The 72,089-nt window shown below is 34.4% G+C and overlaps 2 protein-coding genes and 3 long non-coding RNA genes across 13 annotated transcripts; 2 read left to right on the forward strand and 3 right to left on the reverse strand.

Moving 5' to 3' along the window:
- The first annotated feature begins 3,694 nt into the window (after window positions 1–3,694).
- LOC127239543 (uncharacterized) lies at window positions 3,695–7,215 on the forward strand. The gene is made up of 9 exons (XM_051257743.1): window positions 3,695–3,784; window positions 4,216–4,429; window positions 4,511–4,637; window positions 4,788–4,912; window positions 5,228–5,640; window positions 5,737–5,849; window positions 6,033–6,214; window positions 6,306–6,447; window positions 6,624–7,215. Exons 1-9 carry the CDS (start codon window positions 3,695–3,697, stop codon window positions 7,213–7,215), a joined length of 1,998 nt encoding a protein of 665 aa, XP_051113700.1.
- Window positions 7,216–13,978: 6,763 nt separating this feature from the next.
- On the reverse strand, window positions 13,979–18,205 carry LOC127239773 (uncharacterized). Of its 8 annotated transcripts, none has more exons than XR_007836231.1 (5): window positions 18,022–18,205; window positions 17,051–17,140; window positions 15,511–16,926; window positions 14,395–15,421; window positions 13,979–14,286 (listed from the first exon to the last, which is right to left on the reverse strand). It is a non-coding gene; the product is annotated as an uncharacterized LOC127239773 (long non-coding RNA). The 8 variants fall into 8 exon arrangements; XR_007836232.1 differs by having other exon boundaries at window positions 14,395–14,766; window positions 15,293–16,926; XR_007836236.1 differs by having other exon boundaries at window positions 14,395–14,504; window positions 14,719–16,926.
- A 27,210-nt stretch (window positions 18,206–45,415) lies between these two features.
- On the reverse strand, window positions 45,416–47,331 carry LOC127239927 (uncharacterized). The gene is made up of 5 exons (XR_007836258.1): window positions 47,288–47,331; window positions 47,083–47,134; window positions 46,517–46,651; window positions 46,152–46,306; window positions 45,416–45,833 (listed from the first exon to the last, which is right to left on the reverse strand). It is a non-coding gene; the product is annotated as an uncharacterized LOC127239927 (long non-coding RNA).
- Window positions 47,332–47,984: 653 nt separating this feature from the next.
- On the reverse strand, window positions 47,985–52,307 carry LOC127239966 (uncharacterized). Of its 2 annotated transcripts, none has more exons than XR_007836268.1 (4): window positions 52,200–52,307; window positions 51,573–51,671; window positions 49,694–49,774; window positions 47,985–48,096 (listed from the first exon to the last, which is right to left on the reverse strand). It is a non-coding gene; the product is annotated as an uncharacterized LOC127239966 (long non-coding RNA). The 2 variants fall into 2 exon arrangements; XR_007836269.1 differs by having other exon boundaries at window positions 49,694–49,804.
- A 9,727-nt stretch (window positions 52,308–62,034) lies between these two features.
- LOC127239544 (secreted RxLR effector protein 161-like) lies at window positions 62,035–62,529 on the forward strand. Its single transcript, XM_051257744.1, has one exon. The coding sequence runs from the start codon at window positions 62,035–62,037 to the stop codon at window positions 62,527–62,529; it is 495 nt and encodes a 164-aa protein (XP_051113701.1).
- The last annotated feature ends 9,560 nt before the right edge of the window (window positions 62,530–72,089 follow it).

The raw sequence follows: 72,089 nt of genomic DNA on the forward strand, positions 1-72,089 counted from the left end.
CACTTTATTTCTAACCTAGCAAAGGGGTTCAGACTCGGTTGGGCCCGTCTAATCGTCATCCGGGATGGTGATACATGGGGTATCATTGTCATCATCGGATTTTGGGGTCCAAGGGTCAACAGCTAATGGAGGTTCTTCATCCAATAGGTCATCCAAATCGGGGAGGTAGCATTCCCATTGTTCTTGCATTTCTTCGAGGATTCTTTATGTCCTTTTCTTCATATCTTTCAAAGTTTGGCGTTCTCGATCAAAGATCACAAGTAGGCGAGTAAAGGCTGCTCTTTGATGAGAGAATTGACTTACCCAACTGAGATCGGGAAAAATGACCATTGCGTGGTGTTCTATCAGGTCCTTGTGGTGTTCCAGATCGAAGAAACGAGTTAGCATGTCCTTTGAAGTCTCCTAGCTTTCCACCACCCACTGCATCAGGTGAGTGGTTTGGTGTAAGGTGCGGCATCCTCTCCGAGAAAATATAAATTTGAAATCAAGCTATTTTGAAACTTGCAAAAATTATTCAGCATTGACAGAGATGGGCTATTGACAAACCAAAAGAGGTTGAAGAACGCATTCCCAATTCTTGGTTGGAACACGAATATGAGGTTGTTGAGAAGACATGTTGGGTCTTGGTGAAAGGGCTTTATATTGAAGAATTTTTCCAGGATGTTAATGGTTTGATGGGTAAGATACTAGCTTTTTATTCAGTGTATATGCCGTGTTTCCATTTATTTTTGGGGATTATAATGCTAGATTAACCAAGTGTTTGCAATAAAAGGGAGGAAAGACAAAATATGTCATTGATTGGATAAAGATTTACAGAGTCTTTACAAAGAGAATCAATTGCGGCCAGGATATCTGACCACTTCTGGTTCAGTTGGTCCTTCCTCCTTTGAGTGATGGATAGGGTCCTTTCCGCCCTTTTTCAAATTCGGTGGGCAACGTTTTGCTTGCGAGCAAGCTCTGCCCGATGATTCGATTGGTTCCGCAAAATTTGGTCTTCGTCAGAAAGACACTTGTTCATTTCTTCCAACTCTTTCTCTTATCTTTCTAGCTCTTTCTGTAAACATTCAATTCTCGTTTACTCCTCTCTATGTGTGCAAAAATTTATTCCTTTGACAATTAAAGGACTTCTATTCATTGTTACGATCGGCCCAACACCAAATCCATGTTAGCAATGTTATATCGTATCATGTCAATCATAGGGGTGGATGTTCGGGGGTCCTGATTTGCAGCCATTTGAAAGAGTGACAAATCAACGACGACTTAAGATAATCTTACAAGAATCCGGTCGAGGACTTGGCCTGCAAGAGACTCAGTTGGTTGGTTGCTCAGTAGACTGCGAAGCCATCCATCAGTTTGTTCTGTTTGCCCTAAGTTATCTGGCAAGAGTTCTTCCAGCAACCATGGAAAGCGCTAGCCGAATTTTGGCAAGGAGGGACACGACAGAAAGGGAAGTCCAGAAAGCCTTGATCATGCGATACAAATTGTGGATGAGTTTTTGCTGGTGCTTTGTTTCGGAAAAAAATATGATGAATTTGGTTACTTGGCCTAGGGTAGCCATCTGGGCTGATGGAGCCAAATGTGTGATCAAGCGCGGAGGAAGTTGGGTTCTAGTTGGAGTAGTCAGGTTCCGCGCCGAATCCTCAGGAGTTGCTGCCACAACGTCTTCCCCAGTAGGGGATTGGTCAGGGTCCCCTGGGTCGGACCCGTTGTTGGGTCGGGGTCCTCATGGGCTGGGCTCTCCGCATCATCCTCTGGCATGAAAGGATTGGATTTTTGAAAGAAAAAAAAAAAGTGTTGAGAACCAAGAAGTAACGAATGAAAGATTCTTCGAAAAAGACAACTTATAGTAACAGATTCTTCATCTGGTATACTGTGCGGAGGGGAATGAGGTTGTTTTGGCCTCTTCAGACAGTCCTTGCCTCTCAATCAGTACTTCCGCATCCCGATCATTTATCGTTTGGTTGACTGTTATCGAACCCTCATTTGGATATTTGATTACTTGAGATGAAACTTGATGTTTGAGCAAAACGAGAAATAAATTGGTAAGATGGAATAGAAGGGTACCTGAGAAGGAATTTGGTCTTGGACTTCGGCAGGAGGAGCTGGCCCTCGATTGTGAACGTCAGCGGACGGGGCTTACCTCTCGACCATTGCCCATGTATGATGATCGGTCATTGGCGGATCAGCTTTTCGGTCGGCTTCATCATGAATGTTTGGCCATTGATACAAAGGTTGAACGTTATGGTATTGAAATACTAAGTAAAATAAAATTTGGAAAATACCTCAGGAACAGGGGCTTTTTCGGACGGAGGGATTTGAGTTGGTTCAATGGCAGGGGTCGGTTTGTGCCCACCTGTCGTATGGTTGGCCTGTTTGAATGAAGGGATGATTGGAGCGGTGGTCGGATCGATGAAAGCTAGCAAAGATTAAAGTAACTAATGCAAATACTTTGATACATTAAGTGTCAGATGAAAAGAAATTATTCGGAAGGCAAGAAATTTTGCATGGCAATCTGTGAGTTCAGAGATTATTCATTGACTTGGTGGGAGAAGGAAAGACGTTATAGGGAGCGACATCGAAGAAATCCAATTGATACTTGGACGAAACTTAAGGAGATGATGAGGAGACGCTTTGTGTCGGATAGTTATGAGCGGGATATGAATATTAAGCTGCAATCCTTGGTGCAAGGTTCGAAGTCGGTAGAAGAGTATTTTAAGGAGCTGGAAATTTTGATGATGAGGTTGGACATTGATGAGAGTGAATCCTTGATAGAGGCTCGATTCATTAAGGGTTTGAGGCGTGAGATAGCCGATACGGTTGAGCTGCACCGTTTTCGATCTCTTGGGGAAGCTGTGGATTTGGCAATCAAACGGGAGGAGCAGCTCAAGGGACCAACATCAACCGGGCATTCCTATCAAAGGAAGTTTCCAACCAGCTCTGTAACTTCATTTGTCTCTTCCACCGGTTCTAAGGGAGTAGTTTCCACAAAGCCTTTCGATAAAAATATGGAAAGACAAGGCGAAAATAGTAGACAAAAAGGATGATGCTGCTGTAAGGTTCAAGGGGAAGGAGTTGGGGCATAGGAAAGAGAAGATTGTGATGTGTTATAAGTGTCATGGGCAAGGGCACTATGCAGGCCAATGTCCCAATAAGCGGACTATTATGATTTTAGAGAATGGAAAATGGGGTTATGTAGATGATGGCAGAGGCGGAACTAGAGGCCGATGCAAGGGGGGCTAGTTCTTAAATTTTTTAAAATAACACCATTAAATATATATTTGAATGTTGTATTTTTTCAGTTGATATATTTGAAGATAATAATAATAAATAAAGCAATAAAAAATACATATTGTATATATTTATTTTATTTTGTTTAAAAATAATAAATAGAACTGTTTTCTTTTTTAAAAAGAAAAGAATATTTAAAAAATTATTTAAATTATCTTATTATCACAACTAAAAGTGTATTTAACTTTTGTTATATATATTATATTATCTTATAATATTTCTAAAAAATTATATATGAAATTAAAATACTAGGCATAAACATACTTAATTTTTTTTAGTATTATTCTTTATGTAATTTAAATATTTTTAATATACAAATACATACTTATATAAAAAAAATTAAAAAATATTTAAATAAAATAAAGGGGGTGGGGCCCGGGCGGGGGGCTGGAGCCCCCCTTGCCCTATGGTGGTTCCGCCTCTGGATGATGGTGATGGTGATGGAGATGGTGATGACGTAGTAGTTGCTGAAGATAATGATGATGTTGTTGAGGAAGTTTTGATAAGGATCCTTTAAGTTTAGTGGTGATGCGAGCCTTGGCATCCCTACCTCGTGAAGATGCAAACCGTAGGGAAGACGAACAACGAGAAAATTTGTTCCATTGCCATTGCAAGGTAGCAAGGTGTACCTATCCATGATAGTTGATTCGGGCAGCTGCACTAATGTTATTAGTTCGTATATGGTAGAGAAGTTGTGTTTAAATACTACCGCTCATCCGAAGCCATATAATTTACATTGGATGAGTGACGAAGGGGCTGTTCGTGTGGATAAGCAAGCAAGAGTGACATTTTCCATTGGTGGATTCAGCGATGATGTGTTTTGTGACGTGTCCCATGACCGCATGTCATCTTCTCTTGGGACGTCCTTGGCAATTTGATCGGTGTGTCTTGTACAATGGGTATAAAAGTCAAATATCCTTTTCTAAGGATGGTAAGAAGCTGAGCATTTATTCCCTACCACCCGAGGCCGTACGTCGTGATGCTGAATACTTGCGTAGATCTATGTGTGATGTGGTGAAACAAAAGGGGGCTGCCACTACAGTTTCGGCGAAATCTTCGTGGGGAGACGACGGAAAAATATTGCTTAGTCTCAAAGAGTTCAACAAGGAAATTCGCCAAAACAGTAGCCAAGATGAGGGAAGTTACTTTTATATTCTTCTACTAAAAGATATACTTGTGATAGATTTTGATTCATTTGCTCACTTGTTTCCTCCTTTTGTAGACTTGCTTAAGGAGTTTGATGATGTCTTTCCGGATGATATACCGCCTGGATTACCACCGTTGCGAGGCATTGAACATCGTGTTGATTTTGTACCGGGTGCATCAATTCCTAATAGGCTAGCTTATAGGTGTAACCCGAAAGAAAGTTAAGAAACTCGGAGACAAGTCCAAGGGTTTCTTGATAAGGGATGGGTTAGAGAGTCTTTATCTCCTTATGTTGTCCTTGTTCTTCTTGTTCCTAAAAAGGATAACTCATGGCGTATGTGTATTGATTGCAGGGCTGTCAATGCGATTACCATAAAATACCGGCATTCAATCCCTCGATTGGATGATATGCTTGACGAATTACATGGAGCACAGGTGTTCACAAAGATTGATTTAAAAAGTGGCTACCACCAACTTCGTATGCAGCCGGGAGATTAGTGGAAAACAGCTTTTAAAACCAAGTTTGGATTATACGAGTGCCTAGTCATGCCATTCGGGTTGACAAATGCACCCGGCACTTTCATGCAATTGATGAACCATGTGTTGAGAGAACTTATTGGAAAGTTTGTTGTGGTATACTTTGATGACATACTTGTCCATAGTATGTGTTTGGAGGATCATCTTGGACATGTTAGGCAAGTTTTTGATGCATTAAGAAATGCTAAATTATATGGTACATTAAAGAAATGCATATTCTGCACTAATGAAATTGTTTTCCTTGGTTTTGTTGTAGGTGAAGATAGTCTTAAGGTTGATGAAGCTAAGGTTGCAGCGATTCAAGAATGGAAAAAATGCACTAGTGTGGCTGAAGTTCGGAGATTTCTTGGAATGTGTGGATTCTTTAGGCGTTTTGACCCACATTTTAGTATGATAGCAGCCCCACTAACCTCCCTTTTGAAGAAGAATGTTCTGTTTAAGTGGGAGGCAAGTCATATGGCCGCTTTTGAGAAGCTTCGGGACAGCTTGATACATGCTCCAGTTTTGGCATTACCAAACTTTGAGCGGGCTTTTGAAGTACAATGTGATGCTAGTGGAGTTGGCATAGGTGCCGTGTTGTTGCAAGAAGGACGCCCAATTGCATACTATAGTGAGAAGTTCCATGGGGCAGCTCTTAACTATTCGACATACGACAAGGAATTATATGCGGTTGTGCAAGCCTTGAGAGTTTAGCAACATTACTTGCTGCCAAAGGAGTTTGTAATTCACACGGATCATGAGACCCTTAAGCATTTGCGTGGGCAGCAACAACTCAGTAAGCGTCATGCTCGGTGGGTAAGCTTTATTGAACAATTTCCGTATGTTATTAAGTATAAACAAGGGAAGGAGAACGTAGTTGCTGATGCACTCTCTCGGAGGTATGTTTTACTTAATCATACTCGTGCACATTTTGTTGGATTTGCCCATATCCGTGAGTTGTATGAGCACGATGTAGATTTTGGTGATATATTTAGGAGATGTGAAAAACATGGTTTTGTTGATTATTATATGCATGATGGCTATTTGTTCCGTGGTGATAAGTTGTGCATTCTCATATGTAGCATTAGCGATGTTTTGATTGAGGAGAGTCATGGTAGTCATATACTTGGACATTTTGGAAGACATGCTACTTTTGATGTTCTTAGTGTTCATTTTTATTGGCCACATACGTGTAAACATGTTGATTCTTTTGTGGATAAGTGTCTTGCTTGTAGAGTGTCAAAGAGTACTTTGAAGCCAAATGGTATGTATACTCCTCTTCCCACTCCGGAGGGACCTTGGTTGGACATTTCTATTAACTTGGACACCACGTGCTAAATATTCAATTTTTGTAGTGGTTGACAGGTTTTCCAAAATGGTGCACTTTATACCTTGTGCGAAGACAACGGATGTGAGTCATGTGGCGAAGTTGTTCTTCCGAGAGATTGTGAGATTGCATGGGGTTCCAAAAACCATTGTTTCGGATCGGGATGTGAAGTTTTTATCCTATTTCTGGAAGAGTCTTTGGCATGAAATTGGGACGCGCTTACTTTTCTCTAACACATGTCACCCCCAAACGGATGGCCAAACGGAAATTTGTTACGTGCTATGGTAAATGATAGTGGGCGGACATGGTATGAATGCATTCCTCATGTTGAATTTTCTTATAATAGACATGTTAGCTCTACTACTCATTTATCTCCATTTGAGGTTGTTTATGGTTTTAACCCCTTAACTCCTACGGATTTACTGCCACTGCCTAGTAGTGACCATTTAAATTTTAGTGGCAGGGATCGTGCTACATCAATTATGGAGCTGCATGCCAAAGTACGGGAGAATATTGACAAGGCGGCCGTAACATATGCACGATATGCTAATCGAGGGAGGAAGCGTGTGATATTTGAACCCGGCGATTGGGTGTGGGTGTACTTGTGTAAAGAACGTTTCCCGGGGGTGTGGCGTGGGAAACTTTCCCCTCATGGAGCTGGACCATATTGTGTATTGGAGCGCATTAACGACAATGCCTACCGCATTGCACTTCCGGAAGAGTTTGGCGTGAATGCGACCTTCAATGTTGCCGACTTGAGTCTATTTGATCATGCCGATGATATTTCTACTATGGTGGAGCCTAGCCTTGAGGACAAGGCAGCCGAAGGGGGAGAGGATGACATGATATTGGGTGACCCGAACCCGAATGTCAGCGGACCAATCGCGACCCGTACCCGATCAAAGACATTACTTTGTTTAGAGGTTGTGAGCCGTTAATTTTTAGATTAGATGTATGGACCAGATTAGATTAGTCCTTCTCAGCATATATTCCTTATATTCTACTTGTAAAACATATTCCATACAGTTTTTAGAAAGTAACTACCACTTTGAAGAAATTTTTTTTCTTTTCGGAGAGATTCCGACCATCCATTGGAGTGATTCCAATCAACCGAGAGGGTTAATTTTTGAGCCTTCGCAATGCAGCTTACGTGAGAGATGGAAGAAGCATTCACAAGCCTCAAACAGTTCATGTGGATTCATGAAGGTGTTTGCTCGAGAGGACTATTCGTTGATTGATTCCAAATTATCCGCCGGTTCGTTTATTTGATTTCGTAGTTGATTCTTCTCTTGAATTGAGATTAGATGTCATGGATTTGATCCTATCTATGTCATAAAAATTTCGTATCAAAGCGGTTACCATACTTGCTTCGAGTTGATCTCAATGTGTTCAATCATATGTCTCAATGTCTTTTTTGATCCAATCGTTTTTGATCCAATCCGTTTTTTTTCCAATATGTTTTTGATATCATATTTTGTTTGAAAATCTATAAAAAATTCTAGTCCGTGATGAAGATTTGTTGAATTTTTTTGATTGGAAATAGCAAGTACAATGAAGCCTTATCCTTTGATCGCATCTCTTTCAATGCCTTCTGTTGAGCTGCCGTATGTCCCTCCGTACTCGCGAGTTCTTCAAAACCTTCATGAACTATCTCCCACGCATCTTGAGGTCCAAGAAGCGCTTTTATTTGAATACTCCAATTCTCATAATTTTCCTTCGTCAAACGCGGTAACAAAATTAGACCCATTACATTTGCCATCGGCTCTAATACCAATTTGAAAAATATGAAATGGGGAGACAAGCACACACACGAATACAAACACAAAATTATAGAGATAAAACAGACTACATTTCAAAGCACACAAAAAAACATGAGATACTTTACAAATGAAAACCACAATTAATCCAAACAAAAATGACATTATTCTAGTGTAACCTCTTCCACACCCATTATATATTTTTAATATCCACTAACCACATTCTCATGCATTATCTATATATATATATATATATATATATTAATATCCACTAACCATACTTTCATGCATTTTATATATATATATATATATATATATTAATATCCACTAACCACCCAATATAACACCCACTTAAAGATCCATTTAAGTTTATTCAACAAATCAAAATTCTGGGTGCAATTGCAGTGCAACTAATTTGCGTGTGAATCTGAATTTAACCAACTGGAAATTGGAATTGGAATTGGAATTGGTAGTGACATGATCAATTGGATGGATCTGTGTAGTTTGCCCCCATTCCAGTCTCCAATCCTCATGTCATCATCAAACCTGCCGTTAAGTGAAGTGATGAGCATCAAATGAAACCCTAGCCCTGATGAAATTCGACAATCAAATTTTTAAAATTTTTCTTAAGAAATAATATATAAATCAATTATTTGTTATGGTATTATTATTATTATTATTAAAGATAAAACAATAATTTTAATTGAAAAGTACTTTAACTTCCTACTTCGAAAAAAATAGCACATTTCAACTTCAAAAGTGCTTATGCTTTTGGGCATATAGAAAGCGTTTTTTTAGAAGAAAAAGCCAAACCCCTCTCAAAAACTAATCTAAACGGAGCCTTAGACTATCTAATTTATTTGAATAAGTTTTATGGCATCTTTTAGTTATATATAATCAAGTAGTAAGAGCATATGCAATGACTTAGGCATAAATTTGTATTCCTCTCTTGATAGTGAAAGTTTGCTCCGCCTTTGCCCGTGGATGTAGGTCTTCTTGACCGAACCATATATATCTTTGTGTCCTTTAAATTTCACATTCTTTTTTTTTTTTTTTGTCATTGTTAAGGTTCTGCAAATATTTGTTTGAGGCCATAATCCTAACAAATTGGCATCAGAGCGCTTGTTATATTTGTGGGAATCTTTTGTTACCACACAATGACAATCACAAGGATGGTAGTGGAGAAGTTTGACAAAAATGTCAACTTTGGGATGTGGCAGCTCAAGATGAAGGCCATTTTGGTCCAAGGTGAAGTTGATTTGGCAATCCAGGGTATTGAAAAAATGCCTAAGCATATGGAGAAGTCCAAATATTTGGAGCTGGATAAGAAGGCTCGTTCGAGTAGTATCTTAAATCTCTTTAATGAGGTTTGGCAGAAGGTTGCAACGGAGACTTCGGCTAAGGCAATATAGGTAATCTTAAGGCCTTATATATGAAGAAGTCTATTGAGAATCGTTTGTACCTAATGCAAAGCCTTTATATGCTTTTAATGGAGGAAGGTACGTCATTGCTCTCCCATCTTTATAATTTTGATTCGATTATTATGATTTGGAAAATATCGATTCTAAGATAGATGATGAGGATAAGCGTTGCTACTTTTGTGCTCATTATCCCAATCTTTTAAGAATTTTTGTGATATTATGATTTATGGAAAAAAATTATTTCTTATCAAGAAATCAAATTTGCTTTGAAATCTAAGGAGCAAATCGATATATCACTGGAGAAAATATTGGGGTTAATGCTGAGAGCCTAGTTGTTAGAGAAAGATCAGATAAACTATGACAATAATAAATCTCGATCGAAGTCTAGACATCGAAATATAAAGTGTAACTATTGTAATAAGATGGGGCATATTAAATTTGATTGTTTTAAATTGAAAAATAAGCAAAAGGGAAAATCGGTGAAAAGAAAGATAACACCGTTGAAGCTAGTGTTGCTACTGATGATAGTGAGGGTAGTGTTTTCCTTGTCACTCAGATAGGGTGCGATCTACAAATGAGTGGATTTTGCATAAAATATGTTCTTATCACATGTTTCCCAATAGGTATTTGTTTGCTACTTATGATTCAGGCAACGGAGGAACTGTCTTAATGGGCAACAACGCCATTTGCAATGTTGTGGGTAAGGGCACTTTTCGTATCAAGATGCATGATGGCATTGTGAAGACACTCACTAATGTTAGGTATGTCCCTAATTTGAAAAAGAATCTCATCTCTTTGGGCACTTGATTCACTTGGTTGCAGGTACACGAGTCAAAATGGTGTGCTGAAGAGTTTCAAATGTGCTATCATTATTTTGAAAGGTATCCGATCTGAAAACTTGTATACTTTGCAAGGGACGACTATTACTGGGAATGCAGCTGTTTCATCATCCTCTCTGGCTGAATCTGACATCACCAAGTTCTGGCATATGCGTTTGGGGCATATGAATGAAAAAAGCTTGGGAATCTTTAAGCAAGAGAGGACTTATTTGTGGACAAAGTACTGGATTGTTAGAGTTCTGTGAGCATTGCATATTCGGAAAGCAGAAAATGGTGAGTTTCAATTCTTTGGGAACTCGCAAGACGAAAGGTACACTTGACTATATCAACTCTGATCTTTGGGGTCCATCTCGTGTTTCATCTAAAGGTGGTGCCATATATATGCTAACTTTTATTGATGACTACTCAAGAAAGGTATGGGTATATTTTTTTAAGAATAAGAATGATGTTTTCCTAACTTTCAAACAGTGGAAAGGTAAAAGCAAACATGAAAACAAATCAAGCGGTTGTGAAAAGATATTCGCTTGAAATTTTTTAGAGGGGAGTTAACTGAGTTTTTCAAGAAAGAAAGAGTCGTTCAGCATTGCGCAATCAGGATGACATCTCAACAGAATGGCGTGGCTGAACGTATGAACATAACACTCTTAGAAAGGGCAAGATGTATGATCTCGAATGCATGATTGACTAAGGATTTTTGGACTGAAGCAATCAACATGGCTGCCTTCATTGTGAATTGCTCTCCAAATTATGTTCTCAACTTCAAAACTCTTGAAGAAGTTTTGTCAGGTACTCCTGCTGATTATTCTAATCTAAAGATTTTTAGGTGTTTAGCGTATATGCATGTAAATAAAGAAAAATTGGAGCCTAGGGTTAAGAAATGCATTTTCCTTGTTTATGCTTCTAGAGTGAAAGAATATAGATTATGGTGTCCTGATCCCAAATCTCCAAAGTTTGCAATCAGTAGAGATGTTACCTTTGATGAAATGGCTAGTTGTCTAACAAAGAGTCTTTGAGTTCACGTCAGAATACACAGAAGCAGGTGGAGTTCAAAATTGGTTGTTCTAGCACTCCTTAGCCAGACTCTTTTGTTCAGCAGATATCAGTTGATATTGAAAGTTCATAAGAAGAGCCATATTCCATAGCTACTGAAGACATCGCAGAGACACTCGACCTCCACAATGGTATATAGACTTTGTCGCATATGCACTATTTGTTGCAGAAGAAATAGGTGAAGACAGTGAGCCATCCGCATATTCAGACGCAATTAAGTGTGATCTGCTGAGTGGATAGCGGCGATGAATGAAGAAATTGAGTCTCTCCACAAGAATAATACTTGGGTTCTTGTGAAACCACCACTAGATAAGAGAATTATTGGAAGGAAATGGGTCTTCAAGAAAAAGAAAGACATTCCAGGAGGTGATAAAGTAAAATATAAAGCACGGTTGGCTGCAAACGGCTATAGTCAGGTGCAAGGTGTTGATTTTAATGATGTTTTCTCACATGTTGTCAAACATAGCTCTATTCGTGTCATGCTTGCTTTGGTTTTCATTGATGATTTGGAGTTAGAACAGATGGATATTAAGACATCCTTTCTGCATAGGGAACTTGAAGAGAATATTTACATAAAGCAACCCCAGGGTTTTGAAATCAGAAGAAAGGAAAACTATATCTGTTTGTTAAAGAAATCCTTACATGGATTAAATCAGTCTTCAAGGCAGTGGTATAAGAGGTTTGACTCTTTTATGTTGAGTAGTGGATATTTTAGGAGTACTTATGATACTTGTGTTTATTTTCGGAAGTTAGCCGATGGTACTCATATTTATCTATTCTTGTATGTTGATGATATGTTTATTGCTGCCAATAATATGTCAAAATTCACTCTCTGAAGTTGCAGCTTAGTTGTGAATTTGAAATGAAGGATTTGGGAGTAGTGAAGAAAATTCTTGGCATGGATATCCAACGTGATCATGGACAGAGAAGATTGGTCTTAACTCAAAAAAACTATGTTAAGAAGTTCTTGGAGCGTTTTGGCATGAATAATGCCAAACCAATGAGTGTCCCTTTTTCCAATCACTTTCGATTATCAGCTGCTCAATCACCACAATAAATTGAAGAGGAAGAAGAAATGGCGCGGGTTCCCTATTCAAATGTAGTTGGCAGTCTTATGTATGCAATGGTATGCACCCGTCCAGATATTTCACAAGCAGTCAGTGTTGTTAGCAGATATATGTCTAGTCCTGGAAAAACACATTGGCAGGCTGTGAAGTGGATTCTGAGATACTTACAAGGTACTTCGAATGCCTGTTTGGAATTTGGAATAAATGGTATTTCTTTAGTTGGATATGTAGATTCTGATTATGCTGGCGATCTTGATAGAAGAAGATATCTCTCAAACTATGTATTTTGCGTTATGCAGTTACCTGGAAAGCATCCTTACAACTAGTTGTGACATTGTCTACTATAGAGGCAAAATATATAGCAGTGGCAGAGGCAATTAAAGAAGCTTTATGGTTTAAAGGTCTTTTAGGCGAGCTCAATCTATATCAGAGTACTACTGTTATTTATTGTGACAGTCAAAGTGCGATACACTAGACTAAAGACCAAAGGCATTACGACAGAACGAAGCACATCGATGTGAAGTATCACTTCATCCGAGATATCATTGTTGAAGAGAATGTTTGCATTCAGAAAATTGATACAAAGGAGAATCATGCTGATATGTTTACAAAATCTCTTTCAGTCCTCAAGTTCAAACAGTGCTTGAGTTGTATTGAAGTTTAGTGTTCGTGATTCAGCCCGATGGGGCTTTGTGGAGAAGGTGGAGCAAGCTCATTATTTTGTCAATGTTGGACACGCCAAGGTAGAGATTTGTTATGTGGCTTTGTCCCACATTGGTTTGTTTTAATGATTTAAGTAATAGTTGTCCCTCATTGCTTGTGGTGAAAAATTAGCCATAAGCTTCTACTATAAATTGGTAGCATTGGGTTGGGTTTTAAGATACACCAAAATTAGACAAATAGTCATTCCATATATATTTTGTTAGTTACTTGCTTTTCCTTGAGGGTGTTTTGGGAGATAGAAAGTTGTGGGCTTTAGAATCGTTATTCGAGCCTATTATGTATTCCTCTCTTCATAGTTAAAGTTTGCTCTGGATTTTCCCATGAATGTAGGTCATCTTGACCGAACCACGTATATCTTTGTGTCTTTTAAATTTCTTGTTCACTACAAAAAAAATGTTTATTTGCGAGGGAAAAATTCTTTCGCAAATCAAATTATTTCCCTCGCAAAACCCGCTAGCGAAAGAAGTTGCGAAGGAATAAACACCATCGTTATTCACTTGCTCGCAAATTTGGATCCGAGGAAAAATTCCTTCACAAAAAGTTGTGAAGAAATTTTGACGATGGAACAATTCCTTCGCAAATATAACTTCATTTTTCCGAGGAAATTTTAACGAGAGAACAATTCCTTCGCAAATATAACTTTATTTTTCCGAGGGAATTTATTCCCTCGCAAACTTCACTTTTGCAATGAAATAAATTCCTTCAAAAAATTTGTTTTCCATGATTCCAAATTTTACGAGAAATTCATTCATTCGAAAAAATCCATTGTAAACTATTTTACAAATTTCCCAATTCATTTCAAATTCTTACCCCTGTCCCAAATAGTCACAAGCTAATATATAGATTCATTTCGAATTCCAATGTCTATTCCAAACAATTATAAACTAACAATATAGATTCATTTTACATTCATACACTTGTCCCAAAAAATAACAAACTAATAATATAAAGTCATCCCAACAACAATCCAAAAAGTAAACACAATAGAATACTAAATAAACTTTGTTCCCAATATCATACGATAACATAAAATAAACCAAGTGCAAGGTTCTATCCCGCGCATTTCTTGGATTGCTCATCCACTTGTTATAAGCCTCTTGTACGCTATTATTAAGCTGCTTTAGGACCTTTTCCTCATAAGCTGGATCTCATCTAATTAGAATACACAATACAAAAATATTAGAAAAAGGGAACTGAATCTAAATTAGTATGTTAAAAATTCACATAATTAATTGGTGTACTTTCATCTTAGTCGCATACCACCAGTGTGTATCTTTTGGTATGAAGAGCCACTTTCTTCCTTACTCCGTTAGGTTCAGTTTGAAAAAAATTTGACATATCCAAGGATTCCATTCATGGGGAGGATTTTGCTAATGAACAAATTGCACCATCAAAAAGCTTTTGACAGGAAGTGATATCAAGTTCTTGCAAAATGCGACAATTGAGTATTACATGAGACATGCTACTACGTCTGAGAGACAAAGTTTCAAGGTGTGAACATTTGAAGAAGACCATAAATATAATTAACGCAGTTGAAAAACAATACAATAGGACAAAATGCGACAAAAATGGTAAACTTTGTACCTGACAAATATGCAGCGCGGACATCTCTGTATGTGAAGCTCAACTAATCTATCATGTGAAATGTAACTAATTTATTCAACATATGGCAATCAATTAAGACTTGGAAAAATGCCTCTGGCAACTAGCTTTTGCCCAGAGTTAAACTCTCAAGATTTCTAGGATAAATAAGAGGTTCATAAATATAATATAAGACTACCACAGTTGAACCATCTTAAAAAAATGCATATTGTATATACCTCAATAAGGCTAATGTTTTTATTCTAAGAAGGTCAATTCTGGAGCACCATAGACATTCACACTTGTAGTGTTTGGATATCGATCACACATGGTTTCAACTAAATGAAAGAACAAAGTTAAAAGTAAGTTCTTAACTCTCTGGGACAAGAGAATCAACACATGCATGTAAGAATGAAAAGGCTTTAAGCAGAATAATAGTTGGATTATACTTGATGATATTTCACATATCTAAAATGTAGGCAGAAAGAACTTTGAATCCATATTTATATCAAAATGTCATATAATGGATAAAAAAATCGTTTGAACAAATAGCATATCACAATTGAACTACACTTACATCGTTTGATAAACATCGCTTTATTCTCAAAATTTAAAAACCATAAGAAGTCTTCAAAACAACTTGTGTCTCCATTGTCTGCAAACCCCTGCTGCTTGACAGATATCAATTAGGTCTAAGAAAGAGAACCTACAGCAAGTAGCATAGTAAGAATGTGTCTTACCACTTAAAAAAAGAACAAAAGTTAATGTTTAACATGAGTCATCTGTAATACTTACTGCATGCAATATGTCCTCTGCAATATCCATCAAAGCATCTAAATAGTCTGTTTTACGAGCAACACATTTAATTCTCAATTTACTTCTCGTAACATTAGATTCAACATAGAGTCAGTTTTCTTCTGAACCGGAGCAGGATGGTGAATCTCATTTTCAAAACTACTATGCCCACTACTATATACAAGACATATCAGAATGTGCACATATATATATATAACCAAGAAATAGAGTGTGCTCATTTAGAGTTTGATTGTCTTTTGATAAGAATCATGATAGTTGCATAGTAAAAGAACATATAATCAAATTCCAAAATAGTGCACCCAGAGAATCAACCCACATCATATTATTTAAAAGAGGCTAAAGTACATTTTGGGGACACCAATGCGGATTAAATCATGTAAAGAAAAATAAGGAAAAATAATAATAACAAAATACATTTTGGGAAACCAGCTTTGAGCTCACACTAGAGTCGCTTTAAAATACAGAGTCGCTTAACACTAGAAAAGTCCCAAGAAGATTGTATACTTTTTCGAAGTCGCATGTCGTCATTTGACACACATCATTCTATTGAACCCAACAACATAACAGAATAGCCAAAAGCTCTTATAGAAAAAGACATAACACAATAACTTTTAATAAAAAATAACTACATATATTCCCATTGGTTGACCAAAATAACCTCAATTGTCCCAGCACTGCGACATAATCAGAACCATAAAGTCAACCATTTACTATCAATAAAGATCTCCCTAGCAATATAGTAAAATAAACTCACCTAAATTGTAGCTTTTTGTTTATGGTTTTTCCCAGTAATATAGTAGTACAATTGGAAAATAATTTATTTTCCTTCACCTCAATTCCTTAATCAAATGCAAAATTACTAGTTATCTCCCCCACCCCTCCCCTTTTCTTCATTCCATATGAACCAATACACTACTACAATTTTCATTTCCCCCCCCCCCTTCTTTCCCTTTGTTGAACGTTGAACCAAACACACCCCAAGGGTGAACAACACCTAAACAAGCCAAACATGAATAGAAAATCAAATACTTCCTCCATCCCCAAAAAATGTGCTCAAACTTTCGGATATGGGTTTCAATATGAGGTGTGTATTTTTTGTTACTTTTTTCTTTTTATAGCAAGAAAATACAAAAAGTAATATAATTTTTTATTAAAAAGAGAAACAAGAATATTTTTTTTTATGAAAATCCCAAATGAAAAATGAGCACATTGTAAGGCGACGGAAGGAGTATTGATCAGTGTGAAATACATACATATATATATATATATCAGGACGTACTGACCAGTATAAGGAACTAACATATTTGTATCCTGAATTAGGGCGCCAATTCTTATTTGCTTGCTGATACATCGAGATTGTGCCATACTCAACGCCCACATAAATCTCTCCGGTTCCTGAGCGAGGCATTTTATTTTAAGGGGTACAACAGAAAGCTAGATAAACATACCACTAAAAATTAGGTAGAGGTGGCTAATAATAATAACTTGAAGGAAACAGGGTGCAAAAGCAACAAAATACCCAATTTCTTTCCCAAAATTACAATGCTCGCTTTATTTGTTCTCTCATGGTGGAAGCCAGCTCCTCATCCTGTAGCTCCAAAAGGTCTTCCTGTAATTGAAAGAAGAAAATATGAAAAAGCTCATTCAATAATATAGGCAAAAGCAAATATTTGGATTTTATTTCTGAAGTTGTCAAAAAATCTTAAAAGTCCATCTTGCAGGAGGAGCAAATGGTTGTATAACCTAGGCAGATTCAAACCTCCGTAGAAAGAATAAAGCTTCAGTATACACATCCAGTTATTAGTGTAACTATAGATGTAGATTTAGTGTAAATCTACCCGACATCACATTACTAATAAAAATTAAACAACACAAAAACTCAATAACTTAAGTAATATTTGGCCTAATTGGACACACTCTTTACTTTCTCTATCAATATACATCCAGTCACTCCAGCAAGATCAACTCAATTGCAAATTCACACGGGCACACACACATACAAAAATACAGAGTCACTCGAGCTAGAATTGGTTCAACAACACAAACACAGTCAAAGTTCATGTTATTTCGGAAAAGTATCATTGAGCGCACAATTTGATACACGCTCACACAAAAGCTTCAGCAAGTTTTGCCTTAATTGTCTAAAAGTCCATATGTTGTAGGTGTGACATTCTGCAGTCTCTATTTAATATTTTGTCAGTCCAAAGAAGAGAGGAAGAAATCTCGATGGTATCATACTATCATTTCAATTCTTCTTGACATTAATGAATACATAACATTAAAATTTGTCCATAATTAGTATTCTAATCATAAACCAAATGACACGACAACTTCCAAAGAGCACTGCTCCACAAAATAACCAAATTTCACTAACAATCTAACAATCGCACAAAGATCATACACACAAAAAAATAAATAAATAAAATAAAATCATATATATCATCCAACTTATCTAACAAAATTATGAATTCAATCCGTCAAATTAAAAACCTTATGACCCAGCGTGCAGAGAACCATTGATTAGAAGTTAACCCCATGGTTGCATCGTCGGCGTTGGTGTGTTTGTGTGTGTGTGCGGCGGCCAGCGGGAAGTGAATATTATCGATGCCGAAACAGTAGATGTGTTTGCCAGTGACTGCGTGTGGTGTGGCCGTGTGGGTGTCTATAGGGTTAAGGGTTTGAGTTGAATTTTAAAATTAGGTAATAAATTAATGGGTATTGGATAGTGGGCCATTTTGTATTTATATTGAACAATTCAGCCCAAAAGCTCAGGTATAAATAATTATAATATATATAATTAGTAATATAAATTAAAAATATATAAAAATATATTTGGTTCGGTTAATTAAATTAAAAAAAATATTAAAAATTAAAATCGAATAAATATCAAATATATTATATTTGTATTCAAATCAAATTTATTCAGTTAATCAAAAATTCGATTTGGTTAAGTTTGGTTCAAAGATTCGACGGTTTGGTTCGGGATGCTATTAGGTATCTAGGATTATGAAATTTAGCTTTTTGTTTAAAATAAAAATAATTTTATATGTTTGTTTTAATAAATAAATTATTTAATAAAAATAAAAAATCATTTGTAATTTTGTGAGGAATATAAATCCTTTGCAAACTCATTTGTTAATAACAAGAAATTTTTAATTATTTTCAAGGGAAATAAAATCCCTTGCAAAAATCATTCGCTAATTAGTAATTTTTTTTTTGTACTGGTTCTTATTTTTGTCATTGTTAATGTTCTACAAATATTTATTTGGGACCATAATCCTAACAATAATCAAAGACCATTTATTTGTAAGCCACTGCACATGCTCTAACGATGGTTTGTAAGTACTGTCAATTATATATATATAATATAGTATAGATTACAATAAAATTTTTAAACTACCACTTAATGGCCTCTAAATTTATGTATAGATAATATGAGGTTTGAACCCATAATTTTACAATTATAAGTCCACCTCTAAAATATGTCTATAAAAGCATATTAAACAAATAAATTTTAGATACATTTATTTAATAATTGCAAAGAGTTTGCTCACACCAAATGGGGCTATGCCAAAATCAATTAATCTGTTTTCCTTGATCGCCTCATTTTCTTTACCATTTTATGGATCTCGTAAATTATAATGCGGACAAGAAATTAAATTTGATTAATACCATGACATATAATCTGATGAGAAAATAAAAGGCACAAAAGAATGCTATAATATTTGTGTTTCAAGACCAAGTCTTGATAAAGTATTTGCACATTCACAATTTAGAAACCATTTAGTCATGACAACACACAATAATAGACATTAGGCAATTATGTATAGCAACAAAATAAATGTAAGAATGTGAAAAAATCAAAAAGAAAAGAAAAGAAAAAAAAAAAAATAGACAATGCAGTGAAGATTGAAGACTCAAAACATATTGTGTCATACTCTCTCCATCTTAAATATTATGTAGCGATTGAGGATTTTATTTTATTTTATTTCTTAATTTTTTTTAAGTACTATTTAATACTTGATCCGTTCTAGATAATTTGATCTATACGGTTGATACGAGAATTTAGGTAAAATATAATTAGTAAGTAATAAAGAAGTGCATTAGTAAAAATAACTATTGCATAGTAAAAAATAATTATAGATTAAAATTAAAATAACTAAATAATTTAATTAAGATTAAGAAAATAATAAATTATAAAACTTAAAATGTGATTAAACCATATAATCATATTTCCAAAAATGAAATGACAGATTACGTAGGATAAACGAAAATTGAAAATAAAGACATTATATGGGACGAAAGGAGAGAGTAATATAATAAAATAATCAGCCTTTTTTTTTTATGCAGTTTGAGGTGCTTTATGTTAAAAACACATGAACATTCTTGTGATGACTGCTTCAACAAAGTCTATTTTATATAAGATGGTTATGTTGGCTTCAAATTAGATGTCACCGCTTTTGTTACCAAATGATTTATTTTTTTGTGAGGTTAATTCAAATAATTATTTTTTATAGGACAAAAAAAAAATTACTTGCAAAAAATATTATTTTTTTGTTCTAATAGTTTTTATAACTACTATGAAATCTAGTTTTTTTTTTAAAAAAAAAAAAAAAACAAAGGTCATTTATTTTTAAAACCCTACCATGGCACTTGAAAAGCAATAAATTTCTTTTTATTTAAATAATAAGAGTCTAATATGAAAACAAACGCCTTGCAATTGATTGTTGAATTTCGTCAGGGTTTGATTTGATGCTCATAACATCAACGCGGCTTTGATGCTGATTGGACGCCTGAGTACAAAGATCAATCGAGGGTCACGACAATCCAATTTCAATTTCCATTTGGTTTGATTCCGATTCACATGTGCACTATAATTACAGGCAGGATTTAGAAAGCTTGCCCGCCCACGTTTTGGACTTCCAATTTCCAACATGATCAGAAATTGGACAGCTTCCATGAGCTTTCTTCTCTATTCAACTATGGTGGCGAAGGATCCTCTTCCTCGCAAATCCGCTCACGTACACAAATTAATATTTGATCCCTACCCAACTCCTCTACGACGGTGGTAGTGTTGCAAATGTAATCCACAACGGGTTCGGGATTCATTCCCTATCTAAGAAAAATGGGCAGATGAAGCTTCCTATTCAGTGAGATAACTTCACTACTCTTATTTGTCTCATCTGTTTTTTTCTATTACAGGAAATCAATCAGATTTATTTGTTTATTTAATTTTGAATTATCTTTTAGTTTTTGTAATCAAATGACAACAGATTTATTAAATGATGACCTTTTTTTAGCACTACACAATGGCGTCTTGAGACTTCGATTTTCACATAAATTTTTGAGGATGTGCTTGTTTTGTGTCTCTCTTTCTTATGTTACAACACTAGCTGATGTTACCGATTTCAGCAAAAGTGAAAAACCTATTTTACTAGGTATGTTGTGTTATTGTGGTGATTGTGTGTCTACTATAATATTAAACTTTAAAGTAGGCCTAAAGGTTTTGTATGTTGTCATGTAATTTTAAATAGGTGTGGGGATCAAGCAACTCATCCTTTATATCTGTGCATACTCTTAGTTAGTCTATAATGCTTTTTTAGGTCGTATTTTGTGAAAATAAATTGTTAAAAATGAATGATGTCAGCTCTTTAGTGCAATCACACTGGCCATAGTTATAGTCTCAATAACGCTAACTACATAGCCCCCTATTGCAAAGTTTCTACGATTGAGGATGACTTCACCTCTACATTTTGCTTCTTGATTATACTCACGTATTTCTTATTAATTACAAGATAATTAAAGCCGATAGTATAGATTAAATAAATAAATAAAAATAGTGGAAATATAGAGAAAATTATAGCCATAAGTTGTGTAGGTGGTTCCGGTAGTCTTGAGATTGGTGTCTGAGAAGGTCATATATATAAAAGTTGAAACAAGAATGTTTTGAAATTCATGTCATGGTAAGGCATTGGATATCTGTCAGGAGTATAATTTTCCTACAAAAATTGTATCCGGCTAGGATAAAAATGCAGTTTTATACTGTAATTGTTTTCTTTTGTCATTAGAAATGAAGTTATTCAAAGTAGAAATCTTGCAGGAAGGAAAGTTGTTGTTCATGTTGTAGTCCCTGATTTGTGGTTTATAAATGTATACATAGTTTATGCATCAATAAGGCTTGGTTCCACCATACAACCAAGGACTGTAGAGTAGGTGAGCATTGATGAAACTTTGATCGTTGTAGTTCGAATTTGGTAAATTTGGTGCTAGGGCTTTTCTTATATTATCCTTTATTTGCTAGATTTTTGTTCTGAGACGACATTAGAGATGGTATAATTAGGGGTGGTAGTTTGGGCCCACCCGGTTATGAAACATTTCGAACGAGCACAACCCAATTTGAACTGGGCCTGAACATCTACGCCCCAGCATGACCCAATTTGAAACCGGGCCATTCCAGATTATTTTTGTTTATTTTGAATTAATACTTTTCGTTTTAAATTATTTTAAGAAAAATTTTAATCAAACAGTGTAGGTGGGATTTAAACACAACCATATATAGACAAGACAACTACTTTACCATTAAACTATATCTTGATTTTTATCATTATTTCATTGGTTAATATATATATAAAGATATTAAATTTCAAATATTAATTTTAATAAATCGGCCCAGGCCAGGCATGATCCAAAAAATTTTGGGCCTTCTTTAAGAAGCCCAATTACGATTTTTTGTTTTCTTGTCAGGGGTACTATATATATTTGTTACAGAAATTTCAGGAAATCAAGATGAGACAACAAGGACAAAAGAACACATGAATTTGATGACCCAGTTCGATCACAATGATCTATGTCTGGGGCACTGTCAAACCAGGAATTTTCTATGAAGTACACAGGCACATGTTAAAGCGAGATAACATGGATATTTATAGCTTAAGCCTATGCCAATAATATCTAAATCATATCTTTAAATCTAGAATATAATATCCCAATCATATCTAAATTGTATCCAAATCACATCCCTAGATTTTTAGGATATAATCAAGCTTCATATCCTAACAATCTCCCAGTTGAAGACGGATTGTATCATCCACTTCAACATTTTACTTCATCGGCAACAATAGCTCCAAGCCTCCTTCTTCACTCATCGAGCCCAATTAAGGTTGAACACAACCTCAATTCATCTAAAGCCACCTCTTTAGATTGTCTTCCAGGATTGCTCATAAATTGGCTCACTACTCCCGTTGCACGTGCTTTCGACCTCTCAAAGGTATCAAAAGCATTATATTCGCGCTTAAGGAAATATACCCACACATCCCTTGTAACGTCGTCAATGAACGCAGTGTAGTACTGTGTGCCTCCAAGGGTCGATAGAGGAGCTAGTCCCCACAAGTCCGTATGAACCAATTTCAATTTTCCTTTTCAAGGTCTCTCCCACCATTTGAGAACGCACCTTTTGTTGCTTCCCAAAACACCAGTCCTCGCATACTCCAATATCGAAGGATGTGAGACCTGATAATCTTCCCTTTGAATTGAGCTCCCCTATCCTCTTCTCGCTCATGTGTTTGAGACAAGAATGGCATAAATTTGTGTCATTATTTATGGCCACAGAACTGATTTCATCTTGCATGGTTTTCGTTATGTAAAGAGTTTCATCTTTTCTCCCTTGGGCCACCACAATGGATCCTTGAGTTACCTTCCACGAGTTAGTTTGAAAAAATTGTCGAGTAACCTACCTCATCCAATTGTCCCACAGAAATCATATTCCGTTTCAAACCCGGGACATGCCTTACGTCATTCAGTCTCCACTCCCCACCATTCGGTGTTCTGATTCGAACCATCCCTTTACCTATAATGTTCAATGTCTCATCATCTGCAAGATAAACAACACCAAAATTACCTGCAGTATAAGATTCCAAGATTCCCGAATCACTTCAGGAGTGGAATGACACTCCTGAGACCAAGATCCATGACTCAATTGGACTACTGACGCTCAGAATCAGTGCATCGGATATCTCTTCCGCTGTGTTTGCCGAACTCTTATCATTCTTCGACGCCCCGCACTGTCGTTTCAAGTGCCTCTTGCACATACCACCTTACTTTCATCTTCCCTGTCCTTGTTCTCCGGTTTCAACTTTGACATTCTTGATCTTCACCATTTCCCTTTACCTCAGATCTAAATTCAGTCAAGACATTCTCCCAAAGGGTTAGTCAAACCGCACTCATTGTCTTCCTGTCGATCTTCTTGTACTTAGCTTCATCCATGTCTTCGGGTTTCTCCTTCAACGCTGCTTCTAGATCTTTACCATACAGGTCATCTTTTATCTGCATATTTAAGAAACCAAAGTTCATTTCATCGAATACCTTGACAGCACGACGATCACCCATCTTGACTCCCACAAGCAAACCTAAGGTTCACTTGATATGAGAACACATCAGATATCTCCTCCGTTGCGTTTGCCGAAACCCTTATCTGTAACACCCCCAGTTGACTCATACTGGAAATGCTACCGCCACACTGCATCATGAGGTCGTCACATCCTACTTCCGGCCCCACAATACAGTATTAAGGCTAAAATTAACCATAAAAGCGTATTATTATATAACAAAATCTGATTTATGACTTATTTACAAAACACACTCCTAAACAAAAGGTTTTTCCGGTTAAAAATTTACATATAATACAATAGATGTAAGTTCACTCACTCAGCCCATCTTTTTATATCCCGAGACATCCCCTGTCTCGGATGTGCCATGCATACCTGAAACAAACATTTTTCTTAAAAGAAATCTAGAATTAAATACATTTTAAGAACTAACGTGAAATATGTCATTTCATATATTTTTAAAATAAAATCTAATTCCCGTCAATCATAAAATACGTGTCATGTCATGCCAATAGTAAAATGATGCAACAAAGATATCAAACTCGACAACAATGCACATCCACATATATATACATCCGCCGAAGTGAGCAGTCGGAATAACCTCGGCTCCATAATAATAGGCTCACTGCATATGTCTAAGTGAGCAGCCAGAATACCCTCGGCCCCGTAATGACAAGCTCACTAGACCATCATCAATAAATAGCCGGAAAATCATCGGCTCAAGGAAAGACCTGATAAACCCATAATAATATAACGGTCATCCGGTCACTTTCACATACCCACCATACGACTCCCACAATCAATACATGGATAGCCGAACGTTGTCGCCATTAACCACAAGATGCTCCATAGTCTGTGATAGCGAAGATAGAACCTCCACTGACTAGCCCTATCCTGTGTAATGTAGTAGAATCCGTGCAACCTGAAATTACCCAAAGGAAACCCGGAAACTCTACTCCTCCTTGCGCGCCCTAACGGGATCATGTTTGTAGTTTGGCATATGATTCTAAACTACTGGTAAACCTTACTAGTGATCAGTCCAATGAGTGGAACAACACCGAACACGAATGATTAGACCAAATACGTCTCAGCTACAATGGGTCTAATCCCTTAATGACCGTGCGACTAAGTCACCCAGTTGTCCGACTACTATCGTCCACTATCGCCAAAGTGTTACGGTACATCGGGGTCAAATATCCTAACCCCATATGATGCCCTCGCCTAGCACTACCACACACAGCGACTAGACAATAGATCCATAAAACATATAAGATAAACCGTGCAATATGTGTGTAACATGCCAAATAAGTGAATTTACCGAAAAGGGCTGGTAAGACAGCTCACCTATCCTCCTTTTCATAAATTCACCAACGCGATCAAATACGTATATCAGATATCATAAACCGTGAAGTCTCCCACATGCATACGCACACACATATATATAAATATATACATTCACTGACCAAATGATTCACATAATATCACATTAACATATTAATCAGAATCGCATGCAACATGCATACCTAATTTCTTAAAATTAGATTTAATTCTTTACTGCTTACCTCTTATCGACACTCCCTAACTTCCGCAATCTCACCCAAATCTCCTCCAACGTACACCTGCCCCATTATTTCTTCAAATCAGCTGAGCTATATGCTTATTCATAGGAGCTACCTGCTTATTCAAAAGCTAATTTCTATAATTAGCTCGTTGGGTTTCAAACTTTTATATTTAGTAGACTACGATATTCTAGCTATAAAACTTTTATACCTCATAATATTTGTATCGGCCGATTATTAAATAAAAATGCTTAAAGATATGAATAAACAGGCAGGTGCAGTACATTGCCCTTTTTAATTCGGCTCGGATCGATACAAAATTCTCAAAATATACTGCTAGGACTACGAATAGGCTATTAGCTAAAGAAATTCGTCGATTAAATAGCCAAACAACCAGTTATGAATTTTTTGAAAAATTTCTAATTTAATATCCCTAAAATAAAAATTCATATTAAAATTCATAATTAAATTCTACGTATAACAAGAAATACAATACTGAAATCGAAATCAAAATCGGACAGTTAAATCTTCTTCTTTCTTTTTTTCTTCTTTCTCCTCTTCTTCTGGTGCGCGTTCTCCTTCTCCTTCCTTGGCAGGTAGTTTGTATTTACATTTATAATTATATTATTATTATTATTATTATATATTATATTATATTATTATTATTATTATTAACGTTATTATTATTATATATATTTATATTTATATAATATTAATATCATCATTATCATCACCTTATTATTATATTATTATTATATATATATATTATATTTTATATTTATCCTCGTCGATATTTATCCGTTTAACAGTCTCTATAATTATAACTAATATACAAAATAGGAATAAAATTTATTCCAAAATATTAATTTCTTGATCCCAAAATATTAAAAAAATATTTATTTGCTATAATAATATTATTTTATACACTCCAAAATCGGAATATTATATTATCCTTCCCTGCCCACCTTGCACCGCCTATCATAAAGGGACCCGCTGCCTGACCTACTACAACTGTCAGGATCGACCCAACACCGCCAGGAGACTTTCGACACAAGGCACTTCCGCAGGTAACAAAGGATTTCCACAACCACAACCAATGTCCGATGCCTCCCAATCTGCCGTAACAACGAACCAATGTCTGATACCACTTGTTACGGAAATTGCAGGAAATCAAGATGAGACAACCAGGACAAAAGAACACAATAATTTGATAACCCAGTTCGATCACGATGATCTACATCTAAGGGCACTGCCAAGCCAGAAATTTTACTGTAAAGTACGCAGGCACATATTAAAGTGAGAATACATGGATATGTATAGCCTAAGCATATGCCAATAATATCTAAATCATATCTCTAAATCTAGAATATAATATCCAAATCATATCTAAATCATATCCAAATTATATTCCTAGATTTTTAGGATATAATCAGGCTTCATATTCCAACAATATCCCTATCCGTTTACGGCAGCTTGATTCACTGAACGAAAAAGTAAAAAGTTCGTATGTTCCTTTCTTGCGCCGGTTCCGAGGTTGCCCTATCCTCTGATTTGCTTTGAGATTTTCATCGTCGCTTCCATTCCTTTTCCCGAAGTATGTTTTTATCCTTTCTAGATTACGTATTACTTTATGTTGTGAGATTTTCTGCAGCTTAACTCTTCAATATATATGTTTTTCATGTTGATTTCGTTGTATTATTTTCCTATGTTGTCGTATATGACCCTATGTTTGAATGAGTCTAGTTTTCTCTTTAATTGTCTTGTTTTGATTTGATAACTCTTTTGTTTTTGGATTTATTTTTTGGTATGGATTTAGGAGTGGAATTGTTAAATTGGTGTAACGACGGATCTTCTTTTTTTTTTTTGGAGATTATGATTTAATGCTAGATTGGGAAGATTTATAAATATAGCATGGATTTTTTTTCCTTTCTTTCTTTATATAGGACTAATGTTTGAAAATTATCAAATAATGGTGGATTTTCTCTGAATGGTTATCTTTTTTAAAAAAATAATATCTAATATATGATTGTGAGTAAAGTTCCGTTGAAATCTATAATACACAAACACACATACTTGTGCTATCCTATGCCTTATGGGATACTTCTGCAACAAGTTGCACTTGAGTTTCAAATAATTATGAATCTATGTTACTCTCTTGTTTGTGGAAGTAGTTATTAAAGAATCGGGACATCATCAGGGAAGGAACTACACTAGGGCTTGGGGGGTCAATTGACTCCAAGCCAAATTTTTTATAACTTTTTTAGTATTAAAAATATTAATTTTTATATATTTATATACAGTTTGCCCCCAGCCCTCCCCCTTCCCCAAAAAAAATTTATCTAAATTCATATATAATTCTTTCATTATTATTTATTTAAATTTATTAGCTAAATATTAAATAAATTATAACATTTTGCCCCCCGGGATTTAGATGCTAGTTTGTCACTGGACATCATGATGTAGAGGTGTTTTCTACTCCTGCAAATTGTACTATGAGTATGTAGTTCATTTAAATCCGAACATTCAAATAAATTTAAGGTTTAAGTGGTTTTGGAGTGGCAGTTATTTCGAAACAATTGTTTTATGTGCACTCTAAGTCATTCTTTAATGTTATTATTTTCATTAATCTTGACTTCTATCTCACATGAATTTCATGAGACTATTTTCTAACTTTTAGGTCAATCAAGGTTAAAAAAACAAAGAAAAAAAAAGATGGCTCATAGACGTCACGATGGCGCCATATCTCACATGATAGAGAAAGAGTTATCATCGTCAATTCCCCGGTTTGTCCATGTACTAGATGATGCTGATGTCTCACACGCATTGGTACTCTCTCATTCATATTGAATTTTGGTCTTTTTAGTTTAACCCTTGGGATAATGCATATACTATCTATTATTATGGGATAAAATATGATTTTGCGAACAATTAATGAATGAACTTTAAGTAATTTATTACATTAAGCAAGTATCCTCTCATCGCCCCCGAACTTGTTGAATACTAAATGTTATATTTTTGGGATTTCTAATAGCTAAATTTGTTATCTGTGTAGATGAAATTCTTCTATAATTTTTGCATTTTTTTTAAAGCATGTCTCCTTGTAAAAAATTTAATATTTTTGTAGAGCTTGCCATCTTCATTTGCTCCAAAGGCGGAGTACTTGGTGGACGAAGAAATTCTAGTTGAGGAATTATATGGGCAGATAGACTTACAAATCTTCTGCGCCAAAATCCTTTGTTCCCTTCGCAAAAAAGCTTACATGTGTTACAAAGTATAAGGGAGGAGAATATGTAAATATTAATTATAATTTAAATATTTTATTGACAGAGTTTTAAATTTGTAAAAATTAAAATAATATATATAAAAATTCAGATTAAAAAGCTAACTAAAATAAAACATAAATATTATTATATATTTAAAATGAAATATAAATATTATTATATATTTCAGATTTAGAGTTTTAATTCTGAATTTTTATTTAATTTTTTATTTATTATTTTATAATTTTTCAATATACATAAATATAATTAAATAGTACATATATTTTCTCTTTTCAAAAAAAAAAACAATTATAGGGGTGAAAAGAAAAAATATACATAGTTTTAATTAGATTTAAGTATTTTTAAAAATTATTATTTCGTCAATTTTTAAATGTAAAGATAATTTTAAATTTCATGTTATTTTTATTGAGTTTTTCTTAATTTTTTTTTATTAAGGTATTTTACAATTTCTATGGGGTTTTATTATTATTATGGTTTGAAATTGGTTTTAAAATTCGGTGTTAATTTGAATTTTTATTTAAAAAATTTAATTTTAATATTTTATATGAAAAATAATATATTTATTATGGAGAACCATGCAAAATGAATAGTAGTAATTTCAATTTAAAATTGCGATAAAATAAACACATAAAAAGAAAAAAAAAATTATTTTTCTAAAATTATATATATATAGTTTGTGTTCTACTAGTTTATAAGTTTTATAAAAATATCATTTCCCAAAATATCACATTCAATTATTAATTATTTATTAAACAAAAAATAAATATAAATATTAAAAAAAATTAAGTATTAAAAGTAGTATAATTTAAAATATTATAGTATAAAAAGTTAGTTTTAAATATATAAAAATATTTATTTTTTATTTTTCTTTTGAATATAATATTTTATAAAAAATTATAAAATAATGTAATAAAAAACTTAAATAAAAAATTAGATTAAATATAATTATATATATTATTTTATTTTTTACAACTTTAAAACTTTAACAATAGAATATTTAAATTGTAATTAATATTTACATATTTCTATCTTCTCTACTTTGTCACACATGCCTGCTTTTTAGTGGATGGAACAAGGGGAATTGGGAGGTTTTAGCATAGAGGATTTGAAGCCTATGGCCCGTGATTCTATCCTATGTTGACAATGCATTATCATTCGCATTGAGATGGAAAATATTTTATAGGACCATGCTCTTGAGGAGGAAGGATGTTCCTTGGTATTAAACTAGGTAGGAGAGAGGCACATCACTGTTCAAATATATGATCCAGCTGTGAAAGAACTTGCTTCACCTATCCTGTGCGACAATCGTGTTGGGGTTGAGGGGATTTATGTTCAAATAGATGGAACTTTCTTGTTTAACAGACATGAGTTCAGCTGGAGGCATCCATTATGTCCTTGGAGATACCTCCGATCGGCTTGCTAAATCCTAAACCATTGAGATCAAGTATTAAACTAAAGAAACATTGAAAACCATATGACATGCAATTTATACTGATATTTCTTGAATGTAGTCAAAACCAATAAAGAAAAGATAGTAAAGTATCAATACACTGTATCAATTCTTTTCAATCATAAATGCAAGAATTTAGAATATTATAAAAGATCAAATGTAAAGAAAATAGTAAAATAAAGAAAACAAACACTATACCAGGAGGCGGGCTCATGGGTCCTCTTGTTTCAGAGGCACAAGTTCCGCCATCGTTGGGATTGCCACATACTACGGTTTAAGTTCAATCCATCGAAGTAACCATGTACCCTTTAGCAACTCACTCCGTCAGCTACTAAGGCAGACTTCCCAACTCCGCCAAGCAGCACAAACGCCAAAAGCTTTTAGAGAGGAACAACTAGAGAAAAAGTGTGGAAAGAAACTTTAAACACTTGATTGTCAATGCTTGTGTGAATACAAATGGTAGGGGTGGAGGCCTTTTATAGGCCAAGGACTCTACAAGCCTATTCTAGAATGTCCAACTAGCACAGCAATATGTACAATGATTCTATAGCACCTTCCAAAATCTATAGTGAATATACTAGAGAATACTCTCCTTCCAAAATTGTCAGCTGAATAAATTTAAGTGAATTCTTTTGCACAACAAAAAATTCTGAGTTTAAGTGAATCTAGACAATGTTGCCCACCTAAGCCTTGATATCCTCGTTTGGTACACCTCGATGTGGGACTTAAATTGGAAGCTTCATTAGCACCATCGCACAGGAGTGAGTAGGGTAGGGATCAAAGATTAATTTGGGTATGTGAGCATATTTGCGAAGAAGAGAATGACCCTCTTCAATCCAAACTTGGGCGGAGGAGGGTTATGGAGGAGGCCGTGCAGTTTCCGATCATGTTGGAAATTGGAATCCCAAACTTGGGCGGGAACGCTTCCTAAATCCAAATAGGGGCTGCAATTGCAGTGCAACTATGGTGCGTGTGAATCTGAATCAAACTAACTAGAAATCGGAATTGGAATTGGCATGATCGATTGGATGAATCTGCTCCCATTCCAATTTCCAATAGTCATTTCATATCATATCATCATCAAAGCTGCTGCGTTGAAGCAATGAGTATCAAATCAAACTCTGATGAAATTCAGCGATGAATTGAGAGACGCTTGTTTTCCAAATGATATTCGACTATATATTTCATTTATTTAAATAAATTTTATGGCATTTTATAGTTATCATTATATATAATCAAGAAAGGAACTTTCAAGGAGCCAAGAGGATGGCTTCAAAGGCCCATAGCCTGTTTCCCGGACCAGATGGGTTGTCGCAATTTATTGAGATCATTAATATACACATCTCTAGCAGCCACAAGATACATGACGCTCCTGATTATTAGGGCATATTGGGGGTTGATTCATCGGCTGTACCGAAGAATGGCCCTCTCCCTGCACCCTGATAAGAACAAGTTAGTAGGGGCAGACAGTGCATTTCAGATACTGTCGGAGGTGTAGAATGTACTATCAGAAAAGGGGAGCAAAAATGCATATGATTTGAGGATCAGTGTACTGCCTCGGAGCCAGAGTGGCAGTGCTGCTTCAACAAGTACACTCTATACGGCTTTTTCAACTTGTACTCATCACGGACACACTCCTCTATTGTCTACAGCAAGTCCGCAGTACGGCTTTCGTGCAGTACTGCTGATAAATGCACAATACATGAGCTATGGTGTGCCTTTCTCTCAGGGATTTTTTGCAGGATTTTTAAATCCAAATTTTGAAGGTAACAGAGCATACTATTACCAGAATCCATCCCAAAGAAGTTGGAATTTTGGATTCACTCCGGTCCCTTATCCAATGTATCCACCAGTGGGAGTGCATAATCCAGTTCAACCTCAAATTTCTTCAATGAGCGCAACTGCAGCCGACTTTTTTTCTTCACATTCAGCTGCTCATTATGGTAATGCCCTAAATACAGCCCCGTCGAGGTGACTGCTAACCACCAAAGACCAGATTCATTTTGGAGTTCATGCAGTTGGTGCAAAACACATTATGTATACCGTAATGTGTACCTAAATGAATTTCTGGAGTGTCCTCAGTGCAAAAAGGCTTTCAGGGCAATGCAGATTCCTGCTCCTAACGTAAAAGCCCAAGGCTCACACTATCGGAATGTCTATCGACACACTGAGGATCTATCAACCTTCTTGAATCGTTGGAGAAGTGTGCCGTCATCAGTTCCTGAAAACTGCAGACATTCCTCCGGGGATCCTGAACCAACTACGTCTCCCAGTTCTGCATTCAGAAATCCATGAATGGAGGAACCGATGAAGAACCTTGATGGTGATTGCTCAACAAGTACAGAAGGAGCTGGAAAGAAGCCTGGTCTTTGTAGCCTGAATTTGGGGAAACCAGAGAGCATCATTATACAGATGTTCAGAAGGGAGAAAATATAACATTTCAGGCATGTGTCAATAATTCTGGCCCTGTGAAGAACAAACAACCTCTGAAGTCCGATACCAAGGGGCTATCACATATGGAAGTAAAAATGGCGAAGAAGTAACTTGTAGGCCAGTTGAAGAAATTTGAGATAGAAGATTCAATGAAGAAATTTGACACTGAAGATCCTAAGAAAAGGAGTGGTGGCATATTTTCTGATCTGAATGTGAAAGCTCATGATGTGAAAGCCTGTCACTGTGAAACTGTATCAATGTCTGTGCCTAATGCCAACTAACACAGTTTCGACAATGAAAGAGTGGAGCATTCCTTCTCAAACAATCAGGTTTGGGCTGCATATGACGACGATGATGATGATATGCCTCGATATTATGCCTTGGTTCATAACTTGATTTCAAGATCACCTTTTCAGCTCGAAATCTGTTGGTTGAACTCCAAATCCATAACCGAGTTTGGATCATTTGAGTGGACTTCTTCTGGATTCACAAAGACTCTTGGAAATTTCTAGGTGGGGAGATCAACAAAAAATGAACAGGTTAAATTCATTCTCTCATCCAATGAGATGGAAAAATGTCCAAGAGGAGTGATCCATATCTTTCCAGCAAACGGAAATGTTTGGGCAGTCTACAATAACTGGTTCTACGAATGGAACTTCGATACTGAAAAGCATGTAATTCATAAATGCGAATGGAAATTCGACACGGAAAAGGAATGCAGTCTACAATAACCTATGGCTATGACAGCATTGCGAAATATGACCACAAACTGCACTACTTGAAATGATAACCATTTATGACTAGTATTCTTGTAGCTTTTATCTATTGATTTTTATTTTTTTTAGATATAAAACATATATTTTTTCCTTGAGAATATACAAGAGAAGAAGGACTAATAAACCATATAGTAACAAGGACTAATCATATACATAGTTTAAATATGTTTCTAAAATAAAGATAAGGAAGTTAGGTGAAGAACTAAAAACACATAATTCTTTTTTTTTTTTACAAGTAATATACTTTCATAAATAGAAATTTACCGTATGTAATTGGTTTTTGCACAAAAAATACAGTAGATGATGCACCAACACGAAACCACCAAAAAAAAGTATGAACAACAAATATGATCAAAGCACACAGCACAGCACTAACACAAGCATACAATCAATCCAAATAAAGGCAACTTCACCAATTACATCGATCCAGATAAAGGTATAGTGTATACATTGCTGATAATTTTTTTGTTACTATTGTAGTAGCTACTAGTCGGGATCCTCAAATTGTGATTGTTGCGAAATATAAAACTCAGGAGAGGATGGAGGGATATTGGTTTTAATTGGAGGATGAACCGGTCCGGTTTGAGGTGATTTTCAGCCTAACGAAAATAAATGAACATTGGTTATATATGAGAATGACCCAAACCTATTGAGGAGGATATAGCACCAATAATCAAGAGGAAGGCTTAAATTCAATGTAACCGAACGAAGCTGAAAGTGGTGGTTATGGAGGTTACTAGATGAGGAATTGATTGAAGAGGATTACGTTATCCAAGAAATAAATGAAACATAATGATTGTTGATAGTAGTGGGGAAATAAAAAAAATGAAGAGGAGAAATGTGTTATAAATCATTGAGAAGTAAGTTAAGCCTCGTAAGTGCATTAAAACATAATAATAATAATAAAGAGATACACAAATCATCCATTGGACAGTCATAGCATCCACTAGTGCGCCTCAAAAATTGCCCGCCACCTTGGCCTTGATGGAAGCATTAATCATGTGTCGGGCTTGGTGACACTTGTAATATTGTACTCTTTTCGTTTTCGGATAAATTGTTGATGTCAATGCCCATACGGAAATTTAGGTTAAGTGTAATTACTAAATAATTAAGAAATATATTAGTAAAAATAATTATACATGAAGATATCTAAATAGTTCAATTAAGATTAAAAAAATTATGAATTATGAATTTTAAAATATGATTAAAATGTATAATTATATATTTTTTTTAAAAAGAGAAGAAATTATGTTGGACGGACGGAAATAGAAAAACATAGAAAATTTATGTGGGACGGAAGAAGTAATGTCACTATGCTCTTCACCAACTATACACACCTCATTCGTTCGCCATTAATTCATTATGTACATTTACTTTCTTTAGTGTAGTTTAAGTATTAATTAAGGCAACCGGTTTCTATTTTGCGATCGCATAGACTTCCATGCACTTTTACTTAAGTTTTCCCTCGATATCAAACTCTTTTGTGATAGGCTCGGGACTCACCGGTTATCATAAAAAAAAATATTATTTGAACATTCTTTTTGTGCTACAACACTACACAATTCTAATTCACCATCATGACGACTCATATGTACAAATGTCACTACAAAAAATTAAAATCATCAATTGTGCCAAGGAAATTATTTTTGTATTAATTTAATTTCAGACATGTTGTTCATTATATATCAATTTGTAAATACTACTAAACAGTTTTCGTAATAATTTGGAAATTATTTATGAACGTACAACACTAAAGATAGTGGTACTAAAATGTACATCTTTGAGAGGGCTTTTTCGTATCTAGCATGTGACTATTACTCTATCATTAGTTAGTAGATGACTTATGGTGGCTGTTCATCATTAAGATGTGGGAAGAGATTTATTCAAGTGATTTTATTTATGATGTAGTATATGTATGATTAAATTAAATTTAAAATATTTATCCAGGTTGACACGGCTCTGGATCACCCGAACCCGACCTTAGACGGACCAATTTCAACCCGGACTCGGTCGAAGTTATTTGTTTGCTTGGAGATTGTGATCCTCTGATCTTAATCACGATGTGTGACTTAGATTAATTTGTCATTTAATATATATAGCCTTGTTTATTTTCTTGATGGACACACTACCTAGATATAAGAACAATTAGCTTTGAAGAGATTCCTTAGAGTTGGAGTGATTCCATCCGCCGAGATGAAAAATCGATTGTTTGAGCTTCGGATGCAATTGCATGAGAGACGGAAGACGTATCGGCAGCCTCGGACAGTCCGTGGATTCTCGAAAGTGCTTGCTCGAGAGGAGTGATTGCTTTTGGAATTCAATTTATCCTATTTTTCTTTCGATTCATCATTTGTAAGTTTCCCGAATATATTAGATATTTCATTTTCGAGTTTGATTCATGGAGAATATCCTAATCCATGTCATAAATTGGTATCATAGTGGTTGTTGATTTGATCATAAGATTTCAAAGCTAGTTTGTTCACAACATGTTCGATCATATGCCTCTATGTCCTGTTTGATCAAATTTTTGTCAAAATATAGGTTTACTTCATGTTATTTGGAGATAGTTCATAGTTTATGGAAATAGACATTTCGTTGTTGCGAAAATTCCATCTCTAGTGGAAATGATAGCTAGTTCAAATCCATTGTTAGTTGCCAAACATGAGTTGTGTTGTTGAATTTATCTCTCAAGAAAACACAAATACTAGTGATTTTGGCTGACACTAACAGCTTTGTTTGTAGTTTTCTAAGTGTTCTTAGACCTTGATTGAGTAATATGGTTGGTTTGGAGCCTATACACATTAAATGATCAAGGAATTGAGTGAATTGAGGGCTTAGAAATGTAGTTTTGTGAGTTTTGTCGGTAAATCATATTTTGACAGTAACTTTTGCATACGAACTCTGATTTACTGTTGTGAGGAGGTTTCGGAATTGGAATCGAATCCTCTATACAGTGATCTTGCCATGCTGCAATCTCAAAATCCTCATAAAAGCCCAAAAGACGGTTTTTGGTCAGTCTAAAAGTTTTGGGCAGTTGAATTGTTTGATTTACTGCTCTCAATTGGATGGAATTTTTTTAGTGATTTCTTTTAGTGTTGTTAGATAACTTCTTGAAGTTGATTTTATTTTTTGGAATCGTGGGATTTGGATTTGAATAGTGCTCTGAACTAGCATTTGAATTTGGTTATAGTGCACTACGTTCTGTTTTTGAAGAGTGAATTAAGTAAAAGCCTATAGCATATATATATAAAAAAAAAACAAAAAACACAAAAGAAAACAAAAAAATTGAGCAGCACACTTTCTATTTTTGTTATAGTGTATTTTTGGTCATTTGGATAATCATATTTGAGAGTCACTAAACCAGTTCTGAGGGAGTAGTTCTATTCTTCTGTGGGGGGTTCTTTTTGACTTAGGAGAGATTGTCATGATCAAATGATGTGCTAGGGATTTCGATTCTAGCTTGTTTCTTAATTGTGGAATAAGAACTTATGTCAAACTTTCTTTACATCATGCAATTATAGTTTGGCGTCAAATCCTCTAGTTTGTTTCCTAGTTGACGCATCTTGTTTCTGTTTGACATTACTTCTCCTTGAGTATCATTTGAAGGAATCCTACGTATTGTTTGAGGTAATTGCAAAACGCTTTATGTTTTGATTTGTGGTTGCTTCTGATATTCCTTTCTGAGGGTTGTGAGAGAGAGTGCGAGCACTTACCTTTTGATATACAAATATATAGTTTGATATACATATATATATACAATTGAAGGAGCTGTTGGAATCAGTATGCAAAAATTGGAGGACAAAATGGAAAAAACTTTATCCATGCAACAAAGGGAAACTTGGGATTATAAAGAGTACGCTGTGAATAAGAAAACGGAGGACCTCAATCATAGGTTAATATCGTTGGAGACGGTATGGAGTAAGGTGTCTTTTGGAGTAGCTGATATTCGGGGTAGATGTGATGCAACTGAGGCTTCTCGTATCGTGATGTGAGTCCTTCAATGAGTTCAGACGAACACAATAGTCGTAACTCATAGCACTCCTTCTATGAACAAAATCGAACTTATCATCGGTATGGTGAAGTACATGATGATCTTTCTACCATTAGGATTATCCTTCCTTCCTTTGGATGATTAAGAGGGACAGAGGAATTTTTGGATTGGACGATGAAGTGCGATATGGCATTTGACTGCCATAATTACTTGGATGACAAGAAATTCCGAATGGTGATTTGTGAATTCAGGGATTATGCATTGTCTTGGTGGGAGAAGGAGAGATGTTATAGAGAATGGCATCGATGAAATATGATTGATACTTGGCCCCGGTTGAAGGAAATCATGAGGAGGCATTTTGTGCCAGAAAGTTATGAAAGAGATAAGAATATCAAGTTGCAGTCCTTGGTGCAAGGTTTGAAAATGGGTGGAGGAATATTTTAAGGAATTGGAAATTTTGATGATGCGACTGGATATTAATGAGAGCTAGTCATTGACATAAGCTCGGTTCATCAAGGGTTTGAGGCATGAGATAATTGATACGGTTGAGTTGCACCATTCTTGTTCTCTTCAGGAAGCAGTGGATTTGACTATCAAACGTGAGGAGCAGCTCAAGTGACCAACCTCAACCGGATTGTCATCTCAAAAGAAGTTCTCAACCAGTTGGGTAGCTCCGGTCGAATCGTCTACAAGATCTAAGGGAATTTTTTTGGCTAAGCCTTTCGATAAAAATATGGATAAAGAGAAATCTAAAGTGGTTGATAAGAAGGATGAGGCTGCGAAGTTCAAAGGAAAGTAGTTTGGACAGCGAAATAAAATAAAATTGTAACGTACTATAAGCATCATGTACAAAGGCACTCTGCAGGTCAATGCCCCAATAAACAAACCGTTATGATTTTGGAGAATGGAGAATGGGGATATGTCGATGATAGTGAGGGTGATGAGGTAGTAAAGGCTGAAGCAGAGGCTGGAAGTGATGATGACGTTGAAGAAGTGTACGATGAGGATCCGTTAATTTTTGTAGTCATGCTTGCCTTGACCTCTTTACCGCATGAAGATAAGGATGCGGAACAACGAGAAAATTATCATTGCAAGGTAGTGTGACATACTATATCCATGATAGTGGATTCAGGTAGTTGCACCAATGTTATTAGTTCCTATGTGGTCGAGAAGCTTAGTTTGAATACCACCCCACACCTGAAACCATATAACCTACATTGGATGACCGATGAAGGACTTGTCCGTGTTGATAGATGAACGGTTGTTACATTTTTATTTTGTGGTTTCAGCAACGATGTTCTTTGTGATATGTTTCCTATGATTGCATGCCACCGCCTTTTGGGACGACAATGGCAATTTCATAGACATGTTTTGTACAACGGATATAAAAATCAATTATCATTCACTAAAGGTCGCAAGAAACAGAGCATTTCCGCCCTTCCATTTGAGACCGTCCGTCGTGATACTGAACATTTACATAGGACTATGTAAGATGTGGTAAAATCCAAAAGGGTTGTTGTTACCATTTTGGCAAAACCTTCCGAGGGAGACAATGGCAAGATTTTGCTTAGTCTCAAAGAGTTCAACAAAGAAGTTCGCCAAAACAATAACCAAGATGAGGGAAGTTACTTTCATATTCTCTTATTCAAAGAAGTATTTGTTATTGATAATAATTATTTTTCTCACTTGTCTCCTCTTCTTGTGGACTTGCTTAAGGAGTTTGAGGATGTCTTTCTGGATAATATACCACCTAGATTGTGACCTAGATTACCACCATTGTGAGGCATCAAACATCATGTTGATTTTGCACCGGGTTCATCAATTCCGAATAGGCCAGCTTATAGGTGTAATCCAAAAGAAAGTGAGGAAATTTGGAGAGAAGTCCAAGAGCTTCTTGATAGGCGATGTGTTCGAGAATCTTCTCCTTGTGTTGTACCTATTTTACTTGTCCCTAAAAAGGATAACTCATGGCGTATGTGTGTTGATTGGAGGACTGTCAATGCAATTACTGTGAAATACCGACATCCAATCCCTCGATTGGATGATATACTTGATGAGTTGCATGGAGCATGGTTGTTTACGAATATTGACTTCAAGAGTGGATACCATCAAATTCGTACGCAATCCGGAGATGAGTGGAAAATAGTTTTTAAAACCAACTTTGGGTTGTAAGAGTGGCTACTCACGCCATTCGGGTTTACAAACGCGCCCAGCACTTTCATGCTATTGATGAACCATGTGTTCAGAGAATTTATTGAAAAATTTGTGGTGGTATACTTTAATAACATACTTGTCTATAGTACTTGTTTGGAGGACCATCTTGGACATGTTAGACAAGTTTTTCATGCTTTAAGAAATGCTAAATTACATGGTACGTTAACGAAATGCATATTCTGCCATCATGTTCTTGCCTTACTTCAATGCCAAGGCAATAACTCATGAACCCGAAATCAATCGTCTCAAATTCTTGCATCATCATATGCCTAAATTCTTCCAACATATTCGGATCATTCCCTGCAAAGATGAGATCATCAACATATATGCAAACAAGTAAAATGTCCTTGTTACCACTTTTCTTGACATATAGGTGTTGGATAATCGGTTAATTGGTTATTTATTAAATCAATGAAATTTAATTTATAAATTAAATTCATAATTTGTAAAATCGATTATTCGTTGAATTAAAATGCAAATGGGCTATATAATGGTTATTACGCATATGAAAGTTAGTAGACATAGGTATGCTCCACCTGCTCAAACCAGATAATATGGTTGTGGGTTTGTGTTTGGACTTTGGTTGGTAATAAAATGGATTAATAGAGTCCATTGTGCTCCGGAGCTTAATTGAAATGACAAATATTTTTTTTCAAATCTAAAACCTAAGAAATTAAATTGATATACCAATTAATAGCCCAAAAGTAAATGCATGCATGCATGAATATTTAATGCATTTCAAATATAATTGTATACATAATGCAAAATATAACTTATGTTGAGTTTACACAGACGTACAAGTTTTTGTATTATATACATGCATAGAAATCACCATTATATGCAAGGATTACTAACATATTGTGGTTATACAATTCAAATTTTAAATTGCAGAATGGTGATTAATGCATGATATATTATGCAAATTAAATTGCATAAAAATATTTGCTACGTGTGTAGGTTTTCAAAATTGCAATTTATTGGCATGCAATTAATCTTCGATCGTTACATCCGTGAGAGTGCCTATAAAAAGGGTGTTGTGCATCTCATTTAAAGATACACCACCAAGAGAAGATCTTTCTCTCTAATCCTCTCCTCCCTGGAAATATTTTTTGGCGGAGTTTCCGATGAGTTGTCTGGTACAAATCTGGCAACTCTTTCTTAAATATTAAGCCTCCCAACATACTTCGAATTCCCCTCATTTTAGTTAGTCGGAGTTTCAAAATAGTGGGGTGCCACTTAACTCGCAGACGAATGTCATTTTGTCTTTGAGAATGTTGCGCCACGAACCGGAGGCATTATCGGGGTGTATTCATCTTTACAGAAAGAGTAGCTACCTTGACTCGACGTAAATATCGAATTTATTTTAAATTGATTTAAGTTACTTGAAATGTCGTATTTTCTACCATACTCCGAGTCAAATTGGAACCTTTTGTCATTGGTTTTGGGTGATTGTAGCGTAATGAGAATTACAAGCTTGATTTTCATTGGTGGAACTGCACTCTACTCTGTTCGTCTTTCTATTCTCTCATCTGTTACGGTTTGGATCCCTGACTTGTTTTGTGTGATAGTTTACTATTTTTTGCGTTTATTTGTGTTTTTGTATTGTGGAATGGAATGTTTTTTTTATGAATCAATGATTCTAGGTTGCAAAAATGCAATAATAGATTCTAGGTTGAGAAATTTTGCAGATTTAGATATCTATATTTTTTTAAGTAGGTAGACTTAAATCAACTGCCTTGTTCTATAGATTGCTCCCATACTAAGAGAGCTAGCCTTGATTTGGCATAGCATGCACCATCATTTTGACATTGTAAATTTAAAGTGCAATCATATGCTAAAGTAAAGTTTATTTACGAGATTAATTAGTTTTATCACACTAAATTCTTTTTTGTTACAATGTGCTTATATATATATATATGACTATAAATGAAATTATAATATCTTTGATTTCACAAGTTGTCTCTATATAGATTAATCCTCTGAAATTTTCATGCACGTGTTTCAAAATGGCTCCAAGAGTTTCCAAGAAACTATGTTGTCCACCATCATTATCTCCCTCGTGATTTACTTGAAGTGCTATCATTGTGTCTTCTTGATATAGCTGAAGCTTTTTTAAAGTTCCTATCTATTACAGTAAATTTAAAATGATGTTGTAGCATTCTTTATCTATCTGACTGGTGTGTTGATATAATCACAATCAATTTCTACGGTATTGCCCTTGGGAATTCAGAGGCCTGACTTGCAAAGTAAATCTTCTTTTCTTAAGTTGATGGTATTATTAAGATTTTGGCACTCAGGGAGTCAGTATCAGATTCCTGGAGAACTTGGTCAACTCATTTATTGTTAGCCGGCTACGAAAGTAATTTGCTGCCAACATGACCCATATTTTCAAAATGACATTCATAATATTTCTATTATTGTTTGTTTATGCTTATTTATTGAAGTAATCCATTTTGCACTGTCAATATCTATTTGCTTATATAACCAGTGAAGTACACCTACTTGCTATGCTTATTAATTGCTTGTAATGCAAGCAACGGTGCAACCAATATTATGGTATTTTAATGTTTCTTATATAACCTCTAAAGTACACCTACTTGCTATGCTTATTAGTTGTTTGTAATGCAAGCACTGGTGCAACCAATATTATGGTATTTTAATGGTTCTCGAGTCTCTGTAGAATCAAATAATGTAATCTATCTTTGTCCCTTCATACATAATGAGCTTGCACTCTTGTGCTCTTTAAACTCAATTTTCCTTATAGGTTTAGCACCGATCCACAGACATCAATGGAGCTAGTGCAACAGGAGGGTGGGCAATGTGGCGTGTTAGCTACTACACTGGTAATGGTTTATTTCTAATTTATCTATAAAGTAACAAATGTCAGTTAGAGAAATGGATAGTTCTAGTATATATATATATATAAACACATACATATATACACACTAAAAAATGCAAATGTAGACTTTTTTATTATTTGTTGTTAGATTTGCTTGTTTTTTTAAATTATTTCATATATGTTTTTTTTAAAGTATTTTTATCAACAAATGTAGTGAAGTTTATAAAAATGTAATGGTAATGATGCTAAGACTTTCAAGGTGTTGGATATGAAAATAAATTGGTGCAACACCAGCTAACTCAATATCTAGACTTCAGAGGAGTTGAGTATTGGGAAGACAAATTCAAAGATTTTGCTTTTTTGGGAGGACATCAGATTGCCCACATGATTTGAAAAGATTATTACGCCAAGGTACTGACTAATTTATGTGAATAATATAGCAATTATGATATTTCTACAAAATATTTTAACAGGTTACTAAAGAGATATCATTAAAGTGAAACGTAAAGTATATAATTGATGGGTTTGTATTGTTGAGTTAAACAATTGTTATGCTGCATATTCAAAATATATAGGATTAAATGATGAGTTGTTATCATAATAAATGAAAATCAAAGGAAAGATCTTCTAGCATTGACAGTTTCAATGCTTTACCTTCTTGTTCCAAATTTTAGAATAATTTATATAATTCTTTTATGTTTTTATAGTTCTTGTGATCCTATTTATCTTGAATAGAAGAATTCAAATGTTTCAAATATTAGAGCTACAGAAGTAAAATGAGGCCTTTATTTGATCGTTATTGGGAGCAACATGATGACCATTTACTTCTTTCTAATGAATCTGAAAATATTTTTTTAGTTGTATTATTGTCTTCTTTGTACGTTATCAATGTCATGCCATGGTTTAAATTTATGTAGTTAGAGAATGTTTTATAATACCTCAGCTCGTAGAAGGAAAAGATAGGAGGACCTTATGGAGAATGCCTTAATTCTATATTTGTTGATTCTAGTGATATTTGTCTTGATTTGCTTAATTATTGTTTCATAGGTGTATGTATGGAAAACCATCAAATAAATATTATATATATTTGGGAGCTCTGCCTATAACATAGCTGAATCTATGGAAAAACAACAAAAATATACATTTACAATTCTACTCTTTTCAAATAATTTGTTTGGGGAATGCAAATAAGATTTGTAATTTTTTCTGGGTTTGTAATTATCATTTACAATTGTTGATTTTACGATTTGGCCAACTCAAGATATGGAAATAGCAGAATGTAAGGTGCATGGCTCAAGATAAAGGTATGATGTAGATGGAGTAAGTATTAAAATTTGACATTAAACATGCATTACTCGTTTATACCACGTATATGTATTGATCCTTACTATAAATTTATTTTGCTTATACCTTATCCACACAAAAGAATGTTGATGATATATAGCTGCAAAACTTTTAGTGTAGATAGAATCTCATGCTATCCGTACCAAACCCATGTTTGTTTGCAATTTTAGTTTTTAATGGTTAGGAGCTTTTAAGTGATTCGTAATAGTTAATACTTAGTTGTCCTTTGTTTAATTGTGGGGGTTGTCATATATTTATCTAGTGTATTTGGTTTCTTGGTTACCGTTTGCCCATTTGATTATATTTTGCTTGCCTTGATCGTCTTGTTTTGTTTGTATTTTTATGCCTTCTTGTTGCTGAAACTTTCAGAAACATTTTATTGTTGTTGTATAGCATGCATAGGGGTTTATTATTGTTGTTGATCCATTAATTCAATACTTGCCCCATTTGGAACTTAGGAGGGATGGATATTATGTTATACTTTTAAATATTCGAGAATAGGGTTGGGTATAGTTGTTCGATTTACAAATGTTATAGTCCTTACAAGTTCTTGTAAGTCCTGCATAAGTTGTTTCAAGTAGAAGCTTTTGCACAACTTAACAATAGCATAGGAAAAGTAAATCTATTTTTTTCCTTCATAAATTTAGAGACGCTTGTAGTATCTTAGTCTCCTAGATGATGCAGAAAATAATTCATGCTTTAGTTCCGTTTGTTGCACACTATTGTAAACCAGTTACAGTAACTATGACAAATTTTTATAAATGTTAATATTATTTTAGTGATGATGATGATTGTTCTTTTGTGGAATATAGACCGTTCTACATTATAATTGGGAGTTTTCATCCAATGCTATTGAATGAACCAAAAATCGCTTTGGTTAATTTAGCTGATAGATTATCAATGTTATTTTTGGTTATATATTTAATAGATGGTTTAGAGAAGAATCTCTTATGTTGTAATGTATGAGTCATTCGTGATGGTTAATCTCATCACTCTTATTTATTCGTTAATTACTATGTGACATTGTGAATTATTTCACTAAGTGTAACAAGTATTTATGATTTGTATTTATCAATTTTAAATTAAATTTTATATAAGTTCACATTTCACTATGGTTACTTCGCCGTCCCTGAGTATCTTCCGAGAGATTGCAGCAACAACGATCGTGTTGGCCCATTTGTCTCTTTGTATTTATATTGAATTGGTTGTATTGAATAGATACTTTTTCATATTTCTTTGTCTTTCAGATGTTAGATATTTTGGATATGGTGTATAGCATTCATTAATTGGCATGGTTGTCGGGAGAACAATATTGTATTTATATTTTTGGTGTGCCGGAGAATGTTGTTGGATTAACATCATTTTGTATATTTCTATATTATTTTTGTATTTAGTATAAAAAAATAGGTTTTATGCTATTTTTGACCGATTATTTCTGATTATTTTCATTATTTTTGTTTGGTCGTTACAAAAATATTTGTTACGGTCAATAGAAAATTATAAAAATTTTGCTGTTACGGTGAATTTTCGTAACAAATACTTTTTCTAATTGTAACGTTTCTTTTGTTACAAAAACATCCGTAACAAAAGGTTATTATTACAACAAAGGATAATAATACTGATTTTTTTGCAATGGATAATTTTGTTACAAAAAATGAAACCGTTACAAATAAATTTAGCACGTGCGCAATAGGAGTGTTGACCATCAACTTTTTGTAACGGACATTGTCGTCACATAGACTTTTTGTTACTCGAGTTCTTGTATCGGTCAAAATCTGTTACAAAGTTGACACAAAAGGCTTCTTGTGTCGAAAAATGAGCATTCGTATCAACTTTTCGGCAGCAATAAAAAGCCTTAATTTCTGCTAGTGAGAGCATGGTCATATGAAATACTTTCCATCACAATGCGAATGATAATTCATTGTCAACATAGGATAGAGTCACAGGCCATATCTGTCCACATAAATCCTCAAGGAGGATTTCTTGGTCCACCAAGTGCTCCACCTTTGGAGCAAACGAAGATGGCAAGCGCTGCAAAAATATTAAATTTTTTACAAGGATGCATGCTTTATAAAAATTGCAGAAATCATAGAAGAATTTCATCTACACAGATCAACAATTTCGCTACTAAACATCCTAAAACCGTAACATTTAGTACTCAACAAGTTGGTGGGTGATGAGAGGATACTTGCTTAATATAATAAATTACTTAAAGTTCAATAATTGTTCGTCAAACCATGTTTTAATCCTATAATAATAGACACTACATATTACAATGTGACTACAAGCAGCATTCCCCCAAAGGTTAAGAATAAAAAGTCCAAAAATTCAACATGAATGAGAGAGTACCGGTACATGTAAGACATCAGCATCATCCAGTACACCAACAAAACGGAGAATTGATGGTGATAACTCCTTCTCTGTCAGGTGAGATGTGGAGCCCTCATGACGTCTATAAGCCATCTTTTTTGTTTTTTGTTTTTTTTTTTTTAAACTTGATTTACCTATTAGAAAAAAGTCGCATGAAATCCATGTAAGATGGAAGTCAAGATTAGTGAAACAAGAACATTCAAAAATCACTTGGAGCACATGGGTAAACATACTTTAAATTGTTTCGAAATAACTGCCACTCCAAATCCCATGATTTAATAACCCATGAACCGATATATATATATATATTAAACACTGTTTATATAAGCTTTTTTCATTGATACCTGACCATAGATACAACATCATTTATCCATTGTGAACATACACATGTAGTCCACCATGGTCCTGATTTGATCACCCTGGATCGAGTTGTATTCTAGGAGCAGCAGGTGTAAAAATCGGCGTTAGATCTTCTTACGCTGCAATCAAACACAAGCTAATGATGTCTATAGGATTGAGTATATAAGTTTTCGAAAAAAAAACCACAGATCTAATTTTAAAAAAAAAATTAAAGAAAATAAAATGTAAGAAAAATCATAAAAATAATCGGATGTGGTTTTCTTATAATTAAATTTGATACTTATCTTATCGATTCAAAACTTTTTAATGATAGGATCATTTAAAAAGCAGATGAACCAAGAAATCAAAACCCTTAAGTTTACATTCTTTGAAAAAGAACCCAGATTGATGAACAATTATCATAATAAATCATTTAAAAATCCACCAACTCGTATATCAAAACCCTAGTTTTGCTTTCCATTAAAGAAAAAGTCCGGATTGTGAAAAAAGAGAAAGGATAGAGTAGAAAAAGAGGTGGAGATCAGATCCAGGACATAGAATCATATATTACCTTCAGATGGACAAATTAAGGAGCTAGAGAATTAAAGCGCAATTCAAGGGATCTGCAAGATAGAAAATCAACAATTTTTTGGTGAAACAAACACTTTACAGCAAGAAAAGACACTACAAATGACTTCCTCACATATATATCGTCAAGGAGAAGCGTTGGTATATATAGATAGATATAGATATAAGTCTGTGGGCAGATCTGTTACCTGTAGCAGCGGTATTGGAATGGCGATACAAACTAAGAAATGGGTTTCGAGGGTGTGAAGAGTGGTAATGGATGCAGGAGTTTTATAGAGAGGGCACACGTCACGTGGAAGATATTTGTGATAATTATTGCGCCGCCTGGCCTCAACTACATTTCTTCGTTTAGGGCAACACATGCTGCACACAAATTAGGGTTTCAAATTGGGCTTTGATTCTTTTTTTTAATTGGACAGTTCTTGCGAGAAAAAGAAACGCTATTTCACTATTTTTTCTCTTCTTGTTTTTAGGTTATTTTTGTAGAGGTTGGAAATGAGAATAAAGGTCCAAATTATAATCGTATAATTCCATACACATATATATATATTTATCTATTACTAATGGCTTGGTACGTGATTACAGCAAGATGGTGGAGCGAGCTAGCAAATGCAGACATCATTCTACATTGGCGGAGAAGATTAATGGTCGAGGGATTCAATGAAACCTACAAAGCTTCTTGGGGAATTATATATATTTAATACTGCCCTGTTGATGTTCATTCTTCAGAAGAAATCTTCAACCATCTACGCAACCAGTTTGATCTTTGTGCCAACTAATGTACACCAATGGCAGAGGATTCAGGGATCCATTAGTGTAGTGCTGAGCAAAACTTAACATTTGACATCTCAATTTGAATCGAGAATGTAAGCATATATACGGAGTGGTAATAAATCTGAACTGAACTACTTCTAATGCGACATCGTATTTTAGTATTAGAGGCCTTGGTATTCCATGAGCTAGGATGAGCAGGCCATGGCAACCTGGTCGCCAAAATCTGAAAGACAAGACCGGATGTTAATAGGAAATAAGCAACTAAGCTGCATAGCAGTATATTATTCAATCAGATATATTGCCGTAACCACCTGGTAGGAACTGGAATATATTTCGCCAATGGTAACTAAACAGCATTTAGCTCATGTAAGATCTTGGTGGAGGGCTTAAGACAACATACTTTAGCAGTTTAATTCAGGCTGGAGTGATCATTAATAGACTAAGTGGCTGTGACAGAATATGTTTGTATCATAAAGTAAGTATACATGCACAAGACTTGTCGAATAGTGGAGACTGCAACTCTCTTCCAACATTTTATATATATAGCTTCTGATAGAAAATATTTTTGGCCTCAGTTTATCTAGCAGATCAACTTGCGGAAACCCACCTGTACAAGAAATTCCTAAAAACACAAGGGCAAGTGAGAGAATATGATACTTCTTAGAACCACCTTAAATGTTCATTAGTTCTTCTTGATACATTTAAAACAGCAGCACTTACGGTGCTAATTAGAATTAATCAAATTAATCATAATTAGTATATAATTAAAAGACCCAAAGCACGTGCTCTAATTGCTTGCAACACAAAAATACATGTTGACAGTATAAATACTGATAATGCATGCCATCTTGATCTTGTCATATATCACACGTAGCACTATACATAAAATTGACTGACGACATATGATAATAGTATTAATTCTAGCCATATGTTATGTATACATTTACTATGTGATAAGTTGAGTCAATCAACACCTTAACTATCCCTAAAACAATTCTGAGCTCTAGAAATTAGATATAAGATGCATAATATATATATATATATATCCAAATCTAAGTGTTGGTACATGAGGGAACTTTATAAGAACACCATTACCATATTGAATATACATATATACACCAAAATTAGACAAAAATAATTTATCAATGTCTAATAATAGATAGTTAAAGTTTATTTTGACTTTATTGAATCAAACATAGAGTAGTTAATTCAGTTTGGATACGGACTTGATACTTTCTATAATTCAGCTACTTTCAATTAATTAAATCCCATTTTATTGGTAAAGCGTAAAAGGGGTTAGTTATATCCGCAACTACAATAAATAGTATGTTCATTATTGTATGTCAAAGAAAGAAGTGTAACGTGTAAGAAATGACAAGTTTCTGCAATCATATGTAACAAAATTCTATCCATGCAAATATTTGAATAACCTAAAAGTTAGGGGGGTGGATGTATTCTAAAATCACTGTTGTGTCACCGGTGATTTTACTAGGGAAATTTTTACAATTTAATAAATATGCTACCAGTGGAAAGTTTTAGTGTCCTAATTAAAATTTGAAGTGTGACTAATATTTATTTAAATTGGAAAAGATAAATTGTTCGTAAATTTTCTTAAGAAAATTAAACCTATTAGTTAATTTTATTTGTAGGTTTATATATTGTGATACTGGTTAAAAAATATTTACAGAGCCGTCGTCGCCTAAAAGTATAGAACAATAGAATACAATGTTGCACATAAATCATATAATGTGATTTTACAAGGTAGGAATATAAATTACAGAGGTCTCTTTTATATTATTACGATGTAGTAAGAGGATTACCTACGGCAGGATAAAATCTGGGGAATGTGTGCATATATAGGCAACAGCACTTTGTGTCTGGAAAATGCAGTATAGCAGCTTCTACAAAGTTAAAAGTTGAATGATCAGTTCCTGTTGTAGTTGAAAGAAAAATTAGAATGATTTGAATCACATTGATTAACCAACAAAAAAATAAGCAAAACAATCTGATCTGGAAAAATAAAAATGAGAGGAGACAATAGGGAAGGAAAACCCAATTGAAATATAATTATATTGAGCAGGTTTTGTATTAATTTTCTGATCAGAACAAAAGCTGAAATAGAACGCACTCTGATGCATTAGAGATACTCTGTGCTTCCCTCCACCAAAATTAGCAAAAGTCGTAGAACTAATATAGCCTAAGGCTACATAAGCAGCAATATGCTTCTATTTAGAATCTTTAGAAAGATTGTGTTGGCGCAGGAATAGAAAAACAGGACAACTTCTCAAACAATTCTCACTTCTTCACAATAATACCAAATACATCATATTTAAACTACCACTCAAACGTTACTACATAATTGATTATAAAAGCAATTTAAAGGCATCATAAAAACAAATATAAACCCCTCATAATAGCTAGCGACTTTCTTTCTCCTTAATGTCCACTAATTATTTTGAATCATAACCGACAGATTCAATCTCAGTGACCAAAAGCCCTGTCACATAATCAAAAGTTAAGTATGTTTGGACAAAAGTACTATGATGGATAAACTCCTGAAAAAAAAAAAAAAAAAAACAGCATGCTTAATCACCAATGAGACTCATTCCAAGTACAATAGAGAGATTTACAGAGTAATAATAAAAACATAAATAACAACTGAGAAAGAGCAAAAAAAAAAAAAATGCCTGGTGGCTCGTGAGAGCAATTGATGCGAAAAATGTATATCATCAACTAAAATGTAATTATCAATTGATGGAAACAAAAAAAATAAAAAACAAAAAAAAACTAATTTGGAATTTAAACCTTTGACAAATTGTTGTCATATATAGATGATATTTGGTTGAAATTTCCTATACTGACATCGCTTTAATGGCTCCGGTATCTATGCTTCTCAAAATGAAAGGTTCTTCATTGGAATATATATATATATATATATATATAAACACAACATGGTATATTAATACACAGAGGTACCAAGACAAAGCAGCATTCGAAAACTACACTATACCCCCAACATACAATGGTTCCATACAAACAAAGTTTTTTCATGGGACAAAATGACCATCCATGAACAAGTCAGGATGTTCTGATGAATCACTGAAATGATAGTATGACAGCTTTTAGTGGGTTGATTACTTCTTTAATGAAGTAGGGTAAAGAGGGTTCATTTAGTTTCAATATTAAAACTCAACATTCCCATTATTGACGTTGAACAGAAAACAACAAATACGAAAAAGACAAGTGTCAACTAAAGATACATTTAATTGAAGTCTGTACATTAGCTAACTTTCCCAAAAAATAAAATTCTCTCATTGGGAAATACTTTAATAATCGGCTAATAAATCCAACAGATAATTAAAGGCACCAAGTCGGCGATGATTTGGTTCTGGAACCAATAAACGAAGAAGTTGAATATTATATGCACTGCATATGTATTAAAACAATAACTACAACGGACACGTAAAACTTAAATACATTAATCAGCAATAACTGCAGCACACAGTAGTCAACAGGAAAGAAACAAGAATACAGATATACTTGTGCGGAAGCAATCGAAAATCTAGTCCTTTTTATTGCACCAGAAGAGATGAGCAGAAAAAAATAGATTATATACAACAATCAACACAATCTCTGATATATCTGCAGTCCTCAATGCTGGACAGGAAAACAACTTGCCAAATATATAGCGAATCTTACCAACAATCTACCAGAGTGTGGTGTATCAAGGTTACAAGAACAGATCCACAGAATCTTCTAATCATCTATTTCAAGGCACACATACAAATCTAAGGCACCCTGCATAACACACACAGATACGAAAAAAAAAATTATAATAATCAAGATAAAGATTGAAATTCTAATAAATGTAAGCCAAAATTGAAGAGGCTCACCAGCAACCCAGAACATGAGTATGAACTAATGTTGAAAAACATAGCAAAACTGAAAGATATAATCTGGTTTCATCTTCACAAAAATCATATTTGCCAAAAAAAAATGTAAATAACCCTAAGAAGTTAATCTATGTTTCTATTGACTAACCCCGACTCTTATCTTATCTCTCTCTCTAGAATTGTGAAATACATCCCTGTTGGAAAGTACAAACTTTTTTACGCAAAATAAGTTCTCTCTAGCTCGTTCTCTTGAATTGTCGCCTAAAAAAAGTAGCATTTCAAAACCCCCTAAATTGAATCAATTCCCTCCTCCAATCAAAACGTATAGAAACAGAAACAATTCAATCAAACATCTGCCATCGCCTAACACCAGAGTTGATGCATAAGAGAGAAAATCAGGAACAGAAATTACTGAAGAAACAGCACAAATTACCAAGGTTCTTCTTTCCTCCACGAAGACAAAATGAGAAGATACGGTTGAAGTGAACACTCGAAAAGCAGGGGCAAAGGGTGACAGGGGGTAATGTTGTCAGGTGTTAACTCTCATGATGGTCTGCGTGGACAAGTGTCTCAGCTTTTTCCATTTCATTTTTTTATTTGCTTTTTCTATTTCATTTCTCATTTACTTTCTAAGGGATGGTTACGGTGCTCATTGCACCAACTCAGCACACGCATATATAAAAACAACACATTATTATTACATACAACACAAACTATGTGTTGTTTTGCTGTCAAATAGCACACCATATGTTGAGCATAGTGCTGAATTCAGATAGCCGCGGCCTACTTTCTAATATAATTTGTAAGATATTTTCAATTGGTGTCACAGACAAAGCATTTTGTGAAGATCAAAAGCCACATTTTATCGTACAATTTTTCTCTGCTTTTCATCATTAGTTCATACTCATGCTTTGGGTTGTGGGTGAATTTCAATGGTTTATGTATGTGTGCCTTGAGGTAGATACTTGGAATTAAGTTCGGTTGATCTGTTAGGAAAAATGTTGGTAAGATTCGCTATTTGGTTTAAAAGTTGTTTTCATATTGGGTATTGTGAACTGCACATTCTTGGTAGATCGTGCTGATTGTTGTATAAAAGCTTTTTTGTCTACTTATATCCTCTCGTGCAATCAAGGTGCTAGATTTTCTATTGCTTTAGCACAAGTATACTTGCATTTTTGTTTCTTTCGTTTTCTCTTCAAAGAGTATATAGAATTTTTTATTTCTTCCCTTGTTGGTTCCAAGCACAATTCATCATTGAAATGATGCCTTAAGTTTGTTTTTGGATCTATTAGCTGATTATTGAAGCATTTTTCATGGTGATTATTTTATTTGTTTTTTAAATTTAGTTGAATATCCAAACTTAGATAAAATATATCTTTAGTTGATACTTGTCTTTTTCGGATTCATTGTTCTCTTCAACATCAATAATTGGAATATAACTTTTAATATTAAAACTAAATGAATCCTCCTTACCCAAGTATATTAATAATTAATCAACCCATGGAAAGCTTCCATAATATCATTCCAATGATTTCATTAGATCATCCCATCTTCTGCGCCGCTGGTCATCCTGCCATAAAAGCTTCATTCGGATGCTACCATTGTCTGTTGTGGGTGTAGTGTAGTTTTCAAATGGTGCTTTGTTTTGGTACCCCTGTATTAATAAAACATGTTCGGTTTTCTTCATATTCCAGCAAAGAACCTTTCAGCTTCGGAAGCCTAGATACATGGGCCACTAAAGCGATGTCATTCTATTTCCTATCCCGCTTTATTGTGACAATGAGTTTGCACTTCATCTTGCAAGAAATTCAGTCTTCCATGAGAGAACGAAGCACGTCGAAATAGCTTGCCATCTGGTACTAAATCAGTATCTGCATGGAGTAATCTCTTTGGCTCATGTGAGGAGCAAACTTCAAACTACGAATATTTTCACTAAAGCTCTATGTGGACAGGCCTTAAAAATATTCGGACCAGACTCTGTATGGGCACGCCGGGTCCGAGGGGAGGGTGTCAAGCAATTGATCCTCCCAGGATTGTTGACACCTCCTCATCAATTTCAGAAGCTGATGAAGAATGTGAAGGTGATACAACTATGAAGAAAAAGATAGCTCCAGCAAGCTAGTGTATTTTCTTTTCTTTTGGGCCTATCCTTTATGGGCCTTAGTGTATTCTTTTTATTTAAATTAATATCTAAGAAGCCCAATAATTAGTATGTTGTATTCGTTGTTTTGTTCTACTTTTTGTATATATATTATTTTGTATCATCTTCTTCATTGAGATACAATACAATATTTTTCCCTAATCTCAACATGGTATGAGAGCCATTGTGTCCGTTTTGGATTTGGATTCTGTATAGATTTTCGAGATTATCATCCCTGGTGAAGTGTTGAATATGTCCATATTGGAAAAATATGGGATCTCCCCTTGGCTTATAATGTTGAAGAGTCACTCCGCCTATTACGAATTGGTTTTAGGTTGAAAGTCAGGATCCTTCTTAACGAGGCCGTACCGGAGACTCAAGAAGAGGGCGAAGCACCTTCGTAAATATATGAACGTATTTACTCCAGATTCTTTTTCTTGCATAATTTGGTTTAAGATCTGATTATTACATATGTTTTATTTGATTTATTTGATGTGATTTTTATAATTATTATATACAGATTCTGGTATTTGATTGTATGATGATATATATATATATATGCAGGTTTAGATAGGATTGACTCTCCTTCGTTTCTTTCAGCAGGTGGTTTCGTCTGATTTTTTTATTTGTTTTTTCCGTAGTGAGGATTTTAATATATGAACTGAAGTATTTTTGATGAGATGGAGACTTAAAGATGAATGGATTTTATTTGCTGTTGAAGATTACCATATGTATTCGCTTACCATTTGCTTCGTTATCATTGTAATACATTGGTAGTTTCCGATCTTGATTTCCTTAGTATTTCTGCAAATGTTTGTGTTTTCCAATTATTTAGGGTTTATTCACTGTCACTAACATACATAAAATACAATAAGAATAATTTCCAATAAAAATACACTTATTTCGTTAATTAGCCAAAATTATGTTAATCATCTTTTTTTGTTGTCGGCTAAATTAGTGTTTATCCATTTATACTATAGAACTAATTTTGTTAGAATTCTAAATAATTGATTAATGTAATGTTTTAAGCTTTTTCTAAAAAATATGTTCGATATCCTACTCCTCAGGCAAAAGTTATTGCAGATGAAATAATAACAATTGATAATTAGAAAAAAAAAATAAAAAAATAAATAAATTAGAGAATAATAATTAATTTCACTTGTCATCTCAGCATATGTTTTTGTATTATTAATTATATAACATTAAGTAAGTATAAATAAACATACAAAAGAAATAAACTGTAACGGATGACATGATATTTTAGCATTTCATTAGAATAATGTCAAATATTTTGACGTGAAGATGTTATAGTGTAATATTTTGGTGGCTTATAAAATATAATGTATTACATAGAAATATTTAAATATTGCTAGGACATTATTCTTTTAAAATAGTACTTTATGTATATTCAATATGTTTAATCGGAGTAATATTTAATATATATATATATATATATAATATGTAAGATATTGTAAAGCATGGAATATTTTAATGGAGTTCCAAGGCCACAACTTCATAATTTGAAGATGCATATAAGTTATTGGATTTAAGAAATATACTATGGTTACGTAAATTCACTACAATTTTTTTCCTTTTTTTTTTTAAGTCTGTAGTAAATACTTTCTCCGTTCACCGGTAAATTTTTCATTTAATTTTTGCACATGAATTAAAATAAATTAATACTTTATAGATATATAGTTGAATAAAAAGTTGTGTAATATCTATTTTATCAGTTAATATTAAAGTAAAAATACCATGGAAAGTAAAAAATAATGGTATATTGATATTTAATTGAAAATTACTTTTACTAAAAAAAAAGAAAAATGATAAATTTTGATTTGAACTTACTAAAATGGTAAAATGGAATGTTTACTAATGGACAAAGGGAGTATTTTGTTACAGAATTCGTATTAGTAAAGTCTTTTGCGGTGACCAAAAGAAATCAAAGATGCGGTGCGTTAGGAATTTTACAAAACCAATCACCTTATGAATTTTTTTCAGTGTGCCTCCTGTCATATTTCTAATTTTGGATACCTTTGTTATGCTAAAGAGTTGAAACCTAGTAAGAATAATTTTGGTAATAAAAGTCGACAATGTGTATTTCTAAGTTATGTATCCTCAGAAATGTGGTCAAGACATCCTCCCGGAGAAACAATTTGCGGTGCAAAAATAACACAATAATAACTCGGAACACATTAAATGGGTACTTAAACTAATCTCTTTCAGACCCTAATAAGGCAATGGATGGTATGTTATGAAATCTACAAATACGAATCTATATATGTGTGTACGTCAATGTGATTCAGAAGCTGCTTTGGCCTCTTCTTGGGGCGCCAGGGTCGCCTTATCCCTCCGGTCGTAGAAATTATGTCTAATTTGATCTCCTGCTGAGTCAGAGGGACCGTAATGGTCAGCACTCTCTTCTTGCGATCAGCTTACGCAGTCTCAGGTTCCAAGTCTTCACTTCTTCATCAGTGTCATCTGCCAGTTTTGGGTCCTTGTCAATGACGAGCAGATCTTGTCTGGTTCACATTTTCCTGAGAGAGAGGGGTGGACAAAGAGGAGGACTGACTTGCCCTCGGTTTTATTGTGCTGCGACGCGGCTGGATGTCTCTTGCGGCAGAAGTTCTCTCCCTTGAACGGTGCCATCTCTGAACCACCGAAGCTATAAGGAGATGTGATTATATGAGAACATTAATCAGAATAAAAGTTGCAGTGACATAAAGAAGTAGTGAACATATTACATACTGTCTGTGTATTTCCATTATACTAGTTTCTTAGAGTGTGTAGTACTTGTGCATGTTTAACGTTTGCACACATAAATATTTAGTTATTATATGAATTGTTATATATTCATCTTTATGTCAGAGAAATGTATATTATTTGTATAGTTGTGCATGTGACATACGAAACTCTTCTATCCATTAAAACAGTTGTCATAGTTTCCTATTTTTATGTATAAACATTACTTCTATAGTTTCTACTAATACACGTACTCATATTTATTTCTCTTGATACAATTACATTTCAATATTTTTTTGTGTGTATCTGACATATATATATATATATATTGTTAAATAAATTTGTTATCATAATTCCCTATGTTTACATAGAAATGGTATTCTTGTTGTTGATAGTAATCTCTGTACCAACATCTATGTCTATATCAATAAAATTATATTTATTTATATCGCCTTAAGGTGTCTTCTTATAAATCTTCTACTCAATAAAGAATTATCATGGTTTCATACCCTAAACATGCTAACTCAATCTTTATGGGAATTTGTTATATCGCCTTAGGGTGCCATTTTATAAATCTTGTACTTAATAAAATAGTTGTAATGGTTTCCATTGCAGATTGTAATGTATTTTGATTTTAACATTTGTAAGATCATTGTCCTAACTCTTTACTTTTCATTCTTGATTTTGTCATGAAGATTATTTTTCATTCATTATTATTTGTATTAATTATATATACAATGTGATGACTTTCAACGAAATCAAGCCAAACCCTGAGTGTGAATATTAATGTAAACGACAAACAAATGTACATTTTATACATTAAATAGGAAATTACGCTAGCTAACAATTTTATTGAATGATAGATGCTGAAGTAAACATGCACCTCGTCCAATATACATATAATTAACTATGATACTGCCTATGTATATAATAACATAACTATTTTAACATTTCAGATGCTTCAATGTGCACACAAAATACACAATTGCTAATGAATGAATGTAAAAAGAGAATTTATTGAACTTAAAAAAAGGATCATCTATTTAAAAAACTACGTAAAGACATTAAACATATAGGTCATCAATAATAATAATAATAATAATAATAATAATAATAATAATAAGGTGCTTTGGCCTCTTCTTGGTTTGCGAGGAGGGCCTCCCTCCGGTCATCGAAAGGATATCCTTTTCCACCTCCTTTTTGCTCAACCGAGGCCTTCTGTTTGTTTTTCTTCCACTGCAAGTCTGGCGGGAGAGTAAATTGTGGAGCTGTAATCGATTCTTTACCCGTTCCTTCAAGGAAGACATCGGGAAGGAAGAACAAAATTGGAGGTTGAAAATTACGAATAACATTTGTATATATTGTTGATATCACAATATAATATGATGAAAATTTTGATAATATTTAGAATTACAATCAATGCAATTTTCTTAACTATAATAAGTGTGTAACTAATATAATATCTATTTTTTTCAGATTGTTTAATTATATTAAAAATAGTACCAAAAATATTTCAATTTTATCATAATTTGTCATAAATAATACATATATATACATATATAAAATTTAATACTATAGATAACATGTACGACATACACCACCTAGAATCATATAATATCATCGTGGACTTATGAAAAAAATATGGATAGCACAATATTATATAGTCAAGATTTGGATAAAGATTGAAACATAATTAATGTTTGTAATTAATGAAATGTTGCTTTTTTTTTTCTTATTTCTTATACTTGAATTAAAATTATTACTAAAATTTTTTCCAGTCACATTTATAATATTATCCTCCTTCATTGATATCCATTGAATGAATCATTAAATCTGATCCTACGGCCGTAGAAAAAATAAGTAGTGTGTTGACAATTTTAGGATATCAGCACCCTAAAAGCAGTTGTTGGTCTGACGGTAATTGATAGTCATCACATGTTATAAATAATTAATATTTTGATAGTGATTACGTGTTTTACAAGATAAACAATTCCGTATTTTATGTTTGACTTGTCATTGTTGGGAGTAATTCTAATTATGTATTTGGTTGATTATATAATTAGTTATATATTATAATTTGTCATTATTTATTCCATTAATTTCGTAGATAGTTATGTCTATTTAGAATTCAAATTTAAAATTGTGTCTGTTAGTGTCGAAAGGTCGTGTCTATTAGAATTATAAGATTGTATGCATTGTCTGAACCACCGGCCGGAGAGGCGGTGAGCGATAAAAAGAACAAGATGGCTGGGCTTTCATATTCCAAGCAGTTACAGAAGACATCCTTCTGCAAGTGTCAAAGAAGAGGACCGCGAAAGAAATCTGGGAGGCATTAAAGACAAGATATCTTGGAGCCGATCGGGTGCAAAGGGCAAGATTGCATAAGCTGAAGAGTGATTTCGAAAGGCTGCGAATGAAAGATGGTGAGATGATAGATGAATTTGCTTGAAACTTGAGCGCCATGGTATCAAAATTTAATAATCTTGGTTCAACAATTGAAGACAATACACTTGTTCGGAAACTTCTTGATTCAGTTCTCAACATGTATTTACAATTGGTTGCTTCAATTGAACAATGTTGCGACTTAGATACCATGCCATTCGAAGAAGCTATTGGCCGACTTAAAGCTTATGAAGATCGGTTGAAGCTTCGCAGTGGAAATACAAGCAATGAGGGAAGTTTATTACTCACTAAGAAAAATTTTCAAAAAAATCAGAATAGTTACGGAGGAAGTTGGGCATCAGGTGGAAGAGGATGTGGATCTTACCATCCCGAGAAAGGCGACCGATATGGTGGTCATGGTAGAGGAGGCGGACAAAGAAAAAGTGAACATGGCAATTTTATACAATCTCGAGATTCCTGGTATAATCAACACAAGGGCAGAGACAAGCACCACATAAAATGTTTTAATTGTGAAAATTTTGGGCATTAAGCGTCGGAATGCAAGTCATCGTCGAAGGATAAAAACAATGAAGTAAATCTAGCCCAAGCGCAAGAGGAGGAACCTGCACTACTTTTAATGTTTACGGGGCAAACACAGTTCCTAAGGTATTGTTTAATGAAGATAAAGTGCTCCCAAATCAGAGTGAAAAAGATGGTGATGATGCATGATACTTAGATAATTGTGCAAGCAACCATATGACGGGGAAATGAAATCTTTTCGCTGAACTTAACAAGGAGATAATGGGTCAATTTTGTTTTGGTGACAGGTCCAAAGTACAGATTGAAGGAAAGGGGTCCATCTTATTGAAGTGCAAAAATGGCGAACACAAAGTTATTTATGAAGTGTACTATATTCCAGCCTTGCGGAGTAATATTCTAAGCTTAGGGCAATTAACAGAGAAAGGATATAAGATAGAAATGTTGAACGAACACTTGAAGGTTCATGATGAACATGGGAAATTGATCATGAAGGTGCAACGGTCGAAAAACCGTGTGTACAAGATTAATCTTCAAACCATACAAGCAGTTTGTCTTGCCATAAGTCTTAATGATGAAGCATGGTTATGGCATACGAGGCTCGGTCATATAAACTTCGGGATATTGGAGTCGATGGTTGAGAAAAATATGGTGCGTGGTGTGCCAAGAGTGAAGCACCCGAAACAAGTCTGTGAAGGGTGCTAAACAAACTCGCCAACCTTTTCCAAAGGAAACTGAGTATCGTGCTTCATCCCCACTGGACTAGTCTATGCAGATTTGTGTGGACCGATATCACCACAAACGTTGTGAGAAAATAATTATTTTATGCTGATTGTAGATGACTATAACACGTTTATGTGGGTTTACATTATCAAAACAAAAGATTAGGCATTCCCGGCATTCAAGAAATTCAAGGCACAAGTCGAGAGTGAAAGCGCATATAAGGTAAAAATGCTAAGGAATGACCGAGGAGGTGAATTCACATCACAAAAATTCAACGAATTATGTGATAAAGAGGGCGTGAAAAGGCAACTCTCGGCACCATAGAGCCCACAACAAAATGAGGTTATGGAGCGTCGAAATCAAACTGTTCTTGAAACAACGAGATCCATGTCAAAGGCGATGAGTGTACCAGAAAATTTGTGGGGTGAAACAGTCCGACATGCAGTGTATATTTTAAATAGAATTCCGACAAAAGGTTTGAAGAGCATGACACCGTATGAGGGCTGGAAGCGAAAGAAACCATCTCTTGAACATGTCAAGATTTTTGCTTGTATTGTGCATGTGAAGACATCAGCGAATCACTTAACAAAATTAAGTGTAAGCTAAAAAATGATTTATTTGGGAGTCGAACCTTGTAGCAAAGCATATCGCCTCTATAAACCTCTTTGAAATAAGATATGTGTTGCACGTGAAGTAATTTTTGATGAAAAAGGCCAAATTGAATTGGACTGAACAACAAGGCACTCAATCAAGCATAAAATTTGGATGGTTTAATGAGCAAGTTCCTGGTGGAGATGAAGGTGATAATCGAGATCCAGTTGGTGATGGAGTTGGAAGTCCAATACATCAATTCGAAACAACTAATGACTAGACTCTGCCGTTATCAGTGACAAGAAGTGCAGACTCCTTAAGGAATTCAGCCTCTCGAGAGAGTCCATTGATTCAGACATCTTATTGTAGTCAAGAAGCGAGTCAGACAGCATTCGATCACACACCCATTCGTGGGTTTTGCTCTCTGTCGGACGTTTATGCACAATCAGATGTTGTAGAGGATGAAGGAGAAGAATTTATGTTTGCTGGAGAGGAGCTGACATCATTCCAGGAGGCGTTTACTGATGCAATTTGGAAGGAGGCGATGCAGAAGGAACCTGACGCAATAAACAAAAATCAAACATGCTAATTGACAACACTTCCCCACTAAAGAAACCCATCGGACTGAAATGGGTTTTTAAGTTAAAGAAAGATGTTAAAGGCAATGAGTGGCTAAGGGATATGTACAAAGACAAGGAGTGGACGTTGAGGAAGTGTTTGCCCCGGTGGCTAGACTTGAAACTATACGGTTGCTATTGGCGTTGGCAGCTTCGCAAGGATGGCGTGTCCACCATTTGGATGTAAAGTCGGCATTTTTTAATGGCATTATACAAGAAGAAGTGTATGTATCCCAACCTGATGGTTTTGTTGTCATAGGAAAGGAAAGATTTGTGTATAAATTACACAAGGCTCTTTATGGATTACGACAAGCCCACAAGAGCAAGTTGTGTACAAGTTGTGTATGTAGACGATTTGATTGTGACCGGAACAAGTGAAAGTTTGATTTGTACATTCAAAAGGGATATGCAGAATGTGTTTGATACTAGTGATCTTGGAAGAATCTCATACTATTTGGGAATCGAAGTTCACCAAAGTGAGAAAGGGATACAATTGATTAAAGTGGGTATGCTAGAAAATATTACAAACTGCACGAATGGCAGATTGTAATCTGTCGAAATATCCCATGGAACCGAAGTTACACTTATCTAAAGATGAAAAAGGTGTACCAAAAAATGCAATGGAGTATCGAAGACACATCGGAAGCCTAAGATATATCACTCACAGTAGACCGGATCTCGGATATTCGGTGGGAGTTGTAAGCAGGTACATGACATCACCGAAAGAAAGTCATTATAAAGCAGTCAAGCAAATATTGAGGTATATCAAGGGAACGATGAGTTATGGACTGTTTTATCATAAGGGAGGCAATGGAAGATTACATGGATATAGCGATAGTAGCCATGGTATGGATCTAGATGATCGTAAAGGTACAATCGGCATGACATTTTATTTTTCGGGCAACCTTATCACTTGGTGTTCGCAGAAGCAGTGCACTGTCGCTCTCTCCTCTTGTGAAGCTGAATTTATGGCTGCAACTTCAGCGGCATTCCAAGCATTGTGGCTACGTAACTTATTGGTAGACTTTTGACTAGTTGGGAAGCTCAATGTGCTAAATTATACGTGGATAACAAATCTTCCATATCCTTGATGAAAAATCCGGTTTTTCACGGAAGAAGAAAACACATTGATACCAAATTTCATTTTATTTGAGAATGTGTTGAAGAGGGTTCGATCTATGTAGAGCATGTCAGTGGAGAGGAACAAAAGGCTGACATCTTGACCAAGGCACTACCCAAACTAAAGTTCTTAGAGATGAGAGATTATATTTAATCGGAATTGAAGATCGAGAACACATGAAGCAGAATTAAAGGGGGAGAGTGTTGGGAGTAATTGTATTTGGTTGATTATATAATTATTTATATATTATAATTTGTCATTATTTATTCCATTAATTTCCTAGGTAGTTATGTCTATTTAGAATTCAAATTTAAAATTGTATCTGTTAGTGTTGAAAGGTCGTGTCTATTAGAATTATAAGATTGTATGCATTGATCTTGTAGGATGTAATTGTATACACATGGTTGTATGATTGTAAAACAAGTGTTTCAGTCTGTTTATTTTGATCATAAAAATCATTTAGATTTGTTTTTGCATATTCCTGATCTTTGTGAATTTAATTTCTAACAGCCATCGCCATTTTGAAAAGTGAAATTATCAGGGTTTTGTTAGAGCATGTGCAGTGGATTTTCTATTCAAAGACTTCTCCCATGAAGTAAAGCTTTTTGATATTTCATGCTATTTTTAAAACTTTTTTATATTATACTCTCTTGTTTGTGTTCTTAAGGTATATATTTTATTATTTTTGCTTGCTGAAATTTTAAATTTGATATTTATATGACAATTGAAATCTATACAATTTGATATCAATTGTTTAGTATAAAAAATGCACAAAATTCCTCCATTGTACAACATGAGATCTTTAAAGCCCTAAATAAATAAATAAAATAACAACAACAATTTGCAAACCCAAAACAAAAGTGCTGTAACCCTTTTCCATCCCCAAAATCATAAGCTTACACCTTACTTACTTCATCTAACTTTGCTAGTATAATCTTCATCATATAATCATATCAAATGAAGTAATTACAAAAATTTGTTTAAGTTGACTGATACATTAGTATATATATATATATATGTATATAGATTACATAGGGATAATTTTTGGTTTAAAAATTTACCTTCTATGTATCCTCAGATATGACGTCAAGACATCCTCCGGGCGACATAATCTGCAGTGCAGAAATAGCACAATAATAAATCAGAACACATATTAATTTGGTAAGTAAACTGATCTCTTCAGATCCTAAGAAGGCAATGGATGATATGTTATGAAATCTACAAATAAGAATCTGTATCTATGCATACCTCATTGTGATTCTGAAGGTGCTTCGGCCTCTTCTTGGGGCGCCCGACTGGCGTCATCCCTCCCGTCATAGATATTGTATCCTCTTTGATCTGCTGCTGAGTCAGAGGGACCGTTATGCTCAGCACTCTCTTCTTTGCGATCAGCTTACGTGGCATTAGGTTCCAAGTCTTCACTTCTTCATCGGTGTCATCTGCCAGTTTTGGGTCCTTGTGCAGCGCAGGTCTCAATGACGAGTAGATCTCGTCTGGTTCACATTTTCCTAACAGAGGGGTGAACAAAGAGGAGAACTGACTTGCCCTCGGTTTTTTAGATATATATTTCATCCGTTTATATCCATTTTTTCTTTTGTATTGTCATAAAAAGGTCTATATATATTTTTGAACACAAAATACATAAGTTTTTTTTTTCTTTTACCTTTTTACTGTAGACAAAAAATTATAGTAATAATTATTATCTATTTTTATTAAAATTCGTGCTTAATTATTTGAGCAGTTTGAGTACACAATCGGATGACATAGGCAGTATAATCTAAATGTTTGTTTTATATTAGAAAAATAGGTACAAGGAAATGAATATATAATAAAATAATATCTAATATTTATCCAAATGGCAAAAGATTTAAGTGGTGGTTGGGAAATGATTTATGTTTCACCAATCGAAAAGCTAATTTCAGTGTTTGGTAAATTAGTTTTTTAAAATATGATATAACTCAAATTATTATTAATTTATTTATATATACTATATATTGTTTGTCACATAATTGTTTTTATTATTAATAAATATATTAGAATAAATTTATTTAAAATTATAAATATAAAAAGTAACTTAATAAAAAATATATATACAAATCTTCTACAATATTTAAAAAATAACAAAAAAAAATATTGTAATAAAATTTTTTATAATTTTCAATAAGTAATAATAAAAATTCTAAAAATTCTTTAAAACGAAGAACACAATTAAATATTTTAAAAATAAAATACAAAATGTCGTTAATTGTCATTTTATTTATAAACAGCTAATATTAAACCGTCGTTTTACCAAACACTTTAGTACAAACCGCTAATCAAATAAGCTAATCAAACGAGTTAAGTCAAAATTATCTTTTATCATTCTTTCTCATGTGGGCCCAGTCATACATGCACATTTCTCAAAATTTTGCATTGCATATAGAATATCAAACTAAAAGAATATGCAATTATATCCAAGTAAAACTTAATACTAACCAAAAGTACCTTGTCAATTAGCAAACAATAACAACATATTCCCATTTATGAGCAGCGAAAGGACGAATTTAAAGAGAAGCCAATACATATCTTCCAATTAAAGGATATTATTGTGGATCCATATTTACGTAAAAAATTAATTTTATAGATCTTTTCAATGATAAAATATGTGTATCGTTAGCCTGCTATAACCATACACAAATTACATTCATGATCCACACAAGGTAGTTGCTAAGTTTTGCATAACTTACAATCATTTTCAACTAAGTAACTAATCATCCGATGTGTATTATTATTAAGTACAATAACCAACAAAACTCTTAAAAAACTAAACACAAACCTGAATTATCTCTGTTTCAGTTTCCAGACTATTTTTTAGACATCATAATTGTCTCGAAAAATATACTCCATCCGTCCCGAAACTAAGTATCCATTTGCTTTTTGCACGTAGTTTTAGAAATATTAGTATTATATTGGGATATAGTAGAAATAAAGTAGAAATGACTAAAATAACCTGATTAGTACGTGTGATATAAAGGTAATGATATTTGTGTAATATATTGTAAGTTGTAAGGGTATTTGTAATGTTAGGTATAGTTACTAAAAAATGAAATGGATACTTTGTGACGGGACGGACTAAAATGGAAAAATGGATACTTTGTTATGGGACGGACTAAAATGGAAAAATGGATACTTTGTTATGGGACGGAGGGAGTATTTTTTTTTCTCTTACAAAATATTACATCAAATATTATTTTAATAGAAAACTAAAATCTACAAATTCAATCTAGACTTAAAGATACAAAGCTGCATGCTTGAATTGAATGTATCAATTATTGCTTAGAAAGACATTATAGCACAGTCTAGTTATTTTTGCATAAATTAGTTTATAAATATATATTTCAGCTTCCGGATAAGATTACTTTTCATGGTGAATGTGTCTTCAAACTAAAATTTATTTACTAACGAAAATCATATTTCATTGCTAAGAGTCTTTTGCGATAAAAATCTATTTTTATAGTAAAAAAACCTTTAGCTACGGAATTATATTTTTGTAGCTAAATCTCATTTGCATACTTTCATTACGAAAAACTTACTTTCACTATGGATGTCAAATTTATTGCCAAAAACCTTTTACGACACAACATAGGCGACGAAACATGCAATCACAAATGGCTTTTCCTTACAAAATCATTTTATTTTGCAACAAAACTTTTGGTAGCTAAATATCAACTTTCTTGTACTTGTTGTCAAACAAAAAAGAAATAAATTATTTTTTATAATATGCACATGTATATATATATATAATTGAAAACTTGCAAATAACTATATATATAACTAAAATTACACATGTCCTAACCAGTGACAGAACTAGCCATAAAACTCCGAGGGGGCAAAATATAGATTTTTTTTTTCAAATTAATAAAAAATACATAATTTAATTATTTCGTACTAAAAATACATATATTTAGGGTCGTAACTTCTAGTGTGCACACAAAATATACAAATTGCAAATAATTTAAACAAAATAAAAACTAAAAAATAAAAAAAACAAAATTTATTGAACTTACTTATGTATATATATAATGCATATTATTATAAGATGACTTAGATTAGCTGCACAACATAATTTATCAATTCTATCTCATTTGTGAGTTTTTTAATGAAAGTTAAACTAAACTAAAAATAAATATTATAATAAATAATTTTATATCACTCAAAGGTATGTATGTGTGACAAATTGTAGCAATGCATTTTAATATGCAGTCGCCATGTATACCAACACAAGTCTTAGGTGTGGTGTGCAAGTGTCAAGGGTAGGGTTTATGTGTCTGTCAATTTGCATACTTACTACTCTTTCTCTCTAATAATAATAATTGATTTGGTGAATGAACAGTGACATGACAGTGATAGTGATACAAAAGTCTTTGTCCTCTCTCTTTTCGTTTTTCTTTAATTTTAATTTACTACAAATTCAGTTTTTTCAACCAACAATTTTTTCTTCTCCAATTTCATTGCACATCAAGACATGTCTTCTTCCAGCAAACCCTGGAAAGCCTTAATTGCAGTTCCCACAATTTTACTCTCTGTCCCACCAGAGCAGTAGTAGAACAAGAACAACCCCAGAAATAGCCCTCGCCGCCACCCCATGAAATCAAGGGCTCCAAATTCATCTAGCGTATATCCATCCATCAATCACTTTCTAGCTCAAAAGTCAAACCTCCATCCCAGCTACTCACGAAAAAAAATACGCCTTTGGTGAAAGAAATAAAACATTTTCCGAAATGAGCGAAATCTGCACATCCGGAACAAAATCAAAATTTCCTCAACAAAAGACAAACCAAATCTGCTAGCTCCTAAACTTTAATCTACCGGCACAGGCAAACAAAGATACCAGCGAGAGGGTCAAGACCTGGAATCTGAGGCCATGGAATCCAATCCAGAACAATACCATCAGTAAGGAGAATAAATCCTGCAGTATTGCGGGGAAAAGGAAGCTGACTGAGCATTACAGTTCCTTTGACCAAGAACAGTCCGAAGCACTTTCACACAGACATGAATGATGAATGTACTTACTCCAACCTCCAGCTTCTTCTTTTTATTGCATAATTTTGTTTAGGATCTGATTGTTTTATTTCTAGAATATTTTCAAACTACATCATATATATATATATACATATATCTATAGGGATAGTTTTTAGTTTAAAAATTTACTTTGTATCTAACCTCAAAAATGTGGTCAAGACATTCTCCCGGAGACATAATCTGTAGTGCAAAAATAACACAATAAGTCGCAACACATATTAATTTGGTACTTAAACTGATCTCTTCAGATCCTAATAAGGCAATGGATGATATGTTATGAAATCTACAACTAAGAATGTGTATATGCGAGGAAATCAAATATATGCTGCTCATTTAATTTAATTTAGATTTGTTAAATTTGAATTACTTTTTCAGTTAAATAAGTCCTAGATTTTAAGAAGTAAGTTATTTTGTTATCAAGTTAGTCCTATTTTTGTGTTAGCGGGTTGGAAAATAATGTTCAAGCTTGGATCATATATTACATGTATTTTTTCGGAGAAATTTTGTCATGGACCGAAATTGATCAACTACACAAGACACGGAATAAACTAACTAATCGGAACTAACTAAGAAAGAAAAGAACAAATTAACTAAGCGGAAACGAATAAAGCGAGAAAAAAAAGGATAATCAAAAGAGAAGCAAACCTAAGTAAGTACTAACGTAATAACGACCCGATACCCTTCTACCATCGAACCATCTTCCACGAAGGCACCACCTCGGTCGACACTTTGGAGAGCTCTTCCATCTTCCCCAAATGCCACGAACTTGAGGCTTTATACTCAAACCCGAATTTTGAAACTAAACCCCATGGAGCATGCAATTGAATTGCATTCCATGAAATATTAGACTAAAAGAGATAGTATTGCTATCAAGCATAACTTTTTATAAAAAGGAAATGATCAATAATGATCAAATATTCATAAAAATATTCTTGCTTGGTGTGTTTTACAAAGCACCTTAAGAGTCCTATTTATAGGAGTGGGGGAAGGGGCAAGTGGAGTGATTTTTCAATGTGGGATAGGTTTAGTATAACTAAGTAACCTCTCATTGATTGACACCTAGCTAATGGTCCCCTCTTGCATGTGAGAGGCATGTGAGAGAGCTTATTATATATGTATATGTATAAGTGGTTCCAATAGATGGTCCCCCCACTTGAGCATGTGCAACCTAGGTTATATAATTACTTATTAAACCCTCTATTTTAGCAAACTTCTAGGTTTCCACAACTTTTCCGTTAATTTTCCGGTTGAGGCGTTGCAAGCTCCAATGTAACCTTTACAACCACGGCACTCGCCCTAGGCTTTCCATCAAGTCATCGCATGTTGTAACATAGTTTGTTGGTTGGGCTCCAATTCTCTAATTTCTTTATTAGGCCTTGCAATTTTTCAATGCACGCTTTCGCTCAAGCTCTCGAGACTGGTCCGATTGGAATATGTGGAATTGCAAGTCCCGATCTTTTCGTTTCCATGTCAAATTTAATGAGATTTGAGCATTCCTGCATTGGATCTCTATTTTCCTAACGACATTGGTATCGGAGCATACATTCTTGAGGGACCTAAAGATTTCGTCAGAGATTTACGAGAGGATTATTGAAAAGATGGAATCAGGTATGAGTGGTCTTTCAGCACTTCCTCCACCTGTGTTTGATGGTGAAAACTTCCAGGCGTGGGCTGTTAAAATGCAAGCTTACATACATGGAAGGCTGCGATTATTGGGAGGCAGCCGAACAAGATTACGAAGTTGATCCACTTCTGGGTAATCGAACCATAAATCAAATGAAGATCCACAGGGAGAGAGTCACCAGAAAAGCGAAGGCTCAAGCTTGCTTATATTCGGTTGTTTCACCCGCCATATTCAACAGAATAATGGCTTTAAAATCAACAAAGGAAATATTGGATTTTTTTAAGGCCAAGTATCAAGGTGATGAGAGGATAAAAATATGAAGACGCTGATTTAATTAGGGAATTTGAGAGAATGCAGATGAAGGAATTTGAGTCAATAAAGGAGTACTCAAATAAGTTGTTAAGCATTGTAAACAAGGTGAAAGGATTAGGGACTACTCTTTTGGATAACAGAATAGTCCAAAAAAATACTTGTTTCTGTACCTGAAAGATACAAACCCATAGTTACCTCTTTAGAAAACATGATGGACATGTCTGAACTCAAAGTAATGGAGTTAATTAGTGCTTTTCAAGCACAGGAGCAAAGTAGACTCATGAGGCAGGAAGGAAGTGCGGAAGGGGCATTGAAGGCTAGAGTACAACAAAATGAAAATGGAAGAGACAAGAGATGGAAAGGAAAGAAGGTTGGAAGCAATGTTTTAGAAGTTGCTACGGATGAAAAGTTTCTAAGGAGCAATAACAAGCAATCTCCTGGTAAGCATTGTGGCAAGCAAATCACCCTCATTACAGATGCTGGAGAAGGCCTGATGTACAAACCATATGACTCATGATGAGAAGTTCAAACAGCTTGACAGGTAATTGAAGTCAAAGGTGAGAATAGGAAGTGGAGAGTACACAGAGGTGAAAGGAAAAGGCACAAAAGCAGTGGAGAGCTCTGCTGGAACAAAGCTGATTTCAGAGGTGTCGTAAGTGCCTCAGATTGATCAGGATTAATTAAGTGTTGGATAGCTAATAGAGAAGGGATTCAATGTGTTCTTTGAAGAAGGAAAATGTCTTATTCTAAACTTAAGTGGTGAAGAGTTGTTCAGAATTATGATGAACAAGAAGAGCTTCTTAATAAATCAATTAGAAGAAGAGCAAATGGTATTCCATTGCAAGATTAGTGAATCTGAACTTTAGTATAAAAGAATGGGGCATTTTCATCACAGCAGATTGAAGTTCATGTACAAAAATCACATGGCAGTTGGGTTGCCAAACGTGGAGGAAGAAAAATCAGTTTTTAGGGCATGTTTGACACGGAAGAAAAATAGGCAATATTCAAAAGAATAACTTGGAAGGCAACAAGAAAGTTGCAGTTGATTCATACAGATTTGTGTGGTCCTCAAGCAACTGCATCTCTTAATGGAAGTAGGTATTTCATCATTTTCATTGATGATTTTACTCGAATGTGTTGGAGTTACTTTATGAAACAAAAGTTTGAAGTTTCTGATGTATTTCAAAAGTTTAAGAGTTAGGTTGAAAATCAAAGTGGAAATAAAATCAAGCTTGTACGATCTGATAATGGAACAAAATATACATCACCAAATTTTCAAGTATTTTGTTGATGAAGCTTGGACTGAGCATTAATTCACGGTTCCACACCTGAAAGAAAGAATAGATCAATAATGGAGATTCCTAGGTGTTTGATGCATGAAAAGAGTCTACCAAATGAATCTTGGGCGGAAGCAGCTAACACAACAGTGTTTTTTGCTAAATCGGTTAGCTACAGGAGTATTGAAGAATGAAAAACTCCCTATGAAGCCTGGTTTGACGCGAAACCAAATCGGAAAAATCTGAAGGTGTTTGGATGCTTGTGTTGCTCTCATGTGCCTTAAGTTAAAAGAGACAAGTTAGAGGAAAGATCCTAAAGCTAGAATGTTTTTGCTATAGCTAAATAACTAAAGGCTATAGAATATATCATCCACAATCAGAAAAAGTGAGTATTAGTAGGGATGTTTACTTTTTTGCGGATGAAAAGTGAGTCTCGATAGAGGGAGCTGATAAAAATTTTCTAGGATTATATCCCGAAGAGCTGGTCAATGATACAATAGTTAGAGGCACTAGATTATTGAGTCATGTAAACCAAAGGTGCAATGTAGCTATCATGGAACCTGCTGCATACGAGGAAACAAAGATGGAAAAAGAATGGATGGATGCAATAAAGGAGAAGTTGCAATAGAGAAGAATAAAACATGGGAGTTGGTGGAGAAACCAACACATAGAAAGGTGAAAAAAGTTTTTAAAAAATTCAAGATGGAAAAGTGCAAGACAATGAGCTTGCCAATAGAGGACTTGTTGGATGCCTTATGTATTTTACTTCCACAAGGTCGGACATCATGCACACTGTAGGTGTTCTCTCTAGATATCTAAATTGCACAAGTGAAGCTCATATAGTAGCTTAAAAAAGGGTATTGAGATATCTGAAAGGCACAGTAGGCTATGGAATGAAATTTAGAAAATTTGAAAATTTCAAATTGCAAGGACATTTGGACAACGATTGGGCTGGTTCAGTGGATGACATGAAGGCACTTCTTGGTATTGCTTTAACTTTGGCTCAGGGTATTTCTCTTGATGTTCTTAGATTAGAAGCAAGAAATTTTAGCTCAATCAACTGCCGAAGCTAAATTTCTAGCAGCAACCGCTGCAGTAAATCAACCCTTATGGTTGAACAAATTGATGGATGATTCGCAGCTGAAGCAAGGAGGAGGCATTGAAGTGTTTGTTGATAACCAAGCTGCCGTTTCTATT

The sequence above is a fragment of the Andrographis paniculata genome, unplaced genomic scaffold, assembly GCF_009805555.1.
Source record: "Andrographis paniculata isolate CXL003 unplaced genomic scaffold, ASM980555v1 Contig78END, whole genome shotgun sequence".
NCBI classification, from domain to species: Eukaryota; Viridiplantae; Streptophyta; class Magnoliopsida; order Lamiales; family Acanthaceae; genus Andrographis; species Andrographis paniculata.

Excerpts from the sequence above, each read along its gene's own strand:
- LOC127239543 (XM_051257743.1), top strand. The coding sequence starts at position 3,695 with ATGGTGGTTCCGCCTCTGGATGATGGTGATGGTGATGGAGATGGTGAT. Across the intron at positions 3,785-4,215 it reads ATGATGATGTTGTTGAGGAA|GATGGTAAGAAGCTGAGCAT; the intron begins GTTTTGATAAGG and ends TCCTTTTCTAAG. Across the intron at positions 6,215-6,305 it reads GAGTACTTTGAAGCCAAATG|TGGTTGACAGGTTTTCCAAA; the intron begins GTATGTATACTC and ends CAATTTTTGTAG.
- LOC127239544 (XM_051257744.1), top strand. The coding sequence starts at position 62,035 with ATGGCAGATTGTAATCTGTCGAAATATCCCATGGAACCGAAGTTACAC.